Genomic DNA, 60948 nt, shown 5'->3' on the forward strand with positions numbered 1-60948 from the left:
GATTACCTGTTACTTTGACACGGATTCTCTGATCCTGTGCCTATTATGCAAGGACTACGAAGATCAGTTACGAGCGATCGCCGACGACCACTTAGATTTGTCTTGCTTCGACCAGGATCATCCACTTTACAGTGAAAAGAATCGTGGAAGACTTGGGGCATTCAAAAGCGAAGCTGGTAGTGTACCTATTGAGGAAGTAGTATGTTTGCAAGCAAAATGTACTCCATCAAATTAGCTGGAGGAAAGCAAATTGCAAGAGCTAAAGGGGTCAAAAAGAATACTGTACACAAGCACCTCCTCCATGAGACATACTGCGATACCTTGTTCAATCACATGAGCGTATTGAACGAACAAGTATCAATCGTTGGAAAGAAGCAGTGTATGTACACCATCAGGAATGTCAGGAATCATCATCAGGAATGTCAAAAGAAGTCTGATGGCATACGACGACAAGAGATACCTCTGCAATGACGTCGACACCTATCCTTATGGAAGCTGCAAATATGGTAAGGTTATATAAATCGGTGATATAAATACTGAAGCTCATAACGTTCTTTCATCTCTTCAGAAGATGTGCAGGAAGAGAATTAATGCTTCTGTCACATACTGTTCTCTCCTGCCGTTTGCCTCTGGGCGATGGACAGAGAAGGACGAACGCCTGGGTGATCCACATAGTACCTATGTGAAGAACACTGTGGATGTTAGCAGAGATGTAAGGCGTGCATGGAGGTGCCCCAGGAAGAACTACAATACCTCCGAGAGTGCCATGATGTGCTCAATAAACATTGAAAACTATTTCCCATGTTTTTGTGTCCAAACCATTGCCCAGAGTTGCCCAGGCTAAAAAAGAAGGCATCCCGGACCAATAAGCAATTTGAAGGAACTGTGAGCTGGCCTAGAAATGAGTGGCATTCATCAATGAGTGGTTGTCTATGATGCAGCTGGAATTATGAAGCAATATGCAGTTGAAACGTGTGACCGAGTAACTAGAGAGTGAGAATGACAAATGAGTCTATCGAGCATGTGTGAGAGAGAGGCAGCCAATAGGCCAATCACTAGCCAATCACTAGGTTTTAGAAATGAATGGAGGTGACCACCCCGGACCAATACACAGGTGAGCGATTTGGAAGCCTATGAGCTGACTTAGAATTGAATAGAATAAATCATTTTGGTGTTTATGAGCGAGTGAGCGGATGTTGCGGCAATGAAAGGTAGCCAATCACATCAAAATTGGATGGATCACCCTGAAGGCGATGAACCTGGATCGATCCATCAGCGTGAAGGGGTGGAGCTGTGACCAACCAATCGCAGGACTTAGAAGTGCCTTGACCTGGATTAGAATTGGGTGGTGGTGGTTTAGAAATTCCTAGAACTGGATTAGAAAAAAAGTGGTTCTTGTGGGGCACGGATCTATGCTACGGATATCAGGTGTTTGTTCCATCACGGATATATATCCCGTGTTTTGCTTATGGGTGTGTGTCTTTCTTAATCGACCTCAGTGATTGTTGTTTGATAGCGTGTGTATTTATCGTGCTTGTATGCGTGGTGAAGCTTAAATATCTTGGTAAACTTCAGAGTATATGTCGTATTACCCTGTTCAATGAGTTTCATAGAGTAGAAAATGGTGTTTGTTTGGTGTTGTTTGTTAGTGCGTGTTTTTTCATGCTGGTCGGTATGCACTTTGCTTAAAGACCTGTCATGCATTTTAACTTGATGATGACAGTGCTTTCCCAAGCAGCACGCCAATATTGGACCCATTTGGGCTGCCAAGATTTCCAATATTGGACCAATATGGGGAGTGCAACCAGGCCCCATATTATCAAGCCCATTTTTCTCCAATATTGCCAATATTTCTGCGGGGAGTCCATGAAAAAATAAAGCGTTAACCGTTTTCATATCGACAACTGATGTTACTTCTCTCTTCTTTTTGCTGATCTCATTGATTCACGTTGCATACAATATAAAAAAAAAACACTGCGTGCCCGCCCGATAACGAAGAACGGATACTACGCCCCTCTTCCTGAAGGACACAAGCAGTCCCACAGAACTGCCAATGCTAAACATCCCTTAGCAGCGTTCACTGGGATCGCAATAGTGTATGAACCAGAAATTTCGAATCCGCTCCGGTAGTATATTGTGATATCCAGTGTCAAATATCGTCAGTACTGCCGCAAGGCTTTGGTAGCTTATACAATATCACTGCGCCGCTATTCCCTTGATATACTACCTCGTGTTTAAGTTCTCAACTGCGCGACGTACCTTTATGTTGATCGCGTTTCAGTTTTCCTTTACGAAATAAAGTTCACGCAGAGACAGAACGACGTCGCAGTTGCTACGCCATGAGTCCAAGGCAAACAATTTGCCATGATGTCTGTGTGTTTCTATATTTACGCCATCCCGCGACTATGATATTATAGTCGCGTAAGTATCGCAGTGTGACACACACACACACAGTTTGTTACACACAGCGCTGTGTGTTTCTGTTTTTAATTTGTGCGTATCCCGCAACTTGATTCTATTCGTTTGCTTTAATTGTTAACGAGGATATGTACAATTGTTGGAACGCCGACTGAACGACTGGGACCCGACCACACCGAGCTCCAAGACCCCATCGCCCCGACAAGAGTCTCTCCATTTCTGATGCTTTTGCTTAAATTGTTAATCTAAGTCTTCGTTCTAAGCTTCTCGTTAAAATCTACTTCTCTGTGACTCCATAGCTGTGTGTTACTGTTTTTAATTTGTGCGTATCCCGCAACTTCGTGCTATTCGTTTGTTTTAATTGTTAACGAGGAAATATACAATTGTTTGATGAACGTAGACAGCCATTTATGACTCCCCTCCTTTCACAGACTGACAGATTCACACGTGCCATACGGTGCGACATTAGCGGGTCCAAACCGCTTTCTTTTGTTTTCGTTCACGAGGCAGGGTGTGCTTCGGGGGAATTGCGCCAGTAGCGTTCGTTTCAACGGTTGTCGCGGAATTTAGTTCCGATACCTTCCTGCTCGGTTCACCTGGTTCACCAATCGGAGCATTCCTACCGGGCCTTGTGCCAAAAACTGGCTTCCGCGACAGGACCCTGCCAATCTGTGAGACGAGTCTCGTGAATCAGGTGCTGTGATCGACCACATTGTAGTGCTCTGCTGGTGGGATTTTCTTGTGTGTGTGTGTCGCGGTAGTGTCATATTGGTTAACCGTGCGTGATGGCGGAAACCGAGCTAGCCGTTTTGATATCCCAAGGCAAGGAGCTAGGCTTTGAGGGTACGGCTCTTCATGAGTGGATTCAGGGAAAGCGCGCTCGTCTCAGAGAAATCCGTAAAGAGGAACGAGATTTCAAAAGGGAAGAGGATGAACGCGCTAGGGCCGCAGCTAAAGAAGCGGATGAACGCGCCAGAGCCGCTGCAAGAGAAGCCGCGGAGATGGAAAAGGAACTGCTAATGATAGGGCTACAGTCCGAAACGCGGTCTTCCACCACAGAGGAAAACTCAGAGGTCGGGCGTACGACAGCACGGTCTCATGGTACAAGCCCCCACAAGTTGAGGCCGCCTTTCAATGAAGCGAAGAATGACATCGACGCGTACATTATGCGTTTCGAAAGGGCAGCTGAAGGTCAACAGTGGCCACAAGAGCAGTGGGCGAGAGCCCTTAGTATGTGCTTCAGCGTGGAAGCGCTAAGTGTTTTTGGGAGATTACCCGCACTGAATGCACAGACTACACCAAACTGAAGGAGGCATTGGTGAAGAGGTTTCGCATGACCGAAGATGGGTTCAGAGAAAGGTTCAAGACCTCCCAGCCCTCAGACGGCGAAACACCGTCACAGTACATAGGGAGACTGGACAACTACTGGGATATGTGGTTGGATTTGTCCAACACAACCAAAGATCACCCATCGGTGAAGTCTCTCATAATTAAGGAGCACTTTTTGTCCAACTGCGAGACGGGGCTCGCAGTGTTCCTAAGGGAGACAAAAGAAAAAAGCCTGGAGCAAATCGCCGACAGCGCGGAGCAGTACCTGAATGCCAGAGGGCGCACAAACATTTCCGCAAATCCGAACGGGAAGGAGAAGACCGCGGGGAACAAGAAAGGCCCGGGGAAATCTGTCAATAAAGCGGGAAACGCTGGTAAAGACAACCAGAAAACGCGAACATGTTCCCTCTGCGGGCGAGTTGGACACATTGCGGCAGAGTGCCGTAAGTATTCGGGATCTGGCAGGCAGCACACGTGTGTGAAGTGCGGAAAGGTGAGGCATCCAAGTTGGAAGTGCGACGGCGGCCAAGGCGGAGTAACGAAAGAAGGAAGCATTAAGGAAACCGCGGCAGTATGTATCGAGCGTACGTTTGTATCGGTACGTCGAGCTGAAGGACGGGCAGAAAGTTCCCCTAGTGAATGCGATTAAAGCCACTGAGGGGGAACACGGACCCGACGGATTGCCGGTGACTGACGGCGTAATTGCCGGGCAGAAAGGCCGAGTTCTAAGGGACACCGGCTGCAACACGGTCATCGTTAACAGGCTACTATGTACAGGACCAAGATCTCACGGGAAAGAAAAGGCTGATTTGTTTTCTGGATCGGACGACCCGGATGATTCCCAAAGCGGTTGTGGAAGTGGACACCCCGTATTACAGTGGAAGACTAGAAGCCATTTGCCTCGATGATCCCCTGTACGACCTCGTATTGGGTAACGTTCCTGGAGTCCATGACGCAGACGACCCCGATTCGGAATGGAAAGGACCAGACCAGGTCAACCCCGAGAAAGAAGACTCTCCACAGGTGGCCAGCTGTGGAGAGCGAATTCCGAATCACCAGCAGCTGTGAGACCCGACCACGACGCCGAAGACACGACAGTTCAGACACGACAGCGGCCGCAGAGGCGGTAGATGCCGTGGTGACCTGATAGCAAGCAGCATGGACGAAGACACTCCTCAAGCTGGCCGTTTCTGGAGGCATCGAACACGTGAGGAAAGAAGCTTTGATAGCCGACCAAAAGAGCGATCAGTCACTGAGAGCATGCTTTGACCAGATTGGGAGAGAGAGGCAGACGCGTCGGAAAGACGGGTGTACAGAAATGTTCCGCGTGCAAGATGGCCTACTGCAACGAAACTTCACGAACCCCGCAGGCGTCTCGGATGTACAACTTGTCGTGCCCTGCAAGTACCGACACGCCGTGTTAGAATTAGCACATGAGGGCTTAATGGCTGGACATCTGGGATGCAAGAAGGCGGAAGAAATGATCGAGGCAACGCTCTATTGGCCCGGGGTGATCGCAGACGTCAAGAGATTTGTGAAGTCCTGCGACATATCCCACAAAACCGCACCCAAGGGGAAGGCATGCAAGGTTCTACTTCAGAAGGTGCCAGTTATTGGGACTCCGTTTCACCGTGCAGTCGTTGATATTGTTGGGCCCCTCGCCCCCTTGACGGAGAAGGGCAATCGTTACATCTTAACGCTAGTGGACTACGCTACAGGATACCCGGATGCAGTTGCGTCGGCAAGCATCGAGACGGAAAGGGTCGCCGAGGGAATGGTGACGACGTTCAGCCGCATAGGAATTCCACGGGAGGTCATCAGCGACTGCGGAAGCAGTTTTACTTCCGATGTGATGAAGGAGGTGAGCCGTCTTCTGTCCGTGAAACAGCTCCACACGACACCGTATCACCCCATGGCGAACGGACTTGTTGAGAAGTTCAACGGGACGCTGAAGATGATGCTGAAGATGTGCCACGAAAGACGAAAAGACTGGGACAGATACGTGGAGGCACTCCTGTTTGCTTATCGCGAAGTGCCGCAGGGGAGCCCGGGGTTCTCTCCTTTCGAACTTCTATACGGCAGGCGTGTCAGGGGCCCTTTGGCTCCATTAATGGAATTGTGGGCAGAGGAATCCCTCTAGCCTGAAGTTAAGACGACGCACGAGTACGTCTTGGAGCTGCGCAACCGTTTGGAGGAAACATGCCGACTGGCCCACGAAGAACTTCAGCGCGCAGGTGCCAGGTACAAGAAGTTGTACGACAAAACCAGTCACAAGCGAGAGCTCGAGGTTGGCGACAAGGTACTCATCCTTCCACCCACCGACTACAATAAACTGCTAATGCAGTGGAAGGGGCCATTCGAAATTGTGTCGAAAAAGGCAGAAGTGGATTACGAGGTGGACCTGGGCCATGGGACTAAGCTGTTTCACATAAATCTACTAAAGAACTATGAAGAACGGAGCACCGACATGGAGGGCGAAGGACGAGCTACAGCATGCATGGTCATCACCGCGGGAGAGGAGGAGGAAGACGCTGAGCCGCTTCACTTGCTACCGACTGGGAGGACAGAGACAGAGCAGGACGTCAAAATTGGGGCAGCCCTAACTGCAACGTAAAGGGAGGACATGCAAACGGCCCTTTCGGAGTACGCCGAGGTTTTCTCCGACGTTCCGTGACGGACAGATTTGGTTGAATGGGACCTGCAGCTGACAGCAGAAGACCCAGTAAATACAAAACAGTACCCCCTTCACTTTGCTGTGAGGAATGTAGCACAGGACGAAGTGCGAGACATGCTGAGAATGGGGATAATAGAGGAAAGCAATTCGGCCCTACAATTCACCTTACAATTCACCCGTGTTAGTCGTCAAAAAGGCCGACGTAGCTCATCGACTCTGCATCGACTTTCGTCGCCTCAACGACATTTTGGTATCCGACAGCGAACCCGTGCCCAGGGCGGACGAGCTCCTGGCTTCAGTTGGTAATAAGACATGGTTCTTCAATCTCGACTTTGCGAAGTGGTATTGGCAGATACCACTTTCAGAAGACGCCAAGCCCAAGACTGCCTTCTCAACGCCGTCGGGACTGTACCAATTCCGTTTCATGCAATTTGGCCTGAAGACCGCACCAGCAGCGTTCACGAAGTTAATAAGAAAACTTCTAAATGGCATTGACGGCGTCGAACATTATTATGGCGACGTTCTGATTGCGACGACCACATGGGAGGAATACATTCGCGTCCTATGACAGGTGCTCGAGCGAATTAAGGCTGCAGGACTCACAGTGAAGCCAACAAAATGTGAGATGGGATTGGACAAGGTCGACTTCCTGGGCCACAGTATCGGACAGGGCGAGATAACCTCTCTGACGAAAACGATTGGGAAGATTCAAGGCACAAGTTGACCATCGACGAAACGCAAAGTGCGCTTATTTTGGGGGCTTGTAGGATATTACCGAAACTTCATTCCGCGATACGCAGCCTTAGCAGCTCCACTAAGCGACTTCAGCAAGAAATACAAAAGCAACCGTTGGACCTGGGAGGAAGGACATGAAACTGCCTTTAAAGAGCTCAAAAAGCGCCTCTCTCAGTTACCCGTTCTAAAGTTGCCAGACTTCAGAAAAGAGTGTGTGCTATGCACGGATGCCTCAGATCGTAGCATCGGAGCCGTGCTCCTGCAGCAGGACGACGGCACACTACATCCGGTGTCATGTGCAAGCCGGAAGCTCCTGCCGAGGGATTCGGGGTATGCTACCGTAGAACGAAAGGGTTTAGCCCTAGTGTGGGGTGTTCACAACATTCGAACGTTCCTTTACGGAAGAACATTCACAATCCAAACGGACCATGAGCCCCTGTTGTACATTAATAAGCAGACACACTTGAACAGTCGAATTATGACATGGAGCCTCCAGCTCCAAGAGTACTCTTTCCGAGTAGAATACATCAAAGGTACTGACAATAGGGTGACTGATTACTTGAGCCGTATGTAATCACATGATGTTTAATGTATATAGGATGCATTGTACTCATTTTCAGGCCACTACATATCATAGGTGAGCCAGCGTTTGCGCGTGTTCGAAAGGTGAAAGCTCCCAGTTACTATTGTTGTGTGTAGTGTGTGTTCTTTGTTTCTTTTCCTCTCATTGAAATTCTGGTAAAAATTTTGTGCGGCAGGGATGCCCAAGGTGTTCATGGTCTTTATTTGGTATAGCATGTAAGAAATATTCAGCATGCGAATCTTCTTAAGTGGGCGGTGGTTGTCACAGGTCATGGCCTACCGTCCTGTACACCTGCAAACATTTTCGTAAACAGATCCCTAACCGTGCATAAATGCCCCTTTGAGGGCCGCCCCGATGGCGCGACAACGTAACGAGTCCCATAGAGCACTTGAGGACGGCCAAGTGCACGGCGAATTTCTTATCGCCGGTGGCTTATTGGTAACAGAAGGAGTGGGGGGTCCGATGACAGGGGTGTCTAACTGTCGACATGTTCGTCGCCGGACAGTCTGATGACCTTTTGTTCCAAGGGAGGTTACAGTGAATAGGAAAAAGGTTTCTTTTGGCGTGCCCATGCCGATACTGATGGTAAAAGCCATTTCCTTTGGCAAGTATGGGGAAATGTGTATGCTTTGGGAAGCCAATGCCTACGCTTGTGACGTATGGATTCATGTATCTGTGCAGTGTACAAAGAGGTAAAACATAAAGAAAATCTTTAACGTAAAAGGCTAACCCCGCGTGACGAGGGGGGAGTCGAGTTGGAAGGTCCAAGGTGGCAGGTAGCGTAACAAGTCTGTCCGGCGTTTGGCGGACTTCAGAGTTTTCGAATACGGTGGCGGGTGTGTCCACCGGCCGCTAAAGGCAGGAGTTTGTGTCGACGGGTGACAACGACGGGTGTCGCGGCGACATTGGTCGTCATACCGGAACATGAGTGTCTTGGGACCTTGTGAGTGTGATTGTGTGTGCAAACATCCTGCCCGGGAACGCCGACTGAACGACTGGGACCCGACCACACCGAGCTCCAAGACCCCATCGCCCCGACAAGACTCTCTCCATTTCTGATCCTTTTGCTTAAATTGTTAATCCAAGTCTTCGTTCTAAGCTTCTCGTTAAAATCTACATCTCTGTGACTCCATAGCTGTGTGTTACTGTTTTTAATTTGTGCGTATCCCGCAAATTCATGCTATTCGTTTGTTTTAATTGTTAACGAGGAAATATACAATTGTTTGATGAACGCAGACAGCCATTTATGACTCCCCTCCTTTCACAGACTCGGATTCACACGTGCCATACGGTGCGACATTAGCTGGTCCAAACCGCTTTCTTTTGTTTTCGTTCTCGAGGCAGGGTGTGCTTCGGGGCTCGCTATAGCTCTCTATACGTTTACCTCAGCGAATCTTGAGATTCAACATATGGCCTCACACTTGGTACACCTTACAGCCTTGAGAATTTCTCAGGGGACCTTTTCGTTGGAGAGGTTCGCAAAGTTTTTTGGAAAAGAATTTAGTCTGGTGACTTGTAATTTAATTATGTTACCTTCATTAAATTGGCAACGTTAATTCAGCCTACGCCAAACCGTGAAATTTCATGAGTCACCCACAAAAATTATCAGGACGGCATGAATTCAATTATATTTGGTTATAAATTAAAGCTCTGCTAGCACAAAGCGCCCACAACTTGTACACCAATACCAATATCACACAAAAATCACAATGAAATAACTGCTAAAAAGCACACGAGCTCGAGATTGTAAATCATATTACTAAAACCCGAAACTCCGAAAACAGACGGACACTCTCCTGTCTGTTTTCGTAGCTCCCTAGTCTCGCGGTTTTGGTAATATGCAAACAGAAATCATATTACTCGTGTGAAAAATACACTACAGATTTTTGCATGACCAGTCATATGAAAACAGAATAAGCGCAATATAGGGTAAACGGTAGGTTCACATGTGAATTTCTATTAGAGGCTAGAATGGACAGATAAAATTGCAAACAGGAGTTGTTGCGTTACTTTCTGCTTTATGAGCTTCAAACAGGTTGGCGTACGCCACAATGAAATGTCGTGCAAACAATTGTGGAGACTACAGGGGGCGCCACTAAAAGGCAGCGAAGGCAAAGGAGCCGCCACGGGAGGGCGCGATCGCCAAAAGGTGGAAAGGGAATAGGACAGGTCATGGTAAAAAGGAACGGCGGGAAGGTGGGAGGAGAGAGTTGTGCGAGTGGCACGATCGGGGGAGCGGCCTTACTCTGTCAAGGTATGCAATATACCGTCTGATGTTTGACTGACCTTTCTTCTGTTCCTCCATGGGCAGGATGGGCGGGGGTGGTCGGGGAGATGGGAAGGAATTTCCATAAATGGCGCAGTCGACAGGATTTTCTCGTTTTCTGCTGGTGAGGGTGCGAGGCGAGGTATGTTTGTAATTTTTCAATGTGGCTTTTCTTTTCTGGAGGCTGGAAGGAGCTTCGTGCTCTTGTCTCCGCAGCAGTGACCGTAATTTGCACAGTGCATTAGCGTTACCGCTGGCTTTATTTTTTGTTGTTTTGTGTGTTCGTTCTTTACGGGACGGAAGCAACCTTGTGTTGTTGTCTCGAGGGGCAGTTAGCTCAACCTGCCTGGTGCAGCGGAGTCGCCCCGGGATCTTATCGAAATTCTAGTATTTTTCACTGGCCTCGTGATTCGCACTGCTGGAGCATGCAGGCAACGCCCTCCACCCCAGGGACCCACTCGTGTGTCCATCCGCATGGAGAACGCAATAGGTTGGTCTCGACGTGTTCCCCCTTCATTTATGTGTTAGTTTCCCAGTTGCTCCCGTATCAGAGTCTCTCGGAGACAGGCTTTCGGCATACACCCCATGGCTAGGGCCCTACGTACGATACCGGTCTTAGACAAAAAGGTCTCCGGGACCGTTCCCTTTAGTCGGTCGGACGCTCGACATTCGATGACCCGTGTAGTCTCGCCAATGGGGTTATGGTGTCTGCAGTGCCTCCCCCGTAGGACGTCTTAGCAGCGGTGCCTCCAGGGTCGTAGCCCGACTTCCTCCACATCAGCGTTGTTAGCAACGTGCAACCAAGTTGTGCGTGCTAATGATGGTGCGCATAGATGCTAGGTTGGTTTCGCCGCCGTAAGCATAGCCGCACGCGCCGTTATGACTTCATTCGGGTGATTTCCTTTCAGGATCACGCGGACGATGTTGTCAGACTTCATAACTAGACGGCCTATCAGACCGACATAGGAATCGAAGTTGATGTCATAATCACGCGCATCCAGCAGGTTGCAGTGATAGGCGATATCTTTCTACTGAATCTCGTGTCTGCTAGATTGATTGCCGGCTTTCAGCTGATTGGGACGAGCAAGCCATGCTTCTAATGCGTTGTTCCCCCAAGCATTCGATCCCTTCGCATTTGTGCAAAGGTTGATCACCGCAATGAGGGACCTACGAAGGCCCGCATATGCATCAGCTACGCTAGGTTCCTTCCGAACCTGCTTTCAGCTACGACACTATGCGTACGCAGCGCACGTAGCACTTACTATTTTCGGTCGCCAAAACCTGGCGCTCGCGATGTAGTTTATATTTCTGTGATTTCCGTTACGCGGACTTCCACATTTGTATTTCAGGAGTGCTTATCCAGGCACTCGCAGTGCGGAGTTTCCCTCTTACTGCTTTTCCTTCTAGTTTTTCTAGGTTCAGGATGTACCGACGCAGCAGGCCGCGCAGCAGACCACAATCGAATCCGGCGCCAGCCAGGTCTTACCCGCAGCAGAGATCAGCAGCTACGTGGACGGTTGTCCACCAAGGTTATCCAGTGTCGTGGGCCTCGCACTCCAGGTGGTCGTCCCAGCCACGCCCGCTCACGAGCGCCGACCTAGCCACCGCTCCTCTGCCTTTCCGGGACCTGACGCTCGAGGAGAGGCACCCTGCGGACCTGCTTCAACCCCTCACGCCAGACGAGCAGCGTCTCCTCTGCCCCATTTGTAAAGTCCCGGAGTTCCACCATGCCACCCATCGACGGGGAGACCTCAACCGGTCTCGCACCGAGCGAGTGCGTCCAGAACTCGGCGACGTCGCCACTGCCCTGGCTACTCTCCGCCGGCTCCGCCCAGAACTGTTGCGAGAAGCGGAGGGAGTAGCTGCGCACCCCAACCCCCAGGAGGACGACGTCCTCATCGACCTAGATGCGAACGAAGATATCTGAAGACCCAGTGCTCTGGACAGGCGCCCACAGCTCCCCATAGAGCCCATAGTTGGAGATAATTCAGGCAGCACTGGACATACGACCAATGAAACTGCGTCGTGATGCCTAGCAGCCAACCAATCAGCAACCTCTCAGTTTGGCTCGGCTTTCGGCCGGCCTTGGCTGCCATTGACTTCTACTGATTTTCATACCTGGCGCCCGTTATTCCAAAATAAGTAAGACATTTTTGATAGGCGAAATACATATTTATTGATGGAACGTATAAACTCAAATGTTTGACTCATATATTCACCGTGCGTACAGGACGTTTCGTTCCTTGAATAGACAGCAACCAAACGAAGTTCTAACTTGCAAAGCACACACACAGTCTACTTCTGGAGGCGAGCGAAGTCCACGAGTGCGTGCGTTTCACAGATGAGCATCTTCTTCTCATTCTGGCGATGCACCGTAGGTCACACAGTCACGGGAAATACTTTTGTCGTTACGAACACTCTCTTCTTAGTCACTGTATTTGAAAATGCGACAGCGCTCGAAAGTGTTCCTCAGGCGTCAGCTCACCAAGCATTCCAGTTCCGACCCGGCAAGAATGTCCGTAGGTTGACACTTTATCGGAGATCAGTACATGGCCAGAGTCACTATAGCTCACGAACAAACCCGCGCGTATACTTCCTCTTTGGTCGTTGTGGTCAACCGACATCGGCGAGCCGCGGAGACGCAGCGACCTTGCTTGGAGCCGCCCGCCTGGCCGACTGCCCAGACTGCCCGCGAAAAGTCCGATATTTCAAAACTTTATCACCCAATCCCGGAGCGCGCATCCTCCTTCGGCCAATGAGCATCCGTCATGATGCCTGACGATGTAACACCACGTGACTGTGACGTGATTTTATTTTTCTACTGCCGCAAATGCGGGGAGCTGTGGAGGCCTGCTCTGGACTTGTGGGTGGGGGGATCTGGAGACTAAAGGGGGCGCCACTAAAAGGCAGCGAAGGCAAAGGAGCCGCCACGGGAGGGCGCGATCGCCAAAAGGTGGAAAGGGAATAGGACAGGTCATGGTAAAAAGGAACGGCGGGAAGGTGGGAGGAGAGAGTTGTGCGAGCGGCACGATCGAGGGAGCGGCCTTACTCTGTCAAGGTATGCAATAAACCGTCTGATGTTTGACTGACCTTTCTTCTGTTCCTCCATGGGCAGGATGGGCGGGGGTGGTCGGGGAGATGGGAAGGAATTCCTATACAATCTACAAAAAGATTATTACAGAAAGAGTATTTCGTCTCGTTTAGTTTTGAAAGAAAAACGCGAGAAACATGCGTCGGTGTCGTTTTTACAGCTCCATTCAGTGGCTTCGCTCCACCCACACATCCCTCTTTCTCCCTCTTTTTTGCTTGGGGGCCGTGCACTAAGTTCCCGCTTTTGTAACGCGGTTCGCGGAATCGCCTCCCTCTGCTCAGGGCAGTTACGCGCCAGCTTCCATGGCATGCATGTGTATTTGGTTCATCCTGTGTACCGCTTATTAATAAAGTGTCATGACGACGTGTGTGTACGTGAGGTTCTTGACGACATTCGAGTTGTTGCTTCTGTGGACGAATTTTTCTGAAGACAGCGATGGGCATATATTTTCAATTGGAACGCGGAATATCCAGTGCACGCTATTTTCCGGAAGGGCGAGAAAACCCGTGGAAGATTTTGTCCTTGAAGGTACGTGAAGGAAATTTTCTTGTATATAGTTTTTGCTGTATGTGTGAGCGTGTGCCTTGGTTCAAAGGAAAAAATATGCTTGAATATCTTGTGAACGGACAGTGACACTTTAGAAGTTGATGTAACTTTGAATTTGTATTCGTGATACCGTATTTTCATATTCCCTGCGATGCATTTCAGATAGATTGCCTGTGGTGTGGTAGGCACTGAGGATATTGCCAATGCCTGCAGCGAACGAAGGCGGATGGGAAAACCATCAAGGCGTGAGGCGGAACCGCAACAAACGCAGGATAATGTGGATAATGTGAGTGTTTACATATCTTGGACTGTGTACTATCGGCACCAAACTTATGTCCTTCTGTTGCTTTTCATTCGACAACGCACCTGAGGCTGCAGCTCACCAGACTGTTCATCCCTCTGGTCTGACAAGCATTTATCGTTCTTTTTTCTTGTTCAAAACGTGTACGCATATCCTTGGTATGCATTGAGCTACTAAGATTATTTAGAGACTCTAGGTGTGCCTGTGGTCACTGTGGTGCCTGTGGTCACGTGTATTATTTTGGATTCCCTCTTTGGTTATCGTACCTGAACTGAATTTTATTTCTAGGTGCATTCATCCAGTACTTCAAGAGCAGAGCTGAGGAAGGCGAAGAAACCAGAAAGAAAATGAAGAGAGTCGCCACACTGAACGAAAAATTAGAGTGTCTGAAAAAGTATTTAGAACCTGATGACCTCAATACCAATATAAAGTATTTGAACACGAAGTCGTGCTATGGGTTCTCTGTGTTGTCCATGCCTTCAGGTTCATTCTGTGGAAACCTCAAGCCCTGAGGTAACCACAGGACCTCAAGCTCTGAGGTAATCTCAGAACCTCAAGCTCTGGGGAAACCACAAGACCTCAGACGTCCCATAATACCTCAAGACCTCAGACTCTGAGGTAACCTCAGGAATTATTTTCAATATGGTAGCCTTACGTACCGATACAACCGTTTCTTAGTGTTGATGGTCACCAGGTTCTCGGACCCTTCGTCCAGCAGTATTTGTTGGTAAGCATCCTTGAGGTCAAGCTTACTGAATTTCTTTCTTCAGACAGCTTAGCGAACAGTGTCGCGCATGCGCATGAGTTGTAGGACCCGTGATTTCGCTCAAACGACCACGCTTGCTCTCAGTCGGCTCGACCGATTGGCATTGGTATTGCGAAACAAGATGGGGGCTGCGTCCAGAACGTGGAAAGTTGAGTTGAGTTGTGTTGTCGAGTTCTAGCGAACGTTACAATGGGATTGGCACGTATGTTGACTGTTTCGAACAATGTGTATCATCTGCGACAAGTTGTTAGCTGTAACGACGTACTGAATTGGACATTTCACACGCTTCAACGTCCAATCTTGCCCTGCTGCTTCGGCATTTGAAGAAGAACTTTATTTTGACTTTGGAAAGTGGGGAGGTTCATCGCCACTGGCGATACTCTACCCCATTGCTGGTGGGGATGTGGGGAATAAAATAACGAGCCTCTTCACAATAAAAATCGAAGTCCAATGGTGTCCAGAAATGTCAAAAGAGCTTCGAGCGCAGAGTGTTGCTGGGCTGGATTGGGCCAGGGACCAAGCAATTTCGATAGGGAGAAGGGGCGAGAGTCCAGCTGTCGAAGAGACTCGGAGAGTGCGGTTCGGGAAGGTTGGTAGTAGGGGCAATGAAGAAGAATATGCTCCAGATCCTCAAAAGCGCCACAGTGGCAGCAGGGCACCTATGGCCAATCCCCCTCTTTGGCTTGGTGCAAAGAAGCTTGAGCCGGTACGCTTCCACCGGTTCCTTGGCGTGGTAATCGACTCGGACTTGCGCTGGGCTCGACACATTAAACACCTTGAAACTAAAGTGCTGCGATGGCCCCCCGCAATTCAACATCTTTCTGGGTCGGGATGGGGCTGTGATCAGCGTTCCCTGCTCGCAGTTCAAGCGGCGTTGGTGGGGGCGACTGTGCTTTACAGCAATTGAAAATTCCGGCATACGAGGCCCATCCGCAACCCTAGTCACAGATGTGTTAATGGCTTACCACACTATCTATGCAGCAGGCCAGAGGATATTTCTCCAGTAGGTTCCAGCCCATTGTGGTGTCGTGGACTCTAAAATCGGTACCTTATAACGTACGTTATATCAAGCTGTACCTGGTAAATATCAGGTGCATCAGTGCTTTTCCGCAGTTGCTTTAATAGGTACTAGGCGAGACAAAGGATCTCGCTCTGTATGTATGAGGTACAAGCATATTTTTGGGGTACACGTTCAGTTTGTCAGGTACCGTGTCTTGTACCGTATAAAGCAGTACCTCTTGCGCAAAATCCCCCCCCCCCCTTATTGTGCTTTCCACTGCCTTTCAGCACTTCTTGCGTTCAAGTAGCGCCCCAAAGGGTTCGATGCAGTCAGATAATGCATGTACATCGCACGGGCTTGGAGATAAAGATTAGCTGTTGATTTACAACTATGATTGTTTCATTCACGGCAGATGATAAAACGTTCCTGTCTGTGTCGTCAGCTAAACAGCGTCAATCGTGGTACTTTCGTTTAAATTGTCTGCGTCTGTATCAAGAATATTAGGAACACAGACTAGACAGTGAGGAAGGAAAATGCCGTTCTGTATAGGCGACGTTTATTGCTTATTGGGTATTTACATCGATAAAACAGAAAGAGATTGAACTCTCTCCGTGTGTTCGTGAAGGTGGCAGGTTTTCTTTTGGCCAACATAAAAACTTAAAGAAAAAGAACATTCCGGAACAGATAAGCTGTCGACGAACCGACAAGCCACACCTCCCAGTTGTTTCATGAGGTCAGGCGGGTGAGTTTCTTATTTTTGCTTTATCTTGCCTCATATCTAGCGAATCGAACCTTTGATACCTATACGGAAGAAACATGCGTTATAAGTGCAGTCGCGTCCGCGTGTGAAGGTTATTTGTGATGAGGAAGCCGCCGTCTTCGCACGGTTAAGTTGACCCGTTAAGGGACATGGAGAGGCCGGGAAGGTGTACCTGATGGTAAGTGCATCTGGGGTAAGCTTTGTGAACGCTAGCTTGCCAGAGTGCGTATGCGATTGCATTGGCGGTTCTAACAACCCAAAAGCGTTCCACGTCAGTGTATTATTTCAGGCTTGTCTAGCGCTGCAGGTTATCGTCCCAGTTGTAGCTGTGAAATATTTTCCGATGTAGATACAGTGGGCGCGTACACTTGCCTTAACCAGCGGAGCGCGTGTCATCGGGCGCTGATAGACAGCTGGAAACGAGATCAAGATGATCTACAATCCCGTTGAAGGGAGGGTCGGTACGCACAACGGAGATGCCGAAACGCGACCTCATCCGCTGTGCGTATCGACCTCACTTCATGGGGATAGTGGATCATCCAAACCTCGCTTCCAGCTGCGTCTCAGCGTCCAATGACACGCACTCCTGGTTAAGACAAGTTTACGCGCCAATGTACCTCCCGTCAGTATCACGAACACTACTACCCCAATGCATGGCCATCTCCAAAGGATTCTTTCGAATCCAGCTCTCCGAGTAAGGAATAAAATTATAATTCTATACTGGAGGGAAATCTGATCGCCTTTATACATTGCTTTGCTGGAAAGTCAGGCACTAGCAAGAGTAGCCAGTCAGCAAAACACCCATGGGTCAGAATGACGTCTTCACTTAACGGCGTAGCGATGTAGTTTGTCAACACTAAGTATTCATACGATCGAAATAAATCAAGCGAAGTGATCGGTTTTGCTATTCTGTTACTGCTCAAGCCGACAGTGTAGTTTTATCTCCAATATCTAAACTTCATTTGTTTCTCGGATGATATTGGAATTCGACGTCAGATTCCGTAAAAGCTTTGATCAAGCTATGGTGGTGGTGACCAACATCCTGGCGGCTTTTTCAGCCATGTATAGGAAAAGAATCGCGGAGAAAAACGCAGCCGAAAAACCTTCACGACCTCAGAACAGAAGAAACAAAATGCAATCCAGTACATGTAAAGAATATACACATTTTATTTGCTGTTAATATTTCCATCTCCAGATTCTGAAAGAAAACATAATACAGTCGACCGCGTTTACCCGGCACCCGCGGTTCCCACCAGAATATTCCGGACAGCGCGGGATCCGAAACCAACAAAAATCGACATCGTCAAAACAGCATCGTTAAAGCAGCGGCACGGCATGCCATGATAGCAAGAAAGAAAAAAGAAAGAATGCTTACCCAGCTTTCCGCCGAAGAACCTTGCTTTTTCTATCAGCATTGCATCACTCACAGGAACGGCACGGTTTCGAATGTCTGTGAACCATGTCAAAAGTGCTTCTTCCCAACTGGCTTCTCTCCCGGAGCGCTCTCGTAACGTAGTGTCGTTTTCTATTCCAGCTCCCAACCATTTTTCTGAGTCCTTTAAGATGTCTCCTAGTGTGGATCTTGGAATGTCCAGCCCAAGTGTCGTCTTTGCCCACTCTTGCATATCAGCAAGCTTCATGGAAGAACAGTCCCTTTTCTTCTTGCATATCGCTGCTTTACTTGCACCGCAGATCCCTATCTGTCTTCTCTTCGGCTGGCATGTCGTTCCCGTGATCGCAGGCATCGCAGGCATGGCTGGGACCCACGCAGTGCAGTTGTGTGGCCACCTCGGTGTCACACAACAGAGTGATCAGTAAATAGTACATGACACGTAATGGTGACACGGATGACTCATGAGCGAAGCTGAACTGCGCTTAACCATTCAGGTCGGACGTTCACCTCTTGCCCGCGGATAATAGAAGGTGACTCATGTGTATTTCCCAGTGCCGTTCCCGGAGAATTCCGTCCGATGCCGGAAGCTGAAGCCCGGTTAAACGAAGGCGAAATACATGGAGTGAATATCATGAACACATAATATCAACATTAATCACAATGCTTACCAATTGTTCACCTACGCAGCCCTGCAACAACGACCTGAAAGATGACTTCTTATTATATGAAACTACCTTCGCATTCAATAGTACATACAATACTGCGCCACAGTGGATAATCTGAAAAAGATACATTTTAATATCAACAATCACACTTGAATTATAGCAACAATAATCTGAAAGAGAATCTCGTTTAACACGATATTCTACTTTCAAGAATACATACAATGCTGAGTCCACATTCGATAATCTGAAAAACGTACATCTTAATATCAACAACCATACTTGAATCCCTGGAAGACCGCGGGAAACGAGCGACAAGAACGACACGAACACAAGAGGAAATAAAATCTATAACACTACATTTAATCAAAGAAGATATCCTTAATCAATGTGACTACAATCAAAATTACAAGTTCTATTATAGAAAGTCTGAGACGTGACCACCATCATTGCAATGGTTGGAGTATCCAAAGCCCCAACAATGTATTGCCAGGTTTCCCGAGGGCATCAAAAGTCTGTCCTTGCGGCTGCCTGTGTTTCACTATGGCTCACAGGTACAAACTACCCCATTTCATCACAGTAGAACACAGATTTGTAAATAGCATCTGTTGATTGCACTGTACGTAGCCCCCATATAAAGGATTATAGTGGATACTACATCCTGTGTGATAATGTCAGTAGCACAAGAGAGCTAGATCTGAAACCACTCGTACTTCGTAGTAGTAGTAGTTTTTGTGTGAAGCTACGCAATTCCTGTCCACCAAATAATTTAAACCATATGTTTCATCTGTCAGCGTGATAATCCCCTGAAAAGCAATTTTCACTTGGCTGGAACTACCGGTTCTAAAGCCTATCCCTAACATGTGTATCACCAGGGAGGAAAACCAAGGCGCATGGTGGAAAAGAAAAACACACACGGGCTATATTCTCACTGTGTAACAGCTGCTCTGGCTACGAAAATGAACATGTTCCAAATTAATACAACATGGCTTGACATGATACGCTGGTGAAAGCTAAGAAATAAAATGAGTAGCTAAATGTACAACACGTAAACACTTGCCATAACATGACAGTTTCCTTCCTGCATTCATACGCTGCCATTCCTCCCACTTTCAGGAACTACTGAACTATATTACAACATTGCGTGCCATTACACGCTTCGACATAACATGAACAGGATTACATAGCACAGAATAAAAGTACAGTGAATATAATGTGTGGCTTTCCATTCACGCCTAATGGCCGCAGCAGTAGTGCAGGAAGGCCACTGCTAAGTTGTGTTGAGAAACACCGCTTCCTGTTTGCCATGTCTAAATTAAATGCACTTGACCTGATCGAAAGTAAGTCTTCTGAGGCTGGAACACACAAACAGAAAAACACAGCACAAGCCACAACAATAACAGATAGGCAAATGAGCTGTGGTGAGCTACACCTTTGGAAAAAGTCAACAAGTAATTCACAAAACGTCAATGAGTGCCTGAAATGTAACATCCCTGACTGATAGCAGGAGGGTCCATGTTCAATTCCTGGTGCCTGCACTGACTGGCGTTTCATGAATTATTTGTTGAAGTTTCCATGTGCCTGAGAACATGAACGATTCATCAACCATTGCAATGGCAGGAAGTGCTGATAGATGTATGTAATTCATTGTGAACAGCAGATACCATCGAAGACCATGGGACACGAACAACACGACAACACGAACTCAAGAGGAAATAAAACCTATAACACTTCATTTAATCAAAGGAGGTATTCTTAATCAAACAACAGAGGATAATAATCTATCATTTTAACTATAAAAGAGTGATATTAAACGGTAGGAGCAACTTATTTGCTTACACATGGTAACGAGACCTTCGTGCACGAGACGGCACTTCTTCAGGTTACAAAAATATGAACATGGTACAGGAACATATGTACAGTCGACGGGGGAGTTTTGACATGAGAGGGTAACAGGGTGATGGAAAGGATCCAATACATTAAAGCTTTGCTCTACATTAAAGAGATGGACGGACTTTGTATTCGTTACCACAAAGGACGAAACGCATTGGACATTTTCTCGGCGTCAAAACTTCGCGCGCTCGCCATGGCCTTGTACACGCGGCGAAGAAACGCCACCGAAACGAAAGGCGACCACCCGAAACGCATAGGACGCGTACGGAGCAAGTGACGCGCGCAACTGTTGCTATATTCGTCGACTACCAATATCGTGCCAATTCTCTTCTTTCCAGTGGTTCCTGTGCTCCATCATTCCAGATGCCATTAAAATGTTCACGTAAATATAGTGTGATGGCTAATGTCCCAAAAAATTTATGCTAGCTGCTCATACGCAAGCTTGTCCGCCGCACGACGGCCATGGTTCTGTCTACTTCCCGGAAAACTATATCTGCCAAACGGCGAATATCTGTAATCGACAGATTCCCTCGTACGCCCTCCGCGCGCGTTGAAAAACGGGTTTTACGATGTCACACGCGCGCCGGACGCGAGCGCGTCCTGAAAACGTCAGAAAAACGCTCCAGGCGTTTAGGCCTTAAGTCATGGGAAGATGGGATCTCTATGGGAAGATGTGGTCAAAAACTGATTCGAAAAGGAAGAGCCGCGAAACGATACCATTATCACTGCATTTCAATACGTCATAGACATGGTCGTATTCGGAAATATGGTACAAACTACAGAATCGAAGGTGCAAGAATTTGTATGCAGAACGTACAATAGTTAAAAAAATATCTGCACATCATCATCGGGAGGACACTGGGAATGATGGCGAAGGTTTGCTAACGAAGAATTGAAATACACTAGACCAGATGTAAATGTAATCATTGCAATGGGCATTGCGTTCATCAAGAAACCAGTGAGGTCAAATTATCATATACAAGCGGTCTATATCGCACGATTCATTATGGATTTGTTGAAATTACACCTAACTATTGAGATGGAAAGTACATAAAAATCTTATCACATGACATACGAAGGGAGTTGCCTCAGGACAGGAGCCGCCAATATTTCGAACACAGACTGTTCTTCTTCTGGGCACCGTCCTCATCATTGGCATGGTATTTAAAGGATTAGGTGTGACGTGTTGGATGTCCATGCGAGTTGTGGGTCAACAGCCAGGAGGGAAGAAAAGGTCCGTACGGGCTTCTACTGCCGGAGTGAATGGCCGCTTTGTTAGAGTGTGAAGGGGATTATGTGAACGAAGTGATCTTGGCTCCAGGCCGGTTACAGAAATGGGAGGTTCATGTACACGGAGACGAAACCGGACAACAGACAGGAATTGACAGGCATTCCGAAATATAAGGAGGTTAGTGGTTACGTTGGGAAAATTCCAGAGCGAGCAAAGCATTTTTTTAATGATATATATCGTAATACAAAGTTGTGGCATGCAATAAAGAAAGCAAAAAGCAGTGGCCATGCAGAACATAACAGATGATAATGGGGATAGAAGGGGAAGGTCTGAGCATATTTAATTTGTGAAGTATTTCTAGGGTGCCTGGTGATTTCTTGATACCGAACGGGTGAAGACCGTTGAACTTCTATATGAGATAAGACTCCCTATCACGTCTGTCACGTGTGGCTTGTTGGCCGGTTTCACCAATGTATTGCATAGAGCAGTCACCACATTCAATGCAGTATATGACATTGAAGTTTGTGCATGTGAATGCGTGGTTAACGGGTTGGGTGTAATTGCTCGCAGTGCTTTTGATGGAGTTAGCGTGTTGAACGTGCTTGCATGTTTTGCAGCGCGGGAGGTTGCAGAGGTGTGTTCCAGTGTACTGGGTGTTCGTTTTGCTGATTTTGGCATTGACCAAGGAGTCTACTAGGTTTTTTGCGCGTCGGTATGGGTCACCTGTATTGGATGGGTAAATATGTTGCTAAGCCGGTCACTGCTTTGGAGAAGGGGCTCGTGCTTCCGTAGAATGGCTTTGATGTTTGGAAGTGCGCTGCAATATCCTGTGATGAAACTTATTTGGCACGCATCAGGATCTTTTCGGTGTTCCAGAGCCTCGTTTCGATCAAGTGTGAGTGCATTGCGACCGAATTCGGTTAGGAGGGAGACTGGATAGTCCCTTTGGGCAAGTGTGCTGCAGCGTTCGTCAAGCTTCTCAGGGCAATCTGTGTCGCTTGAACAAATTCTGCGGAGTCTTACACTCTGCCCATTAGGAATTCCAACCTAACAGTGACGCGGGTGGTGGCTTTTGAAGTGAAGGTATTGTTGTTTGTCAGTTGGCTTTTTGTACAGGGTTGTGGTGAGGTTACCGTTGTCTAGTGATATTGGGGCGTCGAGAAAGTTGACTGAGTGAGTTGAGTGTTGTGACGTGATGCTATGCGCAGTGTTCAGTACATCTACGAATTTTTCAAATTCATGTTCCCCGTGTTCCCCTGCCAATTCCTGCCTGCTGTCCCGTTTCGTCCCCGTGTATGTGAACCTCCCATTTCTGTAGCTGGTCTGGAGCCAAGATCACTTCGTTCACATAATCCCCTCCACACTCTAACAAAGCGGCCATTCACTTTGGTCGTAGAAGCCCGTACGGACCCTTTCTTCCCTCCGGGCTGTTGACCCACAACTCGCATGAACCTTAAACACGTCACACATAACCCTTTAAATACCATGCCGATGATGAGAACGGTGCCCAGAAGAACAGTCTCTGTTCGAAATACCGGCGGCTCCTGTCCTGAGGCAACTCCCTTCATATTTCTCTACCGGGTCGCTGGATTCTACCCATCTATTATCACATGATATGTTCAACTACCACGGCAATGCAATTATTTTCTTCTACCAGTTCTTGCAACGATGTCGAATGAGCAGAAGTTAAAATTGTCGTCCAAGGTCTGATGTATCATCACTTATAGAAACTCAACGAACATATCAACTGCGGTGGACCACCGAACGATTTTCATCTAATACTCTTTTGTACGCCATTCAAGAATCTTCGTACAAAGAAAGGAAACATCAATAAGAGATTGTGCAAGTTCGTCGCAACAAACTGCAAGTTGCTGAAGCAAAAAAATTGCGGCAACAACGTATCGATTGCATTAATCAACACTGGATTCAAGATGCCAATATTAAGACATCATTATGTAATGCATTCTGAACTCATCAATAAAGACTACAAACGAAAACTTCAGAGTTTGGAATATGACAATTGTAATTTATCGAAATAAAGAAGCGTATGACTCAAATAATAAATGTAATCTTTGTCATCGTTATATTGAATTATATGCATCGCAATGAGAACAGTTTGAATTTAGCATGGTTAGAGTGAGAACAATGACTGCTAAGGAAACGAATATTCCACACTATGTGCAAGAATTATCATATGGAATCAGAGCTGACCACCAAATATGTTTTACCCGACTACGCTCTATACACCTTCAATATTCGGTTGATAGAATTGCCGCAGAAGGATCGATCATTGAAATTTAGAGGCATGATACACCAGTCTTTGTTTACAAAGGAGGATCAATAATCTTTTGCAAAAACTTATCATATTTCATGAATTAAATTCGACAGTGCATGCATATTTCTCACGCAGTTGGACTAGCGCTCTTAGGCATGAGCAAACGACAAATGTATAGTTGAAAGTATGTCTATAACATCTTTTGACTATATATTTTGCAAAGAATCTCGTATCAAATGTCGCGATGTAAATGGAGGATTTTACGAGCATGACGTGTAGGCGAAGTCTACATTTCTAGTCACGTAATCTTCGTAACACACGGCACACAAACGTATATGAAATAAATTCTAAGTGGCAATCAGATTTGGGGAGAAGCGAATCATCAGAACTGTTTAACCTTGAGGGTGAGTACTTTGCATAAACACAATGGAAGATATGTAATCTTAATTATAATAAGCAGATCAGCACAGCTCACACATGAACGTAGATCCAATTCACAAAATGTACTCGAGATTTTCCGTAGCCATACTGAAAAACTATCACCCTATTTTAGTGTCATAGCATCCAGGCACTACAAATGGAAAGGCCATACTTTAATTTTAAGTTTTAGGTCATAATGAGGTAAAACGCAAACGTCACACTAAATATGATTTTTTTAATTTTAAATTTTCAAAGTTAAAACTGTACACTCTTTCTTGCATTTTTTAAAGCTATCGACTAAAAAGTTGGGCATAGTGTCACACATACTATACAATATATTTGATTGCGGCTTAAATGCTAAAATTTATCGATTCACTTCCAGGAGACGTGGAGACTACCGCACGTCAGTAAGTGTTTAATTAAAATTTGGACGGGTGTTGCGATTTCGAATCTGTGTTGTAGAATGTGTGTAGACGAACCCGTTTCCGGAAAAAGCAACACGTTCGCGTGCGATAACGCGTTAACGCGTCGGGGCGCAAAACCGCGTTCGGTTTCGGGTACGGCGTTGGGGAAACGTGGCCCGGCGTGTTGCCGAAACGTCTGCGAGGACACGGATGACCCTTTCTTCGATTTCTAATTAAATTTCATTCGGAAACTATTCGTAATAATCTCCATGGCGCAGAGAATCCACATTGCGTTGTACTGTATATAGAAAATATCAAACTCTTCGATTGAAATTCTCTGTCATCGCAAAAGAGTGCTTGTCAGCGTGAGCGAGCTAAAGCTTGCGTATTGTGAAATTACATATTCTACAACACAGATCGTAAATCGCAATCTCCGTTCAAATTTTAATTAACCACTTATTGATGTGTGGTAGTCTCCAGTTCTCCTGGAAGTGAATCGATGAATTTTAGCGTTTAAGTCGCAATCAAATATGTCGTATAATATGTGTGACTATAAACTTTTTAATCTATAGCTTTAAAAATGCAAGAAAGAGTGCACAGTTTTAACTTTGAAAATATAAACAAGAAAAAGAAGTATGGCTTTTTCATTTGTAGTGTCCGGATGCTATGACACTAAGAATAGGGTGATAGTTTTTCAGTATGCCTAAGGGAAATCTCAAGTACATTTTGTCAGTTGGATCTACGTTCATGTCTGAGCTGTGCTGATCTGCTTATTATAATTAAGATTACATAACTTCCATTATGTTTATGCATAGTGCTCATCCTCAAGGTATATTGGTTAAACAATTCTGATGATTCGCTTCTCCAAAAATATCATTGCCACTTCGAATTTATCTCATATACGTTTGTGTGCCGTGTGTTACAAGATTACGAGGTTAGAAATGTAGACTTCTCCTCGCGTCATGCTTGCAAAATCCTCCATTTACATCGCAACATTTGATAAGAGATTCCTTTCAACATATATTGTCAAAAGATGTTATCACATACTTTCAATTATACATTTGTCCTTTGCTCATGCCTAAGATAGCTAGTCCAACTGCGTGAGAAATATCCATGCACTGTCAAATTTAATTCATGAAATATGATATGGTTTTGCAAAGGATTATTGATCCTTTTTGTAATCAAATAGTGATGTGTCATGCCTCTAAATTTCAATGACCCATGGTTCTCCGGCAATTCTATCAACCAGATGCTGAAGGTGTACAGAGTATAGTCAGGTAAAACCTATTTGATGGCCAGCTCTGATTCCATATGAGAATTCTTGCACGTTGTGTGGAATATTCGTTTTCTTTGCAGTCATTGTTCTCAATCTAACCATGCTAAATACAAACTGTTTTCATTGCGATGCGATGTGTTTAATGAAATATAATGATGACAAAGATTACATTTATTATTTCAGTTATACGCTTGTTTATTTCGATAAATTACTATTGTCCTATTCCAAACTCTGAAGTTTTCGTTTGTTGTCTTGATTGATGAATTCAGAATACATTATACAGGGTGTCTTTTTTTAGGCGATACAGGTTTTTCATAAAAAACTATAAGGGCTATAGACATGCCGTTTTCACTTCTATCATCTCTGGGCCGGCGGACGTTTTTGGCCATATGTTGCTCAACCGTCAAATCACTAATTACCTAAAAATCGTTAATTAACTTTTAACAGTATCGGTTTAATGATTGCGCTTTATGTTCCACATCCAAGCGTTTTCGTGCTGTATTGTTTGGATAACAGGTGAAATGAAAACTAGATTATCAGAACCTTCAATACCACAGATATCTCATACAAAACCCGCGCTTCGAAAATATATATACATTTGAAAGAGGCTAGAAAATAATCCAGAAGATGTATCCAGATATGAATCGGTAATCCAGAAGATGTGGCTTTCATCTTTCATAGAAAATATATCTTGCTTTTTGCGTAGTACGAATTTGCAACAATATATTCACTGGATAACGAAGATGGTGATACGTCGTAGAATCACGCGCATATGAAGCCAATTCAGATAAACATAAACTACAACAATTCAACGTGCATGAAAGTGCAGTACTTACTTGTGGAAAGGTACTCCTTATCCTCTGTCCCACCTTCGATTACAGTCCTCTACGGCGCATTTGCATGGCATGTTCACATTATTGCCACAGGAAACCGGAAAGCAAACGCAGATGATTGCCGATAAGGAGTGTTTTGTAGCGGTTTTAACAAACAGCGCCTTGAGGCACTAATTAAAGTTACCTTGGCGTAGCTTATGGTCTGACAGCCACAAAGCAGAAACCGAAACTTGCATTGAGGTGAACCACGTTTATCTAAATAGAATGGTAAAATGCACAGGACGCCACTCATTTCTGTTTCTAATCGTTTTGTTCGGTCATCTACGAAACTTTTCTTTGGTATGAGCAAGAGAAAGCAGGAAAAACGGAACCATTACATAGCTGAGATTTCTTTCGCCAAGACTAGCGGGATGCATCAACTCCGATCGGACAACTCGGGGGCACAATATGGCAGCCTCCATCATTTGACGGCGATTCTGAAGGAGTTTGGGTCACGTGGTGTATGGTTGAATTCTATTGTGTATGGTTTAGACACCAGTGACAGCACATAATGTCTGAGGCTTCAGCAGCATAATGTGTGAGAATCAATTTATACAATTTTACTGGGAAAATCGTTGTGGGCCTTAATGACTGAAAGTATAAAAAGCGCGTTTTGCTCAGTCTCTGGAATAATTTAGAAAGTCTATGACTTTGAGGGAAGTGCTTAATCGCCAGTCTAAGTTTTCTTCTATCTTTTTTTTTTTGAACCTTCGTGCATACATGATGTTTTCCATAAAGAGCGAGCATAATTGATGACTTCTAAAAGTTATAGTTGCGTCATATGGTCTTCAATAAATGCAGCAAAGGTGCTTTTTGTAATAGTTTTTGTAGTTTTTAATATATATTTGATACATTTTATATCTTTAGTGTGCGATAAAGCAAATAATCCACTGATGCTGATAATGTATTCCTATACATCTGTAAAGGATTCCTATCCAGAGCACAGGCGTGCTACCTTGAAACGCAGGTACAGCCAGAGCTAATGGAAGGAAGTGCTGACGTCACACAACACAATCTGGCTCAGTGCTCTATTGTTTAGGACGAATCTTTCCGTAGAAGTAGTACTATAGGTGCGCTCCCCTCTAGATTTTGATTTAATTAATGACTTTCACAAAGAGTGATGTGATAAATTGGCTGCTGTCTTTAATGGGACTATCGCATCCGTCCCGGTCGATTCCAAAACTGTAGTGCTTTTTTACTCCACGATCATCACTGATAATAACGCCGAAAACCCGACGCGAATTGGCAGCGTTGTTCCTGTGTAGTTTGACATAAAACTTGTCAAGAGCAGACGACGCATTCCGGGATTCCCTCTCTGGAAACGTCACACGGACGAGGCCAATCACTGCCTGCCCTTTGACATGGAGAATACCAATCACGGAGCGACCGGAGGGACCTTGGTAGCCTTCCCTATTGGAAATTCCTACTTGACTCCATATGGTATTATGACACCAGGTCCTACATGATGAAGGAACCTACATACAAATAGGATCCTGTTTAATTGTGGGTCCTACATGCAAATCCGATCCTACATATAAACAGGATCGTATTTGGTTGTGGGACCTACATGCAAATGCGATCCTACATATAAACAGGATCCTATTTGATTGTGGGACCTACATTGGGTCCTACATGCAAATAGGTCCAAGTCTCTCGTGGTGATCCTGTATAATTTGTGCACCCTATTGTGCTGTGTATATTAGGAAATAACAAATCATGCAGCTTCTATTTTTTATTTTTTATTGATATCGTTCATCATCCCTCTGACATGTCTGTTGAACAATCACACTCTTGCCTGATGTACAGCGTCTTCAACACCTTTACAGATCATGCTAGATGATAGCTCTAAGATATATTTCTTGAAGGCATCTGAAACAATAAAGCGAGTTAGGAAGCTAGATTTAACAAGGGATAATACATTATGTGTCACATAAAATGTGCCAAAACTCGTGCACAGGTTAACCAGACTTCCCACATATGCTGTTACTTGAGGTCCAAAGACAATTGTTTTGTTTGTTAGCAGTAAGATCAATTAACTATGACAACTGGGGCTACAGCAAGGGTGTCAGTACGGCATTACCTGAACAGGATGAAAACAATGCACGTTGACTTATAATATCCGCGGTTGTTTACATTCTGTGCATATTTCTTCCACACTCGGGGAAAATATGCATGACCCAAGCCGAGTTATTATGAATTAATAACCAAAAAAAGGAAGATCTGCATCTTTAGAGCACCGGTACCCTGTAGCAGGGCCGCTGAAGCATCACACATGATATCAACCTGATGTTAAGTGATGATACAGGTTAACCAACAGGGTAAGAGCACAATATTACAAATGGAGGATAAGGCAATAGGTAACAATAGGGTAATAATCGCACTGAGCGGATAAAGTTATAGGAACCCACACGCTAGGAAGAATACCAAGCAAAAGGTGCACGAAACATGGCATACATGCACACAACTAACCTTCAATTCACGAAATCCAACGGCTTTCGGTCTTCCAAGGTACACACACAGAAACAGGTCGAGATACCACTAGTAAGGCATGAAATACAGTCACAGCACTACGACGAAAGACGCTTCCCGAACGAGAGCTCTCTCGACACACGTCCGAACGCTTCTAAGATTTTCCTTTCAAATGAGCTGGAGGCATTCCAAGCTCCAAGGCCGCGCCGCCTGTAACGGCTTTCCTCCATGCTCTCCTCGCGCTACCGCGCTACATCCAGAAAGCAGAAAGTCGCGCGTACGGGCGACCAGTGCCATTGGAAAGAGGACGTTTTTCCTGTCAAAATAAGTCTTTAATCACATTTCTACGCCAACAAACAACCGACATAGAAAAAAATGCCCCAGCCCCATGTATAACGAGCCGCTGTTGCCATGTTGTCCTCACTCCAGAATGGAGAGAGATAGAAAGATCCCGCAAGTTTCTAGCCGTTCGGTGTTCGGAGTGCACGAATCCGTTAATAGGTGATTGAGATCTCCCACAGGGTTCAAACCTAAAAACAGGGACGAAGGTTGCAGAAAGAGAGTCAGCCTAAGGAATTTCGGGAATAACGCCATAACCTGTAGTAAATAGACGGGAGGTGCGAATTGAAAAGCTGTAGAGCAAAGAACGAAGAACACGCATCCAAAATTTCCAGTAAATTGGACGTTAGGTAAGCGAGATTACGGCACTAAAGGAACGGCACCCACGGAAGCGTCTCCGAGCGGCGTCAGCCAGACTTGCTGGCGCCAGCGCCATGACCCTCCAACTCCAAAGCCCATATCTGGGGAACGGAGAGTCGCGCGCTTACGGGATTAAAGCGGTTGGAAAGAGAACGCCAAGAGCTTCAAAACTATGTCAAACACGACTCTGTAGGTGCAATGGAAACGGTTTTAGGAAACAAACAGCCGGCAGTCCCATGTATTGGGAGGAGTGTAAACACGGAAACCGGTAGCTCGAGAACCAGAAGACTTTGACAGCTGTAGTAAATTTTGCCACGTTCACCGAGTTGAGGCGAGTACACTCCAGAAAAATGAAAACTGTCCGACGCGGGCTTCCTTCCGAAAAGGGGCCTCAAAGTTTAGAAAAACAGAGTTACGAACGCGTCTCTGCCCATAACCCCCGAACCGCTAAAGACCGACCCATGGTTCCATTTGACCGATCGTAGAGCGACTCAAGTCCTACTAGGACGGAAATTCTGGCGTCGACCTGACTAGCGGGGCGGATGTTACGGAGCTCCGAATGTATCGGAAGTGCAGACGGAGGCATGGAATTTCCAAGTATCTCGACTACTTTTAGGATTTCCTGCGAGCCGTGTGCGTGCAGGTGAAGGCGAAGGATTGGGGAATCTGTCACAACAAACCGCGTCCTGATAGAACCGGCTTAGTCCTAGATATTAGACCGAGAACCCTATCGACACCGCAATGTCGCTCGATGGGGATCAACCGCCACCTCGACCGGTTGCGCACTGCTGTCGAAGTTTGTGTTTAAATAGCACTCAAAGGAATGCACGCATCATTGTATGCTTGATGTTTCGTCGACTAGTAATGGGCATACTCTATGCATGTTCCATAAATGAATGCAACCTGTCCATTCAGTTGTTTTCAACCTAAAAATATGTATTCCTTTGCAGTGGTTCTAATAGAATTCGCATTTGATAACCTGCCGTATATATGCGCATTGACAAACATGATTGAATATGACTAGTTCGTTCTGGGCCCCAGTTTTGAAATAATGTTTGTTGCTGTGTTAATATATGACTTCCATATCTCAAAATAATTCCCCACGTCCTCCCCACATGAAATCAAACTGGTCACGTAAGATCTCCCATAGCTCCTTTTTGATCCCTTGTAGGATCCTACAAGTTTGCTACGTAGCCGGATATAGGCAATGTAGTGTCCTACAACTCTCCTATATTGCCGAATATGGGACAAGTAGGACACCACAACTCTCCTACATAGCCTAATACGAGACATGTAGGATCCTATGACTCACCTATATGTGAATGAATATCGGACATATAGGATCCCACAACTTTCTCACATGATACAAAATAGGACATAAAGGATCCTACATCAATTTGTATAGCATAAATAGGATCGCATACAACCTATTTGGCTTTTTTTCAACGGCATCCGACCGCCAGGCGGGCGGGCGAGGCGTCTTCTCTGTTACCGGCTCGCGGAATGTTGTTTCTGGTTAACATTGAACGTGTTCGTACAGCCAGGAGCGTAACGCCGTGTTTCACGTAACATGGTTACGTCTGCACTCACACTGGTAAGCGAAAGTCAGCCGTATTTACCGAGGACTTTTCACTTATTATAGTGCGATGCGAACGCCAAGCAGACGATCTCGGAGACAATCTCCTGCGCTGCGCTCCAAATCGTGTGCCTGGCTTACGTCATCATCGCGTTGGCTGCAGATGGACTGCGGACCTTTAAAACTCGTTTACTTAATATGTAAGCTGTTTTCGGAAGAGAAATTTGGCAAAGTTGACTCTGAAGCGGTGACGAACATTACCCTATCGGTATCATACATACGTTCCCGGATGCGATAGTCCCTTTAATGTATAAGAGGCGTAACCTACGTAACCAACGTAACCTACACGTTGCACGTTCAATACTGCAGCAGACACCTATGCACGAGGAGTCAGCTGTGTACAAGGCCGCAGGGGGATTTATTTTTGGCGCGGGTCACACAGTCAGCAGGAGGCAGAAGCGCAAGACAACCGCCAACTTATGCAGTCCTGGCCCTTCCGACCAGAACGAAGACCAGGATTCCTGACGTTGCACTGTCGAAATAAGTGTATTAATTTTTCAATAAAGTGCAAAGTTAATATGTTGCCGGAATGCTTGAAAGTAGTGATCATAAGGGGTACAAGAAACATAATTTCTTAGAAACCCAAGTGTTCCAGCAAAAATCACGAATCGTAAGTTACCGTTGTGCTTTTTGTCGAGATAATACAGCTATCTGAAATATCCAATAAAGCTACATACTAGATAATGGCAAAACTGACCTGCCAATGGTGGGTCCCCAATATTGGACCAGTATTAGGCCGTGTTGCGGTTGCCATATTAAGGGGGGTCCCATAGCCTCGATTTGAGCAGCAGCAGCAGCAGAGCAGCAGCACCGGTGCAGCAGAGCTCCAGCGACAGGAGCTGTCCCATAGCACTGGGCAAGAGCAGCAGCGCTGCCGAGATGCAGAAATGCCCTGCTGCTCCCGTATCCGAATTTTTGGTTGCTGTGCTGCCCTGTTGCTCTGCAGCCTGGGCAGCCGGTCTCGCAAGCCAATCAGGATGTTCGTTGGTGTCGTTTTTCATTCGACGGTATTTATGGTTAGCAAGGCGGTGACGGCTGAAGGTTTGTGTCTGGTTGTTTTGTGATTTGTTCCTGAAGAACTTAACACGCTTGTGATTACCAGTAGTTTGGAGTTCGTGTTCAACCGTCGGTATCGCATCAAGTGCGCTTCTGGGATATAATTCAGCTCATTTATTTGACTATTTGCAGCTAATAAAGTGTTCGACAAAACGTGCGTGAAACATATGTTGTGTCAGAGTTGCAGATAACATGTTCGCTTGTTTTCTGGTAAGCACTTTATAACCCGTGACCTGATAACGTACGGGCAAGTTACTTCCACGTCCATCCTGCGTGAAAACCATGCCAACCACATTTCCCGTGGGGATCGACTCCTTGCGAGCTAGGGTGTTGTAAATGAAACTGGCCCTTGGTTCGATAGAGATAGATAATGTTCAGGCTACAAAAAGGTTCGGTAGAGATAGACAGTGAACTCGTTACCTTATGAAAACAGGCAGAAACTAGTGAGGACTAGCAGAAAAGGCCTTTGTTTTCGTTAGACAGCTTTATTTCACTAACAGAAACGTGCGCATTTGACAGTCAATAAAGCAAAATATCGAATCCTAGTAACGAGGCGATATTTATTCGACAAAATCATGTAGAAGAGTCTCCGTACAACTGCAGCAGGGGCTGTCCTGCACAGCAGTGCGAAAGGACGAACCTACCTGATTGAATGCCACGAGACTTCCTACATATCAACGAAGAGTCAATTAGGTAATATGAGGCTCAGACCACCACCACAATCATTTTACAGTCCACTTGTGAGCTACAGATCCATAATATATCTCACACGCTTCAGCCTTTCACCTAGAATTGCATTCCTACGTGTGTGTACTAAAAGGCTTAGCTAGTGCGTACGCCTTCGAAATGTTCGAAAGTTCGAAACGTAAACAATGCCGTAGTTGCCAACACGTTTTGGACACCCTAGTGGCAGCCGCTGCTGCCGCTAATTCACAACAAAGCTATGGGACGCCTCCAGCAGCAGAGCCGCGGCAGTAGAAAACTGCTCTGCTGCCCTGTTGCCGTGTTGCGGCTGCTGCACCGGTGCTCCCTTGCTGCTGCTGCTACTCGCGTAAAGCTCCCTGCTGCAAATAGTCCAATTCAAAATACACCAGAAATCTCATTCGGTTTAAGTGGATATCACATTCACAATTCTCATTGAAAGTGACAAAAAATTATCATTCCGAATCGACAAATTTGGACAAATACCGTATTGAAAACGACAGAAATTTAGTGTCATTCGGTCATTCAATTATGTCAATGTGAACGAAGTGGAACCGCGCTCAGTGGCACCCATTGGAAGCGAGCCTAGCTTCCCATTGGCCAAATGTACAGCAGCAAGGATTTTCTCATTAAAGTTACATTGAAAGTCTCGTTGACGAGATGCACTTTTTGAATGTGCAGTGACTATTCTGTTGCATCAGAAAGCATGTTTTCGCTGAATGATGATGAAACGAATTACAGAAAATACCGTTCCTGCTTGGACATTTGTTCTTGCGTATATAAAACTACAGTAGATGTGAAAATATTTAAGCTGGCAGACACAAAGGTAAAAGTTATTTGTGATGTTTTTTATCAGAGGGAACATTCACCAAGCGGTTGAAAATCCTAGCAAGACATAGTAAACACCAATAATGAAAACCTAAATGAGCACTTTCATGTTGTGAACGCATTCTGTCCATCAACAACACACACGACATAAATCCACAATGTTCATACGTTCATAGAGATGTATCCACATGTCCTCACAGTGCCGACAAAAGAGATGACATAATGCGCTTCTGTGCTTCGTAGGAGATTTCTAATCCTGTCCAGCTTGACTTGCTTGTGTGAAAATTAAGGTCATCCAGCTTCGTTGAGATTCCTTTGAACAACCTGCTGACAAATGCCGACGCCCCTATGCCAGCCGCGTCGTACGAGGGTAATCTTCAAGTAATAACATTTCGAAAGACAAAGCAAAAGGTGCTGGATCAGCAGCATGTCAACGTAAGTGAACACCAAGATATATTACATACCGATGCACACAGCGCGGGTGGCAACACATTGACTGCATTATCCTCCAATCAACGGCTCTAGTGCGCAGGGGTAAAAACATGCAAATGGCGTTGAAAAAAGGGAATGCTTGACAAATCGACTACTGAACTTAGACACGGATGAAATCCTCGAAATCAAGCACGAATAACGCCGAATGCTTGTGATGACCGCACACATCCTACCGCTCCAACATTTTGTGAGAGACTGATTAATCCGTTGACCGTTGACGGAGAACGCGTCCACATATATCCACTGATTCTTGTACGGAATGCATTAAAAATAGCTTACAGTAAGAGGTGTAATACCAAGGTACCACGGCACATGTACTTTTGAGCATAATGCGTTCACAAACATTTGAAATAACGCGAACTATTTTCAGCTCGCAATAGCCACTATGTGGTTCGAATTAGTTCGAATTCGTTCATCCTCAACACGAATGAGAGAGAGAGAGAGAGAAGCTCTTTTATTGGCATTACATACGGAATTCCGACTCTTCGTCAACAAATGAACATCATCATTTACATAAGGAATGACCTTGAAGGATCAGACGCTATTCGCGTGTAACTGATCCGTACTCAAATTGATAGCTGAAATATGCGGCAAACAGTAACTGAGGATTACACATCAATGAACTCATGAAGTACAAGCTGCAACCCAACAAATCATGCGCAGATATAAATAGAACTAATATATATGCAAGACACAAACGAGAAAACACATGAATTTGTAAGTACAACGTGATCTATTCCGTAACATGAGAATATTCAGTTAATGTCAATCCACGAACAGCTAATTTGTAGCTTGAAGCATAAAGTAATTGTGAAGTTGTGTCTTAAAGGAGCTCTGAAAGCCATCTCAAAAATTTTCCGGTCCGAACGCGTTGTGGAAGTAGGTAACTTAACTTGATGACTAACACGAAAATTTTCTCTGTGCGCGATGTTTTTCGTAGAAAAAAAGACACTTGAACATCGCCGCGCGCGTTCCCACTCGACTCGCTCCTCCGGGTCAAACGAGGATGAGAAGGAAAAAACGTCATTCGTGACGTAATAAAAGTCGAAAGCGGCGACCGCTCTTCCGCGCTTCTATCTGGGTCAGTTCTACCCGGTTTTCTTTCTTTTCGTTTTCCTTGCTTTCTCCCTGTCGTGAACGATGGAGGATTTCGAAGTGCCTGCGGAATATCGGCACTTGATGCCACTATCTGAATGGGAAATTCGAACTCTGCAGAGGTGCAAAATAATGAACTGTACGCCGTATGGCGATACGCCTTACATGACGCCATGCGCAAACTTAGCTGGCGTCGTCGGTAACCATGTGGCAGCCAAGAGAAAGCGACGGGACAGCTCGGATGATTGGTAAGTTGACCATAGTTGCGGTACTTTATGACATTGCTTAACTGTGTTGATCTCTGCAACAGGTGCACATGTGGAGTGTGCCGATCAATGCAAACACGGCGCGAGGACGTCTGCTGCCGCAACGTGCCAGCAGCTGTCGAAAAGAAGCCGGAGGGCTGTGTCACGACGGCGTCGGAGTTCCAAGCGTCGTGCTTGACCGACGTCGTTATACGGCTAGCCCTCCAATCACTTGAAAATCAGGGTGTGTTCATGAACACGTCGCTCCACGAGTAAGTTCACAACCTTGACTAATATTGAGTAAATGGTGCAGCATTGTGAAATGCGCGAATCGGTACAATGACAGCGTTCAGTTTCGCTGCAAAGTTAATGTCATTTTTGATGGTTCATCATAAAGATATAATTGGGAACATATGATAGAACACACACAAAAAAAAAGAAAAAAAGAAAAACTGAGTATGCGTGCGGGGCCACTGTTACCCAGAATCACGCCAGAAACGTCCTAATGAACTTTTTATTAGTTGTACTCACAGTGGTAATTATTATTCTGCAAGCAATAAGTCATTCACAGATAGGATCACAGTTGTTTCACGATATAAAGCCTCGAATTATTTTATTATCATTCATAGATACGTTCATGTGCACTTTGTAATGGAGAAGTCAGATATTGCTACAAGTCACTCTGTTTAGACACAATAACAAACAACTATGCACATTACTCACTACCAAGAGACAAGAACAAGTTTTTTGCATTCATGCCTTGCTTTTATGAATTCTTTAGAACAGGTTGTAGTTTATCAAGGACTGGCAGTTCATATGATGTTCTGATATGCCTGTTGAGCGAGAAACATGCCCTCAAAGCAAAATTCAGCATTCACAAGTAGGCGTGTTCACTGGTACACGAGGTCTTGGATAGCAAGAGCATGTTTACACTTCAGAGAAAATTCTGTCTTTTATGCACAGAAATGCCTCAGGAGCAGCCTGTTGTTTGTAGCAACAGACCTTTGATGTGTATCATCACAATCAGGCCCAGGGATACAGAAATATATTCCCGTCACACACACTCTCCAAGTTGTTGTTACTGTGAAAAGCTTCTCCCTCGATTTGTCTGTCGCAGTTCCTTAGAAGATCATTGCCCAACACAAAGGAACAGTAGCATGTACCTCTGTACCAAGTATCCGTGAAAAAGTGTTCTCAGTAATCTGAAATATATAAGTACATAGTTATTTCTTATATTACCAACATCTTCCAGATCATATAAAACTGCAGGCCAATGTTCAGATCAGCAGACACCAGTGTCGTTAGTTATCCAGATGCATATACCAGATAGTCTTTTGAACTAGTATGAAGGGAGACAACATATGGTGGGTGTATGGAAACCATGTCTGGAACTCATGGGGGAATAAATACTGTAGGGCTTTCAACAATACATTTGAAAGTGGAAATTGTAAGACTCCAACGTACCAGTGAAACACAAACGCAGCTGCATTACCATTTCATAAAATTTGTTTAGAGTCTTCAGATGTCTCCACATGCATTCTTCCAGGCCATCCATGACGATGCTCTCATGCGCAACAAAAGTCAAAGGGAAATTGTAAGACTCCAACGTACCAGTGAAACACAAACGCAGCTGCATTACCATTTCATAAAATTTGTTTAGAGTCTTCAGATGTCTCCACATGCATTCTTCCAGGCCATCCATGACGATGCTCTCATGCGCAACAAAAGTCAAAGGGAAATTGTAAGACTCCAACGTACCAGTGAAACACAAACGCAACTGCATTACCATTTCATAAAATTTGTTTAGAGTCTTCAGATGTCTCCTCATGCGTTCTTCCAGGCCATCCATGACGATGCTCTCATGCACAACAAAAGTCAAAGGGAAATTGTAAGACTCCAACGTACCAGTGAAACACAAACGCAGCTGCATTACCATTTCATAAAATTTGTTTAGAGTCTTCAGAGGTCTCCACATGCGTTCTTCCAGGCCATCCATGACGATGCTCTCATGCGCAACAAAAGTCAAAGGGAAATTGTAAGACTCCAACGTACCAGTGAAACACAAACGCAGCTGCATTACCATTTCATAAAATTTGTTTAGAGTCTTCAGATGTCTCCACATGCATTCCTCCAGACCATCCGTAATGCTCTCTTCCAGAGGTGATTGCATGAGTGTCAGAGTAATATAGGTAGTCACTGTTCATCTGAAAGCTACAGATGGAAACTGCCATGAAGTAAATGCCTTGTCCCCAGTGCGTAGTATGATAAGCTAGCCTTCCACACAGATGATTCTATCGGTCTTGCGGTTCAGTTTCACTCTTTCGTAGTCACTCACCTGCAAGCTGCTTTCTGAAAGCTCAAATTGAAGTTGTCAAACAAAATGTGTCATCTCCAGTGTCATGTTCAATAAATGACATGCTGGCCCACGGCCATGAAGCAGCAGACCCTGTAGGAGAAAAATACAGTTCTCGTCATAATGATGTTGTTCCGTTTGTTACAGGAGGTACCGCTATGTTGCCTACCGGCAGTGTGCATCCTGGCTCTGGGGGCACCTTGGCGAAGGGAACCGTCATGTGCTGCCATCATGTGTTGTGTGGGCAATTCGGGAAAAGTTCCCTTCAACGTACTACACTGGATTTAGACCTACACTGTAGAGATAAAATTGATGTACCGTAACTATTTTCAATACATACTTTTGTGGATCTATGTTACATTGTCAACTCATTTTATACAAAGGAGCAGTGAAACAAAATTGCTGTTTGTTAGTTTTCTCCAGTGCCAAGTCTTGTCGTTGTCGACATGTCGATAGTTGACATTTAGCACTGTAGTATGTTATAAAAGAAACAAGGAAAAGGGTGCAGGCTAGCTGGTATAGATTCATGAAGAAGACCGAGAGACACGGACACAGAAGAAACAAAAGAACCTACGTGTGTCGTCTTCTGTGTCTGTGTGTGTGTGAAGAAGTCTTCATGGATAGTATGTTATGTGCTATGCACTTTTGACAATACAGCATCTGGATGGTTCACGTACTTTGCGAATCTTCCTTGCACAGGCAGCAGCGACACATCTCTAGACGGTGTTGCCTGGCCTCTACAAGTGCCCTCTTGTCTACAGGGGGCTCGTTCTTCGTTAGACTAGGCAGTTCATCGGGAGAGTTTGCAGCCCATGCGTCATCAAATGTAGGCCATTTATGGCAGAGCTCTACCACCTTGTCCACAAGCTTGCGAGCATAATCTGAAAACAGCAACAAAATGTGCTCATGTTTTTGAATTTAATATGGATAGGCTGACATGGCACCGGCTCAGTACTTGTGTCTCGTTCGTGGTTCACTTACTGAAGGTAGGCTCCTCCTTGATGGGCAGCGCAACATACTCTCCAGAGTACACCTTCGATCGCTTCATTAGGTAGCGCAGTTCTCCATCTTCTGTGAAAGCATGGGCCCTGTTGGAGTTTTCATTGAAATGCAGGATGGCTAGCTGCGTCCTACATGTTCAATGGAGAAAGTAATTATCCTGGTGCCTTATATGTAAGTGTACTTCATAAATTTGTGATACATTGGCATGCACACAAATAATTTCTAGCAGAATGCAGCTTACTGATGAGACCTACAAACCTGCATTTCATAGTTTTGGGGCCATACCCAACAGACTTGGAAGCAAACCGGATGAGAAGGCTGTGGAATGCTTCCAAGTTTGATGTCTGAACATCAGGAGAAAGCTTTGGAATATCCTTCAACAGATATTTTGCCAGGGTTATCTCTGCTAGCTTCTTCTGAGGCTGTGACCCTTCAGAGGAATATAATATATAATTACATTTAATACAAATGAGAAAAACTATTGCATGTTGAATAGCTCTGTTGCAAGTTCATTTACCAGGAATGAGCCATGGTCGGTCGTTCTCGTCCAGGACAGGGTGCAGACAGCGTGGATATGGGCCTTCATGGCCCTCATGAATGTTGCACACATGATTGTTAAGGCTCTTCCACATCGATAACACACGCTCTGCATCTCCTTCGCTGTGGGTGACACAGTAGTACAGATGATTCACCACAGGCTTTGACCATAGCTCAAGTGCTTCGCAACCTTTTCCTTTGCTGGCACTCATCAGCTTCTTTCGAATGCCTATACAGAAGAATGTGAAAAGGAAAAGTAAGGATCTCATAGCAGGTTGATATTTGTAACTAATTTCAGTATACCTGTCTGCTACAGTACATACCTTTGGAAACGTGCCAGACATCAAACTGGTGGTTAACCTCTGGGTGTGATGTATGCATGTATTTCCGTACACTGGGATGCCGATCTGTTGTCAAAGACCGTACACCGACGTTGAAATCATGCAGTTCTTCAAGGCCACGCTGCAGTGCTTCCAGCTCCATGTGGTAGCTTGATGCCACTTCATTTGACTGTTGATAGATAAAGTGAATAAGTTTTATTGTGGACATCTGGTTATTGTTAATATTTCACACAAAATGTATGAAGTATACGAAGGTACTATATACCTGAACCTGTACTGTATGGACAACCTTGTTCAGCTTCCCATCATAGAAACTGTACGATAGGCAATTGCGTTGTGGCCCGGAGAATCGCATCTTCCATCAGCAGCCAAGTCGGTTTCCTTGCCCTGCAACTCAACCAGGAGTGCCGCTTGGTGCTGTGTCCATACCTTCAACAAAAGCAAAGTTCAGTAATAACTAGTAATAAATATGAAAAAAAATATAAAAATCAGAATGGTTAACTTGCAGTCGAGTTACTAGTTGTGGTAGCAAGATACATAACTGGCTACATTTTTTTCCCAAGTTATGTCATTACCAGAAAACGTACCTCAGTTATTGCTGGTAGAAGGTATCCTCGCTGGTAGTTGAAAAACGTGTGATCACAGAAGATCTAAAAGCAATGCGGACACATTGTAAGCTCTTCTGCTCATTTTACATGCGAATAATTTCTGGGGACCGAATGCAAATTATACCTTGACATTTATCAGTTTGAGCATCCGCAGTGTTGGAGTGGGACCTGCTCCGCTAAACAGAATTGCTGCAGACAGCAGGACGTTTCCAGCAGGCTTATTTGATATGTATGGCTGGCTCTCCCAAACAAACGTATGACCATCTACGCAGCAGGACTCAACTCGGAGGAGGGAACCAACACAGCTGAAGCTTGTAGTACATGGGTTCAAGCATGTGGTGCAGGAACGAAACAGTTCTTTCAGCTTGCTTTCGAATATTATATATTTTCTCTCCTCCTGGGGACTGACACTGCTGGCTTGAGGGCTATCACTGCAAGAACTTTGAATGTAACATAGAAAAATGTGGCACTTTGAAGAAGTCAAGCACTTACCCAAGAAGGCTGTCGTGTTGTGGTACATAGGTGGTGTCTGCTGGATTGTCAGTGTCACCGATAGTGGTCTCTGTCACATCATTCATAACTGGTGTAGAGCACCGTTTTGGTTCTTATTGAATGCCTGAGTGCTGTGGCCCAAGTTCACAGAAGTCTTCACTTGTTTGAGTTGACGATGTTTGCAGAGATTTGGCATTATGATTTGCTTGTGTGCCTATAAGATGAGAAATGTATCAGCTACATGTTGCCATCATAGTCCCATGTTTTTACATACCGACTCTCCTAGTTTGGACAACTGTTGTTTGGGTCCACTTCGACTCTCTTGGCAAACTGTACTGGGTCCCTTTTTCTTCAGTCAAAGGTACGCTGTTGGGCTGCCTGCACCCACAGTTCATGCACTGTAGGACGGTTGTAGGTGTCATGTCGGGCTTCATGAAAGAAAGGTATAGACACAATGACATACAAGTATGATAATGATAATATATGTGTCTCTCTGTGATACTCATTTTATATTTGACACATATTTTACAAATCACATAGCTGCATGTATGCTGTGTAGTGGTTGAATGATGTACTAGTCATAATCAATTAAGTTGGACCTATGCTTGCTGAGATACTTACACTGGGAGACTGAGATGTAAGCACAGGGGAAGCAGGTTGGGTGTGAGATGAATAACCGCTCTCTTCATTTCCAAAGGAAGAAGCCTGTGGGGCAACATTACAAGACAGCAGCATTTACATACAGAGCATATATATGTTTACATTGCCTCTGTATTGCACCCTGGTGCTAAAACTCCCCAGTCATCATCATAAAAATATAGTGGTTATTGTTACATTGCACGGCAAAAAAGTGAGAATCCTTACGTGACTGACTAAGCTGGCACATGCACTGTCACCGTTTAGGCTGTCACCTTCTGGTACACGTTGTTCTGCCTGTATTTGAGGAAAGTGATTGAAATTTATAAAATGTGCTAAGCAGGTGCACGACACATATATTTCTAGTATGTACCGTTGCAGGCACGTCACAGGCGACATACGTACCACGTTCTCTTGCGCGGCGGCAGCATTAGGTAGGTTCAACGACGGCGTCACTTCGGGTCTCAGTCTATGTTTGAATTTTCCAACTCCGGAGCCTTCAACAAGTGACACGTTGAGTTCGTAGTCGTCCGGTCGAAAGTGTAGAAAACAGACGACGATTGCAGCGTTCGATGGGACGTCATCACGTTGTATCAGTCGTAGCCATGTACTTCGTGCAGGTTCTTTCCGCGGTACCGTGTGCCGACGATATTTCGAGCGATTACATACACTGTTTACGCACCCGCGAACACCGCACGCCTGCGGCATCGCGACTGATTGCCGTGAACAGATAACAATTCGTAAGTTGCAGGATTGCTGTGGATCGTGCCAGACAACGTGCCTCTACGAATATACCACCAGATGAATGACTGAGTAACTATAACAACGTTGCTAATCGAGGCGGGCGAGCTAGTGATTATGGCGATGCGGCGTTCCTCTTGAAGCGTACGCTGAAGTGTTGCGCAGTTTTGTACTAATTGTCGCTACACAACAGAACAACAGCACCCTTGTTCGTTTACTGTACCTGATAAATCAAAGAAAAAGCGAAAAGAAACACTTCTGCAGACGCTGCTTCTTACGGCGTGGTTCAGAGAAAAAATAGCAGACGACGTTTCTCTAACCCAACCAGCGGCTGCCCCTTTCTTACGTCAAAATGACGTAACCGGCTAGTCTGCTCGTTCCGGTCATTGCCACCGTTGCGCACGGTCGCGATTTTTAAAATCGAATTTTGCGATATTTGTGCGTCTGTTGATTGAATTATTGCGCGTGGTGCATTTTAATAGGCAGGATAACCGCCTGGTTTAAAAAAGTGGTAGTGATCGAAGTGCTTTCTGAGCTCCTTTAAGGACATGTATTGATGGGCTGCTTTGTATATGCACTGGCAATGAATTCCATAACTTGACAGCGTAATATTGAAAAGAAAAGTAGCCGTAGTTGGTCCTTATCTTAGGTAAACCTAGGGAAAACGGTCCGTGGTTTCTTAGTGGCATGGTACATTCACGACTCTTCAGAGTAATAAATGGTAAAAAACATAAGTTGTTTCTCAGTGTGTAAACGATGGTACATAACCTGCGCTGAAGTAAAACTTTTACCTCAGGAATATTGAACAATTTAAATGCAAAAGTAATACCTTCATTATTTGGCGTAGCTAACATCGCTCGTAATGCCTTTTTCTGGGCAACATGCACAGGCTTAATTGTGGAATCGTATGTTAGGGCATAGCATGCGATACCATAGGAAATATGGCTTTGAACAAGAGACATGTAAACGCTTCTAAGAACTCGTAACGGCACGAGGAACCTCAACTTATTTCTTGCATAAGTACCCGAATAAACTTGTTGCATACGTGTGACACATGGTCGTGCCATAACAAGTGCTCATCAAGTGTTATGCCCAGGAATTTCGTTGAGGAGCGTTTGGCAATAGTATGAGGACCAAGCACCAAGTCACTATTACAACTACTCGTGAATAATTGGGGGGACCTGAAGATGACATATGAACACTTGGACGGGCTAATCTCCAACTTATTAAAAGTCAGCCAAAAATGAAGCCTTGATAGTGTATTATTTGCGCGTGAGAATAAATCGTTTATATCGAAACTCTGCAGAAATATGGAAGTATCGTCCGCGTATAGAATTGTTGGCTCGTTCAAATAAGATACCAGGTCATTTATGTACGCCAAAAAGAGAAATGGCCCAAGAATGGAACCCTGGGGGACACCCGCCGAAATGTTGCCAACAGATGAAGAGGCATCACCAAGTTGTACACCATGTACAGCGTTCTTCCTAATCAATTATTATTACTTAATTCAAGAGTGATGATGTACCGTTGGACACCATTACGCTCGTTCCATTAGCAACTGACTTCTCAATTATTGTAGTAGCGGTAACGCAACATGTTGGATCCCATTAATTCAATTGGAAAACATTTTCTCATTGAATAGAATGGTAAAATGCACAGTACGCAACTCATTTCTGTTTCTAATCGTTTTGTTTGGTCATCTACGAAACTTTTCTTTGGTATGAGCAAGAGAAAGCAGGAAAAACGGAACCATTACATAGTTGAGATTTCTTTCGCCAAGACTAGCGGGATGCATCAACTCCGATCGGACAATTCGGGGCACAATATGGCAGCCTCCATCATTTGACGGCGATTCTGAAAGTGTTTGGGTCACGTGGTGTATGGTTGAATTGTATTGTGTATGGTTTAGACACCAGCACATAATGTCTGAGGCTTCAGCAGCATAATGTGTGAGAATCACTTTATACAATTTTACTGGGAAAATCGTTGTGGGCCTTAATGACTGAAAGTATAAAAAGCGCGTTTTGCTCAGTCTCTGGAATAATTTAGAAAGTCTATGACTTTGAGGGAAGTGCTTAAGCATTGATACACATTAGGCCAGTTCCTCAATCCCTCTATTGGAGCAGTCTGTAATACTCAACGCGTCGGATCCCATTAAATCAATTGGAAATCAACATTTCTCGTTGACGCCCACTGAACCAATTCGTTGAATTGGTTACTTGCTTTGTTGATATGGTCTTCGCCACTCAACACGATGGAGCCGGGTTCCACGACTTCCAATTCAGCTAGTGAGAAAGGGTCGGCTTTCACACGTTGAACGAATTCTCAGTCCGATTTCTCATTGAATATCATTAAAATATCGTGAAGAAATGAATGAGATCGTGCCTACTCCAGCAGGGCTATGGGACCCGGCCCTTAAGCCAATCTTGGTGCGCTGTCAGGGATAGTTCGCTGCTTTCCATTACAGCCTTGCATTGTTCACTTTACATATGTCCTGTGTGCCTTCTTGCCTTTCTCATAGCATAAAACAGAAGCAAGCCAATTCAATTCCTTAAGCCGCCCTATTTAAATAGTATTGTCACGATAGCACATGTTCATAGTTCACGAAGTATTATGCGTGCCTCAAGGCACTTTGTGGGAGTAGAAAGGTAGGTTGTTGAATGCACCTTTACAGGTAAGCAGATTTGGATTAGCATTCGCAAGCAGACAGAGAAGCAGTAAGCAAGCATACTGTCACAGAAACCCGGTGAGCCCCGGCTTAGATTGCCGCTGAACCCGATCGTGGCTGTTTGGCGATCGCTCCAAGTGGTCCTTCACCTCCAACTAACTTCGTGGAGGGATGAGATTTAATCCACTGGCAATCGCCACGCAGCTCCACAGTCGCAAATACGACCGATTCAGACAAACTCAGAAGAAATGGGCGGATTGTCCTAGGTCGGTCGACCTATGCGCATGGGCAACACACAAAGAGACAGCCAAGTCCAGGTGGTGGTAACAATAACAGAGTTACATTCAACAGTACGTAAAGCATGAACGTTACGGGACAACTGCATTACAGATTACAGCCTTCAAATTCATTTCTAGCATAAGTCCGAATGGGGGTGGTGGGAATTAACAGTTCCAAGTACCAGGAATAACAAAATTAGTCTTATCTGTTACACTGAAGACTTCGGTGACGTGGTCTTCAATCCTGCGGCGGTGTTCCAGGTCGATAATCTCAGGCACTTCACTTCACTTCACATATAGGCACAAATGTCGATCGGGGTAAGATAGTTTTTGAACTTACAACTTTGCAGAATATTTCCGGGAGCTGGTTCGAGCACGTCCGTCTCTGGTAAAATCTTTCTACCGACCGCCGCTCAAGCGTGAATATCTCTGGTTTTATTGGGCAGACGAATCTTTGTTCTCAAACCATTTCCCTTTCGTTCCCTTGAGGTGATTTTTGGGTGGACACTTAGCTCCAAGGACGGCTCAGTCTAAGTGTATCCGTTGCAGGTGCTTAAAAAGGAGGGTTACTTCCGCATTTCCCTCATATCCAGAAGTTTGGGCAGTTGAGCTAGGATTTGATTTGCTGCACGTGCCTTGCCGTGTCGAATGCCGTCGCCACTTAGTCATTTAAGGTGGGGGAGGGCTTTATTGAAAAAGAGGAATGCACTCTCGCAGCTGTCTCCACTTTGCTCCCATTCGTCATGCCACCCGGCAGAATTCGTAAGATCACAGGTGCACTCTGTGCCGTGTCCGATTGGGATCACCACCCTTCTTCGCTGTCTTGAAGGGGTTAAACTGAAGATTAGCGCTCGCAGGCGAAAGTCGGAAGTTCGAGGATGTTAGACAAAAGGCCCCATTTTGCCCGCTGGGGCGTCGTACAAGGTCGGAGGCCGCATAGCCGAAAACAAAATGCATGATTCAGTCACACATACGGATCAACCTCAATAGAACAAATTTCACGAGAAAAAAATAATTATGTCGGTTAACTAAACCGAAGAAATGTCGATGAATTCTGCTGCAACTAGCGAACACACAAGCTACGTACACTAATTAGAGTCCTACTTGAGTACTTAGTAGTCAAAGGACCATATTTCGATGAGTGCAAAGATTTATCTATAGGGCAAAAATGGCGTTTTGTTAAGCTACGCATGTTATACGTCGCTCATGCATATCTTAACCTATACACGTCTGATACATAAACATACCTGAAATCCTGTGTTGAGCTCGTCACTTCTATGCAGCTCGAAAGACTACAGAGGGAACTACAGCTTGCTTCACACGTTTTCGCTCTTCTTCTGGAGTCTCACCTTCGCATACATCGGCAGCAAAATGAGCTGAGTCAACACGGCATGACTGATGGACGTATTCCATAGCCGAGTTCCACGCACTTTCGTTTTCCCGCACAATAATTTGGAATGTTGCGGTAGAAAACTCGCATCGTCAACGATGACCTGTTCCTGCATCCCCGAACACCAATATGTACACCATGCATCTGTGTGTATTTCCAATACACGACACAGCAGCGACAGAAAAGTGATATGCTTACTTTTACCAACCATTATTTTCCGCTTCACGCGACCAATGTGATCACCACTGCCACCATGCTGCTCAAGGGGGCGGCGACACGACAGCACAGATGGCGCGGTGGTGCAGCTTAATGTTTTGTTAACTCAGAACTGTTCTGAGCAAAATACTTCGGAATCAACGTTAGTTTTCAACTAATGTTTAATTGTAACAACACTTGCTTTGTAGAAATAATTATCCGCGTGGTACCAGTCGCCAAATCACCGGACCCGCAGCGCAAGTTGCTCTTTTTTGATGATTGTTGGCAGCACCGTCCAGGTTTCGACGACCCTCGAAACACTTACGCGTGAAAAAGCACGCCAAATTGAGAAATGACACTCTGTGTGTTATCAAACAACAGTGTAGGGCACAACGCCGGGCACAAAAATGTTATTTTTCACTTCTCGGACCCTTTAAAATAAAGTTGATGTTGTTCCACTTCTACTGCAGTGAACATCCCGAAGCTCCCCTAGATGCAGTGCAAGGTAACACACAGAGAGTACACTACACCAGACCATTTACCATTTTGTCACCCGAGGACAAAGTATAAAGAACTTCTATCTTCTTCTACTTCTCGTTGTTCCGTCTTGTCTCTGAACCTGTCTCTGAACTACCTTGAACTGTCCTACGGGTGACTACAGCCGTAGTCACTTGAACGGACACGAACCTCAACTTCTCCCGACACATCAACACTACATTTAATGAAGAGTCAGTGATCGTTGCGCTGTTGATGTATAACGCGAGCACTGGAGGAGTCAAGCGGGGTGATCGAGAAAAAAAAAAGATGAAGAGCCATATTTTCTATTCTTCTTTCTTTAGAGTGCACGCAGTACTAAGCAGAGTCATCTTAACTTGAAGCAGCAGCTCAGGACCACACTAGAAAATTGCAGCAGTTTTTGTTATAAAGAAAGAGAGACTGATTTGAGCAAACGGTTTAGCTTTGCTCACAGCCTCAGTGGTCCAGGTAGGTGACCGCGCAGAACATTTGAGGGTTCGCAGAGTTCGCAGAGCAAACAGCATATACATATAATAATAAATAAACAAGAGCGGTGCGACCAGGCTGTCTATCAACCTCGCGTATTTGGACAAACATTCGGCCGTTATCACCACAATCCAAAACTTAACAGTTCAACAAACTGCACAAAATGTTTTATTATTTCGGGACACACAACCTATGTTCATTTCTACGAACTGTGCATTTCGTAAATAACTCAAAACTATTTAAAAATGATACGGTTTATTGAAAACGACGCAGACATATTCACACACTAAATAAATTCGAGGAACTACATTTTAAACACTCTGATTCCTTTCACGGAACCCTCTCATTAAAATCCAATTAGAACCCTTAATTACTGGGCAAATGGTGTAGTAGTTTTCACTATTGGGAGCCTCGCTCCACTCTGTCGATAACCCAACACTATGAGAGTCAGTCCGACTGGCGCTATGCCACAAGAGTGCCAAGCCCTGTTTCGGTTGAATAACTAAATTATGTTGGGGTAGCACAGTCGCACCGCCGAGTGGCACATCTGACAGGTACATGAGCATGGCTGCGAATTTGCCTGTCTGGGAGTTGTCGGCACCAGGACCGAAGTGTTCCACCTCGAATTCATCAGCGTTGTACGATGACAGACCTGTGAGTTCTGAGATCCTTCGACTAAGACGCTCTAGAGCGGGGCAGGTGTCGTCGGGAGACAGAAATGCCTGAGAGAAAGAACGGCCTGCTCAAACACTTTCAGCTTGCGAAATGAAGAGGAACATGTTTGGCTATCATCTGTGTACACACGCGTGCTGGACTGGATAATGTCGTATTTGCTCCGGCTGCCCCACCACTCATTGTCAGCGCGCTGCTGAAAGCTACATGCACGCGCACGCGCGCACAATCACATATTATGCCATCATTTTGTCCTCGCACGACAATGCACGCCGAGATGTAATAGCCTTCCAAAAGTATGCTGAAGACGTGTTTAATTGTGCACATTTTCATTCAGTACGTGGTATTGAATGTTGAAATACGGATATGTGAGCGGCAGCCGCGCCTTCGAAATGCGGTGTAAATACTGCAAACTTCCACGCTGAGTGGCGAAAAACCACCCTGGGTATGAGCCTGTCTGTTATATACGTTGATGAAACGAGGTATCATAAGTGTAATGTTGGTGCGTTAGACTTAACATCAAAAGTGTCTCGTACTCCTATGAATGTCCAGGACTCCTCTCGTCTGTCGAACATTTTCCGGGTCATCGTCGAGTACATGTCTTCTTATGCTAGATGGCAGTACGTGAATGACTCGGGTAAAAAAAGAAAAATAAAGCTAAAAAAGATGACTCTAGCTGATTATTGCATCCAATTATGTTGTCTCTCATTTCACGGAAAGGATCTAATAAAATATTAATGAATTGTAGTTAACTAATTAGCAATCTAGGAGCAGCACAGTGGCTCCGAGGTTATGACTGGCTGTATAACTCACCCGCAAAAATGACATGAGTGCTGCTCTCATAGCGTTCTTCAAAATGACGTCATGTGTAGACTCCAAATGCTAGAGACTCAGTTGTAGGGGAAAAAAATCCCTCTGGGACTCGATGATATTGTACTCAGGAGGAAGACATCTCCAATGGCACAAACTATGAGCCACAAGTTATAAACAACCTTCCAGTTCTTGATATATTAGTCCCAAAGAAATCAGGTTTGTTCGCAGCTTAGTAGAAGCGCTACAGAAGATCGCATGCTGTAAGAGCAAATCGTACCGAAGGTGCCGTTCAACGACTATGTATACATTGCACGTCATTGCCTAGGGGCATTTGAAGGCTGTGTTAACGTAACTATACATTTTTCCTATGAACTAATCTCAGTGAAGCAGCGATGCATGAGCTGCGAGAGCGTAGCTAAAGCTTAACTTATATGTATTCAAACACTACATAGGAACCAAAATGGGGCCCTCCTTCGCCAACCTATTTATGGGCTTTATAGAAGAACGTTTCTTTGCCAAGTACGATAAACCCAAACCGGAATTCTTTAAAAGCTATATAGACGACATTTCTGGTTTTACTACCACGCTCTCCTCTTCAGAACTGCAAGACATTGTCGACGCTTTCAGCAACTTTCACCCGGCGATTAAGTTCACGTCTGCCTCTTCGCACGACGCCTTAGACTTTTTAGATCTCACCATATCCGTTAGACCTTGAAAATTGCGAACAAGCATCTTTTACAAAGAAACGGACTCTCACAGCTACTTGTCCTATTTCTCCTGCCACCCCAGACATGTCAAGGATTCTATTCCCTTCTCACAATTCTTACCGCTGCGCCGCATTTGCAGTGAAGATTCAGATTTTCTAAATCAACTTGCCAAAATGAAAGATTTCTTCACCTCCCGTGGTTACCTCTTGTCCCTCCTTGACAGGGCTATCCCCAGGTCGGCTACACTTATCGCAGCATTCTCCAACAAAAAATCCTCATTGCCTTTAACAGTTGAGTATCACACAGCCATCTCTAACTTGATGCGACAAATCAAGTCTGGCTCGGAGGACCTCTTCAATTCCGGACAGCTCTCCGCTGGCACGACAATTTCCTACAGAGGCCCTCCAAACCTGAGGACTCTTCTTGTCCGCAGCCGCATCCGAAAAGATGACGAACTAGAAAATGGGACTTTTCCTTGCCAGGGACCACGGTGCGTAACCTGTGCCCATGTCGGACCCAACCATCGCCTTCAGGGCTGCAATGGTCGATATATCCACACGTCCGCCCACTACACATGCAAGTCAGCGAATATAATATATGCAATATTTTGTTCTATCTGCCCAAATCTTCTACACATCGGAGAAACCGAGAGGAAATTACACGAAAGGTTCCGCGAGCACCGCCGCTTAATACTTTTACAACAGTCTGATAACATTAGCAACCACCAAATGACTCTGATCTCCAAGCATTTTTCCAGTTCGACCCACAGCGCTGATAACGCCCGAGTTATCGTTCTTCGTTCCGGCTTCAACAATTCTAATTCCCGTAAACGTGAAGAAAGCCGCCTTATCTACCACGTCAACTCGACTCATCCCGGAGGCCTAAATGAAAGACTCATTTTAGGATTCTAGTTTGTCGGCACGTGTTGTAACATACCGCCCTCTGACACGGATCTCGTGTTAGCCCCCTAGCGGGCTGAGCGATATATACAACATGTTTCCCCATATCCCCCTCATTCCATCCTAATAGTCTCAAGAAGAGCCTTTGCTCGAAACGTCACCCCTCATTTCTTTGCTCCCCTCTTCGGTACACCAGTCCCCCCTTGTTTTCTTTCTTCAAACACTACAGGCAGCGGAAAAAGATGTTTGTGTTTCACACGCACAACCCAGTACTTGTTCGCTTCATGCCTACCTGGCACTTCTGAAGTGGAAAATCTAAGAACCCAGTGAACGTTGATTTAATTGAAAGCCTCAGGTCTAGTTCTATTCGTCGACCCAGGAGAACAGTCTCTGTTGAAAAGTCACAGGCAGCCATTTGCCCATCCGTGTTTATATTGTACACCTGTCCAGCTTCAAGTACGACAGCTTTCCGTGTCTCTGTTGCATGCCCTCTTCGGTTGTTCAATGAGGCATCACTCGTTTAATCTGAGAGACCCGCTGACTGTTACAATATGGACACGGGATGCGAAATTTTATTTTTAAACCAGCTTAGAAACGACTTTCATGTATTACGTTTTTGATAGTAATGCTAGAACCGACAGATGGATCCGCTCCCGTTTCCTACTCTTTCAACGCTTCTTTCGACCGCTCGTTAATTACTACTCGTGTATTATGAAACATGTCAGCTATGCTGGAAAGTAGATGAGGCAAGTCATTCTAGCGTATATTCTACTGCTTGTGCCTCCTGCGAATCTCGTACCAGGTTCACTTCGTGGCTGGCATTTCAACACCACAATGCTTACCTTAGTTATGCGACATCTTCTGTTTTCCGTACAACCGTCGCAGTCGGCAAGACATTCCTGTGTCAGACGTTTTCTCGAGCAATTTTTTATCTGCTGAGCTTCAACAGCACTTATCAAGTCGTGGTAGAGTACAAGAGGCGGCGTCGTGCTTATCACCTCCACCTTAATAGGTTGTAGAATAAGGGACGCATATCGACTGTTGGTAGTCAATTTGCACAGCAGTACCCCTGGTCCATCGGTATGAATCCCTCTTAGCGCATTGGTGCAGGCCTGATTGAACACAACGTGGCGCATCCGAGCCCGTTTGGTAGCCTCAGGGATATTTCTTTCTGATCCCATAACCGCATCTTCACTCGTAATGCTGCCATCACCATTGCTAAGGCATGTTGATGAGATGTGAACCATATCTGAATAAGCAGGTTTCTCTTCAGCAGGATGACGTAGATCCATTAAATAGGCTGGTGTCAACGAGTAGATGTTTTGCAGACGACATAATGTTGCGGCTGCACCAATGAAATCCTCGTCGGAAGGCATGGAGGCTTTGGAAAGAAACTCACTTACTCTGCCAACGTTATTGCGTAAGAATGCGGCGTTCCCTAATACGACGTAGATCCACCTCCATCTGACAGTGCTGACGCGCTGGAAATTAGTAATGGGATTTGCAGTGTACACGTCCATCATGGTAGTGTAAGTGGCAGAATGATGAAAGTGCATTTCCCCCAAGCGGTACCGTTCCCAGAAGAGAAGCTGAAGAATAGAATCTGTGGCGTTCTGTTGAACACCGAGCAAGTGTTGAAGATGGAATGCAACTGTGAACGGCACAACGGACTCCACTTGAACAGTAACGAGCAGCAAACACAGACACAAGAAAGGTGCCACGTTTTTTCCAATCAAGGCAACATTACTTAGCTTAACTAAATCTGCCATTTTCCTCAGCAAAGGATCCTTCCCTTCCCTCCCTTCAAAAATACGGTCTTCTTCTTCTTCTTCGTCCTTGGAGCAGTCCTCTCGTAAACACAAAGTGGGAAAAGCTTCTTCTTCTCCTCAAAGCGCATTGCCGTTGTCCCTGTTGACTCGGCTTGAAGATAATTCGCCCCGAGTCATGCCCGGTTAATATAACAAACGGTGTTTGCATTGACCGACATGAGCGTGCAGTTCAGGTTGTCCAACACACCCTGTAAACCATATATGTCTCAGAAACATCCACACGATATCCCAGTTGGTATTTTGGGATGCCCCAGGGGCTAGGCTGAATATCCCGTTGACGTCTCTGGGACAGACAGAGAACCCGTCCCAATCGAAAAATCCAACAAGACTTCGTCAGAAATTCTAGTGGTCCATTAGAATATTTTGATGGACCATCAAACAGCTTGTAGGCAGATTAACAACTCGTAGTGGTCCAGCAGGACTGTTAGCGGTCCGACAAATGCTGTCCCAGAGCCCGTCAGGTGTGCCGAATAGCCCCATAAAAAGGCCTGACTGTACCACGGGGCCCCTGGTGGCCCAACAAACGGTATCAAACTACACATCAGGTGGTGGCAGTGAAAAGGGTTCGCTGCCCATCAGGTGAGCTTAGTGGTCTCACAGGAGCAGTGGTACATCAACGAGACTTTGCGGTCGAAAAATCCGTCACACCGAATCCTAATGTGACCATTAGGCCAATAGGCATATCGTAATTTGGGACTACAATCTCCAGTAGGACTGACGGATTAGCGCTTTGATGGGACCATTAGGAGCTAAGGGTCTAATGGCCTAACGGGAGTTCCACAAAAGTAAAAAAGTAAAAGAATATAATTTGTTTCTTTCTGTCTTTTCCGAACCCTGTCATGACAGAATATAATTTCTCTTGCTTGAATTCGTACATTGTTTTGTGTTGGTGTTGAAGGCCTTGAACAGGCTGACAGCGCCGCCGAAGCAGCTCTCTCATCTCGGAGACGCAAAAATACTCCAAAAGCCGGGAGACGACATAACTAGACAATAAAGTTGAGAACTTGTTTTGACTTCGACAACGTAACGACCTTGGCTCGAGAACAAAGATGGGGACCCAGAAAGCTTCTAGGGTCTTGGCACATACGCGGTGACCCCTTGGTTTGTAACAAAAACCGTGGCCCCCTTCCCGAACAACACTCCCATCTCCTTAAATAGCGACCTGTTTTGTAATCTCTCATTCAGTTTGGCACTGATGATGTCCGTCGCATGACGGACGTCTGAGTAAACTCTGCTATTTTGTTAAGTTAAGTCGGAGTTCTCAACCTTTTTGTCTAGTTATCTCGGAGACGGACCGTTTTAGTAGTATAGGGGGACCGCTATAAGAACATCCTTTTTCTAACCCAGTTCTAGGAATTTCTAACCCACCACCAGCCAGTTCTAATCCCTCTGGTTGTTGGCCCCATTTGACTGGCAGGCCCCCTTTTTGGTTCAGCCCATTCATGTTGATTGGTTCAAGATGACCCCACTTTGATTGACAGGCCCCCTTTTTGGCTCCGCCCATTCATGCCGACTGGTTCAAGATGACCCCACTTTGATTGACAGGCCTCCATTTTGGCTTCACACGCTTCACGCAGATTGGTCTCCTCGAAACATACTGATTGCCGATTGATCCATCCACTTCACGCTGATTGGATCCTTCTAAGCCAGCTGATCCCCCCCCCCCCCAAGGACCCCGCTACGCCTCTATCTTAGACAGACAAGAGGAATACATTGCAACCTTTATTGAGTACATCGTGGCTGTCTTGGAGAGATTGACTCCTTTGAGGCTGGGCATGGTTGCCCGGAAATGACGGATCATGTAGACATTCTTCGGGACAGTGGCTAAGAAAAGTCCAGCGATTGAAGGCACGTGCGCAACGATCCAGTAGCGTCCTTGTCCACCTTATGTCAGACCGCATAGGTACCACACGCCAATCTGTGATAGCCAAGATATCGCTAGGGGATTGATGCGGGTAGGTATGCTTATCCTTCTCCAGCTTCATGCTCGCAGTACAGTTGCAGGCGTCCAGCGCCATCGTGCATGAGACGAGCGAGAAGAGAACGAGGTACCATATCCTTCCACTGGCCCAACTGACGCTACACCTTCTTATCCTCTGCATTATCTGAGGGGAGAAAGAATACCCGGTTAAATCACGCTATCTCCGTCATACACTCAAGCTTACCATATTCGCAGCTTCCGTATGGGTAGGAGTCGACGTCGTTGTAGAGGTATCGTTTGTCGTCGTACGCCATCAGACTTCTTTTCACATTTCTGAGGGTGTACATGCACTGTTTCTTTCCCACTATTGACACCTGTTTGTGCGATACGCTAGTGTGCTCGAATAGGGTATCCTGGTACGTATCATGGAGGAGGTTGTATCACATAATGTTTTTATTAACCCCTTTAGCTCTTGCAATTTGCTTTCCCCCAGCTAATTTGATGGAGTACATTTTGGCTTTCGAGCATATTACTTCCTCTATGAGTACGCTACCGGTTTCACTTTTGAACGCACAAAGCCCACCGCAATTCCTCTCACTGTACAGTGGGTGATCCTGATCGAAGGAAGACAAATATAAATGGTCGTCTGCGATCGCACGTAACTGATCTTCGTAGTCCTTGCAGAATAGGCCGAGGATCAGAGAATCCGTGTCAAAGTAGCAGGTAATCATCGGTCAAGTGAGCTTGCTTACCAGGGTTTTGTAGTAGAACGAGTACATGGTAAATTTACTCAATTCTAAAATCGTAAGGCCAGTCTGCAGGAGGAAATCGCATCGCACTTTTCTTTTGCGCATTTCGTACATAACACAATCGGGGGAGAAAGTTTACAATCTCACGACTCCCGAGACGACTTGCAGTCTCCTAATCGAAGGCTACTCGAATATCCCTCATGTTAAATTTATTTAAAAACGTTCTTCCAAAGACAGCATTATTTGAGATTTTATAGAATTTTTTTCGAACGCCGTGCACGAGGCAATGCGCCTGGCAACATTGTCTTCGATGTAGGGACGCAGGAATGGTGCTTGACGAAATTTTAGAATTCGGTGAATTTTTGTTACCCTCATGGCCAATCTACAATAGAGTGCGAGCAGCGCGTAATAAACGACGCACTCGACCTTGTCCTTGCACGTGAGCAACAGCTTTTTGCTGTTAGCTGGCTCATACATTAATTCTTCGAGAAGCATTCGCTGGAATGGCGAGAGCCATTCCTCCGGGACTACCGCCTTCTCAGGAGTCAGGGGAAAGTACCGTGTTAGAGCGTGGATAGATTTCGGATACTCCACGTCGCATACGTACATGTACTGCACCTCCAAATCTGTGGGGTGACGCAAAAAATCCACAGAGCTAAAATCCTCGACTCATTCGAAATCGCCGACGGCGAGGTGCTTTATCATAATGAATCCGTAAAGACTGTTGCAATCTATGTATGATATGTACACCTCCACTTTATCGGGATCATAGCCACTACACAGAGGGTTGTTAGCCCGCAAATGACGTCTGCTCGCCTGACAGAGCCCACCCCTAACACCCGATTCGATGGTTCTGTACATGTCCTCATCTATGATTAACTCCAATTTTGCCTGCGTGTAATTTAGAGCGCATTGCGACGAATAGGACGCCAGAGAAACACAATGAAGATATTCCAATCCGCGCGCGTCGTAGCACAGTCATCGGAAGTGCTGCATTACATCAGCATGTAATACGGCATCCGTTTTCAGGTACAATGCATTATAATGCCACAGATTCGAGCATCCAAAACGTTCGAATTCTTGCAGTGCGTACTGGTAGTCTTCCTCGCCTATATCCTCCCCCTTGAGATCATTACAGAAGGCAGATTTTGCCGGCAGAGCCAATTCGTCGTACTCCACGAAAGAATAACGTGGCTGTACGGGAATATATCTTTACGAAGCAGAATTTTGTAGTCGTTTCCAAATACCGCCTACTTCAGGCACTGGAACACCTGTGCGCCCCCCATGGGATTGACGGTTTCCACGAGCTCTCCCAGCGACGAATTTAGGTACTGCATGGTATCTGTGAATAGGAAGGTGCCAATTTCGAACGATCGAATTTTTTCCATGGAACTGGCAATGATGAAGGGAGCTCGCTTCCACCCGAGAAGGTGAAGTTCCCGCAGCAGTCCGGCCAAATCGTAGGCCAACTTGTGCACCATAATCAGTAATTTTTCTCTCGTCGTGCAAGCCACATTACAGGCGCTGCACAGCGTTGCAATGTAATTTGTCTCCCCGGCAGTACATCGCTTGGAATGGTCGTGATTCTGGACACGGGGTAGATCTAGCGCGAACTCCCGTTTACAGTACGCGCAGTGGGTGGTACCTCTATGCTCGGCCCGTTGCTCATCATTCAGCACCATTGTGGCGGGGCAGGCGTTCAGGGCAATCATTTCGTCAAAGCTTTTCCATCATTTCCATCATTTCCATCAAAGCTTTCACGCACTGCCTCGCAGAATCTACACCGTGGTGCGTCCTGATGCGCAACACCTTCGAGTCGTGGGTGTGCACGAGCACGGCACAGAAGCTAGAGGTGACGTAACGCCGCATGCCAACACCACTGGGCGCGAGTACGCTCTCCGTGTCCAACGCGACGACGTAGTTGTACTGCTTGCCAGGTTCGCAAAATTCCAATAAGATTTCGTTCACGCCCGCGCACAGGCGACAATGTTTCGCCATGCTCTTTTCCTCCTTAAAAGAGCGCGTGCAACGTTCACATACGAAACACCTATTGTCTCTCATCAGTAATCGTTCGAAAGAGTTGATTCCAAAAAAATGTTCGTCTATAGCCAATAAGTGAATTTTCTTTTCAGACTCGAGTTTTGGGGGTCGCGACACGTGCACTCCCTGATCGACGTACTCGTACACGGAAACGGATATCTTGTTTTTGTCTTCGAATTCGTCCAGATCAGAAAATGAAACGGGGAAGTGGCTTGGCCACCAGTAATCTGCTGCATAATTTTCACATTTCATCCATGAATTCCTTTCCAGTGGGTGCAGCAGAGCGAGCGTATTGTATTTAAAATATTCGCCCTACTTGCATGCTGGTAAATGGATATTCGTTAACACGTTCCTGCATTTAAACAAATTCGTGGGAAGTACCCCATTGCACCCGATTTTTTTGTGTTCACAGCGGAAATACATGTTTGAACTTTTTGGACGTCAGTGGATACAAACCCACTACCCTCGCGCAGGTAATTTTCAATGCGCCCGGTGGACACCTGTATCACGTCCATCAAATTATTTGCGATAGCTCCGTCGCTGTGGACTTCACGAGCAAGTGCCACAAAATGAGCTATGTGTGCAGTTATATCCCCCGATTTTTTTTCATCATTAGAACGTCAGAACAAATGCAAAACCTAAAGGGTATTCCTTGCGCTCGCAAAATAGCAATCATACTGTGGAGGTGGTTCATTAAATATTGTCGCAAGTCCTTTACTCCCTGATCGTGAACAGATGCCAATAGCACGAACGCTTTGACGATACCTCGAAATGCGCTATCAGTTTGAAAGAAAGGCAGGAAGGAAATGTCCACATAAGGATATCATCGCTCGACGTAAGCATGCAATGTGCCAGGTGAAATGTCTAGAGAAGATGGTGAATTCTCTTCCAATGGCGCATCACCCCCATATCATGAGGATCAAAAAAGCAGAACACGCATCTAGGCACTGAAAAAAAAAAGAAGAAACACTAAGAAAACGTGCACCACAGAGCGTGGATGAAAAATACTTTTGAAGCGAGCTCCGCACACTCCCGAAGCGATGCGAAGACTGCTGCCTCTTTACACATCCTCCCCACTTGTATAGCGGTGACCTCGCTGCATGCCCCAACATGCTCGGGTGCGGGGAGTCGTCATAGCCTAAAAATAACGTGCTCTGCATGTTCAAGGCCGCAGCTTGCCCTTGGATTCACGTAATGCTCAGTCCACCTACGCCATTGCCGCACCTGAGCGCAAAGTTCGCTCTCATCACATGTCATTCTGATATGCAAGTTGCTTCCATGAGCAGGCACACAACCATCCTTTTTTTTTTTTTCACAGTGGCTGTGGAATTTCAATAATATTACTTAAATGATACAAATTGCAGTGAAATGCAGATTCACCTCAGGCAGGAATTTCAATCCTCAGCGTTAAACCCTAAGATACCAGCATTTTTGCTCGACACAACCATTTCTGCTATCAGATAATTCTCTCATAATGCTACATACAGTCGCACTGTCCCTGCGTAAAGAAGGCACAGGACAAGGGTACACAAATTCACTTAAGCGATGAGGCAAAAAGGCTTAAGACTGAGCGCTCAGGAATAATCGCAGAGTCACCGCACATCGCTACGAAACTCAATGGCTAACATAAGATGACAACAACAGCATACTAGCGGCGGGTAAAATTTGCAACAAGAAAGACGTTGCTAAACAAATCCATACGTTCCACGGCGCATGCAAAACATGTAATGGATATCCCCAGTTGACGTCACAAATCAGAAAAAAAGCAGATACACGCGCGCACACACATACACACACAGGAGAGCTCGGGAATGCATAAGGAGATGTGCTTTATAGGAATCTCTGCTCCTGGCTCAGACACCAACATTTCTGCTCAAATACGCATAACTGCAAGATTAAGCAGTGCTTACTTCATCAACATGTCGAGTGCCCAACAAAATTTAACAAACAAACAAACAAAACAAACAAACCCACTTTCCGTGACAGAACACTATTCAGCTTTACCAAGCGGTTTTCATCTGCTTTAGCAGTGAAAGAAGAAAAGAGCCATGAAAAATTACACGCACTTTTGCTTGAATAGCTATAACTGCAAAAAAAAAAAAAAAACCGAAGCACATGGTAATAAACTGAGAAAAAGGCACTCATTTCTGCTAGCAGATAATTATTGCATAATGCTACATACACAGTCGCGTTGTCCCTGCGTAAAGAAGGCCCAGGACAAGCGCACACAAATCGAATTGGAAAAATCACTTCTACTCGCTCAGCATAATACGATATACGCTGAATTTTTTTTACGGGTGAAAATTGCAATAAGAAGGCACTGTTATGCAAGTGCAACAACCCTTATTTCTAAGCCAACATTTCATGCAATACCACATAAATTTATCACTCGAGTCACACGAAAAGGCATACACAATGTACTTACTGGTTAAGTGGGGTCAAAGCTGCACAAACACAACACTCACTAACGTTTTCACACACACAACGCAGACACAACGATCGGCAGTGAAAAATAAGAAATTACACGCACTTCTGCTCGAATAGCAAAGTGTCAAGCATGACAAAACACATTTTCTACTACCAGAAAATTATCAAACAGAATAATACAATATTCGATGACATTAAGCTTGTGTGGCAAGCACACAACCTGAGGAACACACCCATTCGCACACACCCATTCGCTTTCTGAATTTGTTATACAGGCGTGAGCGATTCGATAAGAATAAAGCACGCTGCTTGGAGAAAGCATATACATCATCAGTAGCTCACCTACTCTATTGAAAATCCGATAAACATTATATTTCTAACAAAAATTTCTCACAGTCGGCATAATATACGGTAATATCGACAGTATCACTAAAAGTCAAACACAAGGAACTTATTTGTCAAGTGGGGTCCCAGCTGCACACACGCGCATGCACACTCACACATTTTTAGTACCTCACAACGAGCAAAAAC

General features: G+C 45.4%; 3 protein-coding genes and 1 long non-coding RNA gene across 5 annotated transcripts; all 4 read right to left on the minus strand.

Moving 5' to 3' along the window:
* Window positions 1-36617: 36617 nt before the first annotated feature.
* On the minus strand, window positions 36618-38363 carry LOC135391417 (uncharacterized). Its single transcript, XR_010421930.1, has 2 exons — window positions 37582-38363; window positions 36618-37319 (listed from the first exon to the last, which is right to left on the minus strand). It is a non-coding gene; the product is annotated as an uncharacterized LOC135391417 (long non-coding RNA).
* Window positions 38364-38365: 2 nt separating this feature from the next.
* Window positions 38366-41125, minus strand: LOC135391415 (uncharacterized). The gene is made up of 9 exons (XM_064621672.1): window positions 41083-41125; window positions 40938-41000; window positions 40616-40779; window positions 40333-40519; window positions 39990-40238; window positions 39731-39902; window positions 39452-39600; window positions 39148-39351; window positions 38366-38765 (listed from the first exon to the last, which is right to left on the minus strand). Exons 3-9 carry the CDS (start codon window positions 40703-40705, stop codon window positions 38761-38763), a joined length of 1056 nt encoding a protein of 351 aa, XP_064477742.1. The 5' UTR covers window positions 40706-40779; window positions 40938-41000; window positions 41083-41125; the 3' UTR covers window positions 38366-38760.
* LOC135391416 (uncharacterized) lies at window positions 41115-43341 on the minus strand. Of its 2 annotated transcripts, XR_010421929.1 has the most exons (5): window positions 42315-43341; window positions 42072-42155; window positions 41725-41878; window positions 41451-41664; window positions 41115-41389 (listed from the first exon to the last, which is right to left on the minus strand). XR_010421929.1 is itself a non-coding variant. In XM_064621673.1 (4 exons), exons 1-4 carry the CDS (start codon window positions 42792-42794, stop codon window positions 41564-41566), a joined length of 819 nt encoding a protein of 272 aa, XP_064477743.1. In that variant the 5' UTR covers window positions 42795-43341; the 3' UTR covers window positions 41431-41563. The 2 variants fall into 2 exon arrangements, 1 of the variants encoding a protein (XP_064477743.1); XM_064621673.1 differs by lacking the exon at window positions 41115-41389 and having other exon boundaries at window positions 41431-41664.
* Window positions 43342-48604: 5263 nt separating this feature from the next.
* On the minus strand, window positions 48605-53286 carry LOC135392961 (prolyl 4-hydroxylase subunit alpha-2-like). Its single transcript, XM_064623589.1, has 2 exons — window positions 52294-53286; window positions 48605-49082 (listed from the first exon to the last, which is right to left on the minus strand). The coding sequence occupies exons 1-2, from the start codon at window positions 53218-53220 to the stop codon at window positions 48672-48674; spliced, it is 1338 nt and encodes a 445-aa protein (XP_064479659.1). The 5' UTR covers window positions 53221-53286; the 3' UTR covers window positions 48605-48671.
* Between the last annotated feature and the right edge of the window lie 7662 nt (window positions 53287-60948).

The sequence above is a fragment of the Ornithodoros turicata genome, chromosome 4 (assembly GCF_037126465.1).
Source record: "Ornithodoros turicata isolate Travis chromosome 4, ASM3712646v1, whole genome shotgun sequence".
NCBI classification, from domain to species: domain Eukaryota; kingdom Metazoa; phylum Arthropoda; class Arachnida; order Ixodida; family Argasidae; genus Ornithodoros; species Ornithodoros turicata.

Excerpts from the sequence above, each read along its gene's own strand:
- LOC135392961 (XM_064623589.1), bottom strand. The coding sequence starts at position 53,220 with ATGGCAGATTTAGTTAAGCTAAGTAATGTTGCCTTGATTGGAAAAAAC. Across the intron at positions 49,083-52,293 it reads GAAGATGTCGCATAACTAAG|GCATTTCTGTCTCCCGACGA; the intron begins GTAAGCATTGTG and ends TCTTTCTCTCAG.
- LOC135391416 (XM_064621673.1), bottom strand. The coding sequence starts at position 42,794 with ATGCCGCAGGCGTGCGGTGTTCGCGGGTGCGTAAACAGTGTATGTAAT. Across the intron at positions 42,156-42,314 it reads GTGCCAGCTTAGTCAGTCAC|GCTTCTTCCTTTGGAAATGA; the intron begins GTAAGGATTCTC and ends GTTGCCCCACAG. Across the intron at positions 41,665-41,724 it reads TGTCCAAACTAGGAGAGTCG|GCACACAAGCAAATCATAAT; the intron begins GTATGTAAAAAC and ends CTCATCTTATAG.
- LOC135391415 (XM_064621672.1), bottom strand. The coding sequence starts at position 40,705 with ATGCGATTCTCCGGGCCACAACGCAATTGCCTATCGTACAGTTTCTAT. Across the intron at positions 39,601-39,730 it reads CCCAAAACTATGAAATGCAG|GACGCAGCTAGCCATCCTGC; the intron begins GTTTGTAGGTCT and ends TTGAACATGTAG. Across the intron at positions 39,352-39,451 it reads CAAGGAGGAGCCTACCTTCA|ATTATGCTCGCAAGCTTGTG; the intron begins GTAAGTGAACCA and ends TGCTGTTTTCAG.